Genomic DNA, 72,089 nt, shown 5'->3' with positions numbered 1-72,089 from the left:
TTAAATTGCGAATGCGAATAACTTCACATTTTCTTTATTGAGGGTCAATTGCCACTTTTCCCACCATACAGATATCACAATCATTTTGAAATTCGTTTTTGTCATCTGAAGACTTTAAAAAACGATAAATGACAGCATCATCTGCAAACAATCAAAGATGGCTACTCGGATTGTCTCCTATGTCTTTAACATAGACCAGGATCAATAGAGGGCCTATAACACTTCCTTGCGGAACGCCGGATATTACTTCTATTACTACGAACTGTGACCTTACTGAGTGTAAATCACGAATCCACTCGCACAACTGAGGCGATATTCCACAGGCACGCAGTTTAGTTAGAAGACGCTTGTTAGAAACGGTCTCTATAACTTCCTGGAAATCTAAAAATATGGAATCAATTTGACAGCTCCTGTCGATAGCACTCATTACTTCATGAGTATACAGAGCTATTGTGTTGCGCAAGAACGATATTTTCTGAATCCGTGCTGACTATGTGTCAATAAATCGTTTTCTTCGAGGTACTTAATAATGTTCGAATACACTATATGTAACAAAACACTACTGCCAATCCACGTTAGTGATATGGGCCTGTAATTCAGCGGATTACTCCTATTTCCCTTTTTGTATATTGGTGTGACTTCCACAATTTTCCAGTCTTTAGGTATGGATCTTCCTGTGAGCGAGCGGTCGTATATAATTGCTAAATATAGAGCTGTTGTATCAGCATACTCTGAGAGGAACCTGAATGGTATACAATGAGGATCGGAGGTCTTGGCTTTATTAACTGATTTAACCTGCTTTGCTACACCTAGGATATCTACTTCTATGTTTCTCATCTTGGGAGTCGTTCTTGATTGCAATTAAGGAATATTTACTTCGTCTTCTTTGGTGAAGGAGTTTTGGAAAACCGTGTTTAATAACTCTGCTTTAGTGGCACTGTCATCAGTGACTTCACCGTTGCTATTGCGCAGTGCAGGTATTGATTGCGTCTTGCCACTGGTGTGCTTTATGTATGAGCAGAATCTCTTTGGGTTTTCTGCCAGATTTCGTCACAGAGTTTCGTTGTGAAAATTATTAAAATCATCTCGCATTGAAGTAAGCGCTGTATTTCGAACTTCTGCACAACTTTCCCAATCTTGCGTTCTTTTAAATATGCATGCTTTTTTCGTTGCTTCTGCAACAGCCATGTGACCCGTTTTGTGTACCGTGGGGGATCATCACTTATTAATTTATGTAGTATATATCTCTCCATTGTTGTCGACACTATCTCTTTGAAATCAATCCACAACTTTTCTACACTTACATGATTAAATCGAAAGGAGTGAAGACTGTCTCTTAAAAAGGCGTTAAGAGCATTTTTATCAGCTTTTTTTAAATAGATATAATTTGCGTTCCTTTTTGATGGTTGTAGGTGTTACGGTATTCAGTCAAGCAGCAACTACCTTGTGATTGCCAATTCCTGTATTCGTCACGATAATCCCTGTTTGTCCAGGATTATTTGTTGCTAAGAGATTAAGTATGCTTTCGCAACCATTTGCGCTTCGAGTGGGCTCATGAACTAATTGCTCACATCAACTTTCTAAGAAAGGATTCAGTACAATTTCGGATGACGTTTCATGTCTGCAGGCTGCTTTAATCGTATAATTTTTCCAGCATATCGAGGGTGGATTGAAGTCACCACCGACTATAATTGTATTAGTGGGATACCTATTTGAAGAAAAACTAAAGTTTTCTTTGAACTGTTCAGCAACTATATCTTCTCATTCGTGGGGTTGGTTAAATGATCCAATTTATACCTTAGTCCGATTGTGAAGTACCTCTGCCCATACTATTTCGCAGGAACTATCTACTTCAAAATCACTACAAGGGAAACTACTTGTGACAGCAATAAATAGTCCACCACCAACTGTATTTAATCTATCCTTTCTGAACATTGTTAGATCGTTTGAAAAAATTTCTGCTGAACTTATTTCCGGCTATAGCCAGCTTTCCATACCTATAGCTATTTGAACTTCAGTGCTTTTTATTAGGGCTTGGCCCTGTGGCTCTTTCCCAACACAGCTACGACAATTTACATCTACAATACCGATCGCTTCTACAACTACCTTGCTGTGTTTTACCTGCCCCCTTTTAGACTGACACCCTTTCTGTGACTCCCTGAAACCCTCTAACTAAAAAACCGCCCAGACTCTTCCACGCAGCCCCCGCTACCCGTGTAGCCGTTTCCTGTGTAGTGGACTCCTAACCTATTAAGCGGAGCCCGGAAACCCACCACTCGATGGCGCAAGTCAAGGAATCTGCAGCCTACACGGTCACAGAACCGCCTGAGCCTCTGATTCAGACCCTCCACTCGGCTCTGCAGCAAAGGACCACAGTCAGTACTATCGACGATGCTGCAAATGGTGAGCTCCTCCTTAATCTCGCAAGCAAGACTGGCAGTCTTTACCATTTCTGCTAGCTGCCCGTAACCAGAGAGAATCTCCTCCAATCCAAAGCGACACACGTCATTGGTACCGACATGCGCCACCACCTGCAGTTGGCTGCACCTTGTACTCTTCATGGCTTCCTTCCTCTCCTTGGTAGCCATGTTCCTAGGGGCCCCATTACGCGCCTAACGTTGGCGCTCCCCAACCTTCTGTGAATGCCCAGATCTTGCGGGCCGAGAAGCTTCCTCTGGAACAGGCAGGACGACTACATCCGACTTAGAGACATCGTCAGCACAGATAACGCCCGTAACCTGTTCATCAAACGAACCGGGGAGACCTTACGATCCGTCCCTCAGAAAGTTTTTCGCTGCCTGCCAGACTTTGGAATGATCTGCCACTCGACCACGGGTGAAGGATCAACCTCAGTGCAAGCAGTACCTGGGGCGGCCACAGCAGTGGACCGAACGGGGAACACGTGGGACGTGCTCAAAATCCCTCGCATCCCCACATCAGACCCCCCCACAGTGATGCCCCTTGGCAACAGCCCGAGCTGTGTGACGGAAGCCAACGGAGCCTGGAGCTGTGAGCGAAGTGTCGCCAATTCAGCTCTCATCTTAACACAGCAATCGCAGTTCCTATCCATTATTGCAGTCGTTACTGTTTCAAGCTCATAAAAATACGTAATAAACGAACGGTGACTATGGCTTATTAGCAGCATGAAATCAAAGTGCTCTCCCACTGACGGTCTAATGGACACTGCACTACACTATCCAAAACAAACAACCGATAACACCGGCGGTACTGTTCGCTACACTGTTATTAAAATAAAAGGTTGTCCCTAGTAAGCACTCGAACACACAAGAAATTACAGAAATAATTTAGTGACTACACAGGTATCTATAAATAAATCGCTCCTGTTGGAAGCTCGTAAAAATATATAACATACGAACGGTGAACTCGCCTTATTGGCAGCAGGAACAGGAGGTGCTTGTCTCTGACGGTCTATCCGACACAGGTCATCCCCTTCTGTTGAAAGACGGCATACTTACGTTCATGAAAGGCAAGTATGCATAAAATGCGTTCGCTTATACAGAGCAGTGTTGTTTCAACAATATTGGACCTGCAGAGCGACTTGCTGACGTGGCACACTACGCTCTCATTTTTTCATCGTAAAGGCGTTCCTCATTAATAGTATTGGGATTGTTTGTTGACCAGAATCTCGTATTCTAGGAGTTCACCTGTCCAGTCAGATGAAACTAGGCTTCATCACTGATGAAAAACAGCAGCGGATCCGAAATTCCAGTCAAATTTGTTTGTCATTGCCACGTACAGTAATTCACACCGTTTGCCTTATCTTCCTTCTGCATTTCTTGAACAAATGTCATTTTGTAGGGCCTCTCCCTGTATAGTTTAAAACACGTTGACAAGACCTACGCGAAACGTTCACTTGTTGCGTCAATTTACGTGTCTACTTCTTGGACTCTGGATCATTCGTACTCGAATATCCGCGATGACTGCAGGTGTACGACCCAACGGGTTTCGATTCTTTTTTGCGTTTACAACTGACCCTGCAGGATGCCAAATACTGTATAGTGCTCTTTGAAGGTACGGAAACGCCAGAAAATATCTTTACAATAATGTCCCACGCTTCCTTCGCTGAACCGATAGAAGCGCACGCCGCACGCCCCCACTACTATGTTTCTTTCCTGAAGAGGAGACATCTCACTGAAATATTTACTTCACACTTCCTTCTGCCTTGCTGAGACGCAACGGGTTTCGCACTGACAATACAGTAGATGACAATTGGCGAGTGACAATGAGCAGTCCAGTACTCGGGGTCGGTTTATCGTGCATCATCCTATAAAATAAATGGGTGCGTGTAGTGTTTTAAGAATATTTTTACAGTCTCAAATTCTTAAATTTCGTTCTGATATCAGTTCTTAATTCTTACATTTTTATTCTTACCTTTATTCTTCAAGAAGACTTGGCACATTCGCTCGGATGGTACCGATCTTAGAACATTCTCAAGATAGAAATTCCAAATACTATGAGAATCGTGCGGTGGCAGATTTCTTTGTATGAATCTCACTCGGGGTCCATACGTTGTTAACATTGCTGAAGATTTAGGGTTGCCTTATCTAGCTGGGATGACATCGGAACATTCTGATACGGGAGTGTAGAAATGAAGTAAATAATTTATTTAATATAACTGCTTTTTATTTAGAGCGCAATTACGTGGAACTTGTTGCGGCAAAAGTATATCTACATATTCATAGATACTTCGCAAACCACCGAAGGTGCGTGGTGGAGGGTATCGTGTACTACTACTTGTTATTTCCCTACCTGTTCCACTCGCAAATAGAGCGTGGGAAAAACGACTGCCTGTACGCCTCCGTATGAGACCAGATTCCTCGTGTCTAATCTTCGCGGTCTTGCTCACGATGTACAGGTTGTTTATAATTAAAATTAAACTTTCAAACCGCTGTAGAAATAACACCACTGGTCAGAATGACATCAAATTGCAACGGAATATTATCGGACAAGGGGAAAAACGTATGCCCGAAGAAAAATAAATAGTTACAAAATGTAGCAATAGATGGCGTCGTAAGCATCATAATTTAATAGTGGTCGACTACAAATGACAAATCAATCGTACAACAATGTCTAAGGTGTACGGTTGACGTTAAACAAACTGTACTACTTAGTGTGCATGGGTGCACAGGTGCGATATTGTTAGTTACAAAAGCCCATCCACCAACGCAAGATCATATCACATCGGATGGGAAAAATCGGTTTTTAATTGTCCTTAGGCCCAAAACCGCATAAAAGCATCAATCACATCGGTTTTTAATTGCAAAATGGCGCAAAAGTCTTCAATATGCTCTCCACCGTTTTCTGCAACAAGTTGAAATCGAGAAACAGCATGTTCCGCAACTGATCGAAGTGTTTCCGGGGTCACGTTCAGAATGTGTTGCGCAATGCATGCCTTCAATGGAGCTAAGTTTGCAATCGGAACACTGAACGTAACATCTTTCAGATAGACCCACAGACATAAGTCACACGGATTAAGATCAGGTGATTGGGGCGGCCAGGCTGTAGGGAAATGGTGGCTGATAATTCTAACATTTCGGAAATGGCGCTTTAGCAGCTGCATAACTGTATTTGCAATGTGCGCTATCTTGCATAAAAACGATCCCACCCACACAGCCAAGTTGTTGGAGAGCTGGAATGACGTGGTTGCGCAAAAGAAACTCATTCCGCTTACCAGTGGCGGTACAGGTAACAGGGCCAGAAGAACCTGTCTCTTCGAAAAAATATGGCCCTATGATAAATGGTGCCGTAAACCCGCACCACATACTGACCTTTTCAGGATGAAACGGTACTGGTTGATTTGCCTGTGGAGCTTGCGTTGCTCTTATTCGACAATTCTGTGTATTGACATATCCTGTCAGATGGAAGTGGGCTTCGTCTGTCCACAAAATCTTCCATGGCCAATCACTGTCCACTTCCATGCGAGCAAGAAATTCTGAAGCAAAGGTCTCTTTTGCTGGTAGGTCAATAAGAAGCAAGTCGTGCACATGGGTAATTATGAATGGATAGCAAAGAAGGATGTATCGTAGGATTTTACGCACCGTGGTCACGGGTATGTCCAACGTTCGGACAATTCTCTGTCCACGACACGTTTACACACCACCACTCGTCTCCTCCTGCATTACTGTGGCCACTGCTTCCACTGACGTCGAATCAATTCATTTCCTCCCTCTACCAGGTTGCACACCAAAAGAACCATCTTTTCGAATTTCCGAGTCATTTTCTCCAGACCCACGGCAGACATCGGACCAACGCCTTTTTCCAAACCCATCAGTGTGCGGAATTTCTGCAGAGCACCGTGTGCACAGTCATCATTCTTGTAATATAGCTTTACAAGATGTGCGCGATCCTGCATTGAGACAGTCAAGGCGAACGTCGCAGACGCTAAGGGAGGAAAAGCCGTGTACCAGGCGTGTTTATACCAATTGCAGTGGGTCGTGTGGATTACAGGTATTTTCATTTACGTATTCTGACACATACAGCGCGAGCTATTGATCAATTTTCACACTATTTTTTTTCTTCTGCCATACATTTTCCCCCTTCTCCGATAGTATTCCGTTGCAATTTGACGTCATTCTGACCAGCGGTGTTATTTCTACAGTGTTTTGAAAGTTTAACTTTAATTATAATCACCCTGTATGTTGGCTTCAGTAGAATCGTTCAGCAATAATCTTCAAACGTCATTTCTCTAAATTTTTCTAATAGTGTTTCAAAGAAACCGCCCAGACTCTTCCACACAGCCCCCGCTACCCGTGTAGCCGTTTCCTGTGTAGTGGACTCCTAACCTATTAAGCGGAGCTCGGAAACCCACCACTCGATGGCGCAAGTCAAGGAATCTGCAGCCTACACGGTCACAGAACCGCCTGAGCCTCTGATTCAGACCCTCCACTCGGCTCTGCACCAAAGGACCACAGTCGGGTCTATCGACGATGCTGCAGATGGTGAGCTACGCCTTCATCTCTCAAGCAAGACTGGCAGTCTTTACCATTTCTGCTAGCTGCCCGTAACCAGAGAGAATTTCCTCCAATCCAAAGCGACACACGTCATTGGTACCGACATGCGCCACCACCTGCAGTTGGCTGCACCTTGTACTCTTCATGGCTTCCTTCCTCTCCTTGGTAGCCATGTTCCTAAGGACCCCATTACGCGCCTAACGTTGGCGCTTTCCAACCTTCTGTAAATGCCCAGATCTTGCGGGCCGAGAAGCTTCCTCTGAAACAGGCAGTACGACTACATCCGACTTAGAGACATCGTCAGCACGAAAAGAAAGCCACCTTCCCTCCAGGGATTCCCATTTGAGTTCCCGAAACATCTCCGTAACACGTTTATTCGAACCTACCGGTAACAATTCTAGCAGCCCTCCACAGAATTGCTTCGATGTCTTGTCTCAATCCGACCTGGTACTGACCCCAAACACTCGAGCAGTATTCAAGAATAGATCGCACCAGCATCCTATATGCAACCTCCTTTACAAGTGAACCACTCTTTCCTAAAGTTCTCCCAATAAACCGAAGTCGACCATTTGCCTCCTCTACCACGGTTTTCACAAGCTCGTTCCAGCTCATATTGCTTTGCAACGTTACGCCCAGATATTTAAACACTTGAATGTGTCAAGCTGGACACTAGCTATATTGCATCCGAACATTACAGGTCTGACCTTCCTACTCATCCGCATTAACTTACATTTTTCCACATTTAGGGCTAGCTGTCGTTCATCACATCAACTGGAAATTTTGTCTAAGTCGTCTTGTATCCCAGAGTCTCCAACCTTCGACACCTTACCGTACACCACGGCATCATCAGCAAAGAACCGCAGACTGCCGCCCACCCTGATCGCCAAATAATTTATGTACATAGAGAACAACAACGGTCCTATCACGCTTCCCTGGGGCACTCTTGACGAAACCCTGGTATCTAATGAACACTTGCCGTCGAGGACAGCGCACTGGGCTCTATTATTTAAGAATTCTTCCAGCCACTCACATAACTGTGAACTTATTCCATACGCCCGTACCTTCGTTAACAGCTTGCAGTGGGCACCATGTCAAATGCTTTCCGGAAATACGGAATCTGCCTGTGACATAAGCTGCTTAGCCTGAATAAAGCTTATGATATTCGAACTGAGAATGTATTCAAGCATTCTGCAGCAAACAGAAGTTATTGGTTTGCAACTTTGCGGGTCCGTTCTTTTACCTTTCTTATATTCTGGAGTCACTTGCTTTTTTCCAGTCGCTTAGGACTTTGTGCTGGGCGAGAGTTTCAGGATAAATGCAAACTGGGTAAGGAGCCAGTGCCGTACTCTGTGTAAAATCGAACTGAGATTCTATCAGGTTATGGTGATTTATTTGTTTTCAAAACCTATTTTTCAGAAGATTTCACCTTTTTCAGCAAATCTTTTTTCCCTTTTACTTATTTAAAAAACTCCATGCAAGTAGCCATTTAGTTAACTGGCACTGTAATATTAATTCCACAGTCCCTGGCAGCAGTCGATTTCTTTCATCAATCCACTGGGCCGACATCAGCGAAAATACTCATTGCACAGTGGCGTTGCGTGCCTGAATATAAAACAAACATGTTTTCATGTTGCGCTAACAGATGGCGTTACTTCATACTTGAGCCAAGCTCGTAACAGTATTTTGCAAAATCGGCACAAAATTATGTCGTGCTGGGCTGTCGGTACAAGAAGGTCCATAACGGTGAGGGTCCGGATATGTTAGAACCGATGGCAACTCTATGAAGATTTCACGCGTTGGCAGTAATGTCACAGCAAACCATGCACAGTGGATCACTTTACCGAAAACTGACGCTTGCCACATATTATGAAACACTACAGAAATTTCACCGAAAACAATTTCAAATCATTTTCTCACTCATTTGTTGTTGTTTTTTTGTTTCTTTTTAAATTCATTCACTGCACGTACAATTAGTAGGTGAGTAAGGACAAAGGTATTTGAATATACATTGGAATACATTCGTGTTGTGATCTTCCACGGACATGGGTAGATAAATGAAAAACAAAAATAGAAAGAATTATAAGTTTTGGAACAAAGTGTACACGTGATTGTGTAAAGCCGCTACACAAGCCGCCGCTACACAAGCTTCGATTGATGTACTCGCTAGAAGGCATGTATAGTACTTCGAAAACTTTGACCGTCGCTTTCTCAGAAACGGTCGAGTATCTACGATAAGCCAAGACACGTGTTGGCTTATTTTTACTCCTCTTCCACACAGCGGAGTTTCTGTGAAATCACCGAGCGAAGTGGCGCACTGGTTAGCACACTGGACTCGCATTCCAGCGGACGACGGTTCAATCCCGCGTCCGGCCATCCTGATTTAGGTTTCCTGTTCAAATGGCAAATGTGTGTGAATTCCTAAGGGACCAAACTGCTTAGGTCATCGGTCCCTACACTTACACACTACTTAAACTAACCTACGCGAAGAACAACACACACACCCATGCCCGAGGAAGCACTCTAACCTCCGGCGGGAGAGGCCGCGCAGTCCGTGACGTGACGCCTCAAACCGCGCGGCCACCCCGCGCCACTAGGTTTTCCGTGATTTCTCTACATCGCTTCGAGCAAATGCCGGGATGGTTCCTTTGAAAGGGCACGGCCGAGTTCCTTCCCTAATCCGATGAGACCGATGACCTCGCTGTTTGGTCTGTTCCCCCAAATCAACCCCCTTTCTGCGAAATCAGGTTATGGCACTTGCCGTGTTCTCATCGTGATTCTCTACGCTTCTTTTACAAAACCGGTAGTCTGTAGAGCTAAAAAGGTTGCAAATTGCTGATTCTAGTTGTTTAGACATTCTCAGTTATGTCTTCGTAAAACTAACCCATGAAACTCGATTTTATTGCAAACCAGATCGAAAATAGAACCTTCAGTTAATGTAACCAGCTTCTGGCTAATCCAACTTTTCCCTAACCTTTATCCTCTATATTCGCGATGTAGGTAAGTTCGTCAGGATTTGCCAATGTGTATGTATCACAAGCATCTTGTGTTATCCGTGTGTAAGTGTGAGAGTGATTTAGGACTGTTTGCAAATCGTGTAAGTCAGGTGGTACGTGGGAACCAGCCCAGTACTCACCTTTTCGAATGTGGGAAATCGTTTAAAAACGATACCCAGTCTGGCCGGCACACCGGCTCTCTCCGTCAATTCGCCAGGCAGATTCAATCCCTCGCTGTGTCTCACTGAATCCCTAAAAGCTGCGCGCTAACGTGTGGAGCAACCCCTGCGGATACAGTGCTTGGGTTTAACGTGCTGTGAAAAAGGTCTGGGGCCACTGAACGTCAGAATATGTTATTCACATTCTGTATCTATATCTACATCCATACTTTTCAAACCACTATGAAGTGCGTGCCAGGGGATACTTCCCACTACACCACGTATCGAGTTTCTTCCAGTTTGACCCTCATGTGTAGTGCGGGAAGAATGACAGCTTCAGTGTCTCCTCGCAAGCTGTAATTAGTCTAATTTTCGTTTCATCGTCTCTGACAGCTAAGCGTAGAGGTTGTACTACATTCCTAGATTCTACAATAGATCCCAGAAACTTTATAAGTAGGCTTTTGCGGGTCGGTTGACAGTTACCTTCAAGCATCTCTGGTTTGTAACAGTACAACCATGGGCCTCGCGTAGTTTTCAGCTACTTAATTTCATGTGTTTGAAACTATTCCTTGTAACAATATGTACAGGGTTATTACAAATGATTGAAGCGATTTCACAGCTCTACAATAACTTTATTATTTGAGATATTTTCACAATGCTTTGCACACACATACAAAAACTCAAAAAGTTTTTTTAGGCATTCACAAATGCTCGATATGTGCCCCTTTAGTGATTCGGCAGACATCAAGCCGATAATCAAGTTCCTCCCACACTCGGCGCAGCATGTCCCCATCAATGAGTTCGAAAGCATCGTTGATGCGAGCTCGCAGTTCTGGCACTTTCTTGGTAGAGGAGGTTTAAACACTGAATCTTTCACATAACCCTACAGAAAGAAATCGCATGGGGTTAAGTCGGGAGAGCGTGGAGGCCATGACATGAATTGCTGATCATGATCTCCACCACGACCGATCCATCGGTTTTCCAATCTCCTGTTTAAGAAATGCCGAACATCATGATGGAAGTGCGGTGGAGCACCATCCTGTTGAAAGATGAAGTCGGCGCTGTCGGTCTCCAGTTGTGGCATGAGCCAATTTTCCAGCATGTCCAGATACACGTGTCCTGTAACGTCTTTTTCGCAGTAGAAAAAGGGGCCGTAACCGTGAGATTGCAAAAAAAACGTTAACTCTTGGTGAATTGCGAATTTGCTGCACGAATGCGTGAGGATTCTCTACCCCCCAGATTTGCACATTGTGTCTGTTCACTTCACCATTAAGAAAAAATGTTGCTCCATCACTGAAAACAAGTTTCGCACTGAACGCATCCTCTTCCATGAGCTGTTGCAACCGCGCCGAAATCTCAAAGCGTTTGACTTTGTCATCGGGTGTCAGAGCTTGTAGCAATTGTAAACGGTAAGGCTTCTGCTTTAGCCTTTTCCGTAAGATTTTCCAAACCGTCGGCTGTGGTACGTTTAGCTCCCTGCTTGCTTTATTCATCGACTACCGCGGGCTACGCGTGAAACTTGCCCGCACGCGTTCAACCGTTTCTTCGCTCACTGCAGGCCGACCCGTTGATTTCCCCTTACAGAGGCATCCAGAAGCTTTAAACTGCGCATACCATCGCCGAATGGAGTTAGCAGTTGGTGGATCTTTGTTGAACTTCGTCCTGAAGTGTCGTTGCACTGTTATGACTGACTGATGTGAGTGCATTTCAAGCACGACATACGCTTTCTCGGCTCCTGTCGCCATTTTGTCTCACTGCGCTCTCGAGCGCTCTGGCGGCAGAAACCTGAAGTGCGGCTTCAGCCGAACAAAACTGTATGAGTTTTTCTACGTATCTGTAGTGTGTCGTGACCATATGTCAATGAATGGAGCTACAGTGAATTTACGAAATCGCTTCAATCATTTGTAATAGCCCTGTATTTACGAATTTTGTCAGTAACTAGAGTTTATGAAAATGTAACGTATGCCGAAAGAACATAAATAATTATGTCAAATCGTTGTAGTAAGCGCGCTGACAATGTCAGGGAAATTTAAGCTGTACGAAACACAAAGAATATTTTTCAACTAACAATAACATCCTTGGCGCGAGAGCGAACAGTCGTAGGTGTAAGGACAGATTTGAGTTGTGAAGCATCTGTGGCGTGGTACTGACGAGTGTGTTAGAGCGCAAATGCCAAATGGATTTTGTGCTGTAAATGGTTTTATAATATCTGGCAAAGCAAAATATAAGTGAGCTGGCATGAGTATAATCGTAAGAGGATTTTGCAGTTAATGAAGAATACTGCGTGTTCCAAATTTATTCAAGCTGCTCGCTTATGAAGAAGAGCCTACTGCTAATGATGAATTTCGTAATGTGCACTACATCGCACCACAAGCAACTCATAGCGAAGTAAGTTACAGCCAGTATTTTTATAGCTGTGTAATAGACGTACCAGCCTAATAATAACTTTTTTGGAGCATTATAGTTGAGAAAGAGGGTCAACAGAAACATCCGATCTCACGCGTCGGCTTTGACCCGTGACGTAAGGGTGTTGTGGTGTGTGACGTCATTTCAATCTTTATGGTCTATGTGTTTTGTCGCTACTCGTTATGTCTAATGAATCAATATTGTTTTTTTCTTTTTTTTTATTTGTTTCTTTTCTTTTATCTTTTGATTGACCTACACATTGATCTGTAGCGTAGCCCTGAATACGAGGTTAGGTTGGGAGTTTTTTTTTGGCGGGGTGGGGGTCAGGGGGGGGCGCAGCCCCCCCCTGCCTGGCCTTGAGTACCACTTGTTTATTATTATCTTTGTTTGCTATCAATGTTAGCAGATTGTTCTTGTGAAACCTTTGTGTGTGTTCTTTTTCTATGTGTTTTCGTCTTTGTGATACGTATGCAACGTTTCTATATCCGCCATATTGGAATTGTCTATTCCGCTATATTTGTGACGTCATGGGTCAAAGCCGACGGGTTAGATCGGACGCTTCCGTATTTCCGAGAAAGAGACAGTTAAAAGAAAGCAGTTTCATTTAAATTTACAGTGGATTTTCGATCAAGTAATTATTGTAATAAAAAGCCTTAGTAACTTTCGTTGTTCACATAGTGTTTCACTACTATTGCGGTCACTTCAAATTAACTGCAGTTCATATTTCTATGACAAAATTATGCTGGTTATCCTGTAGTCAAAGTAATTTTGTGATTTTATGTTGTGTTCCGCAAATGATATTATACATGTCTCTACACAACATCGGTATCGACATATAGCTGTTGCCACGAATGAAAGTTTTTATTGCATTATTTGAAAAGTAATTTCCATCAGTGAAAGTAATTTTAATCAGTAAAGAACAGCAATTACATTTGGTCATGATTATGAATCATCTGTTTTCATAATTATAAGTTTCATTGCGTCCCAAATTAACGGCATTAGTATATATGTTGCACGTATTTTCTACATCAATGCCCACGCAAGTGTACTTTGTTCAGTTGCTTCATTACGATTCTTGCCCAGTATTTACGTGATTTCAAAGCCATTCCAGTCGTTTATCAAATTTAGCTTTTTCTCGTTTTGGAGCTGGCGACAGCTTTTATTCTGCAAGCTAAATTCATTCAAACAATTTTTTTATACAAAATTACAGTTGACTACAGTGAAATTTAACTTATTGCCATTTTTTTTTTTACATTTCGATCGTTTTTGTGCACAGTAAAATCTCGTGCGATAACAATCAAGTTGTAACTATTTACATTCTGTCGGTAAGCACTGATCTTAGGACTCTCTGCCTTGATTCCATTAATTACAGAACATTAGGTACACGTGTCACGAAAATGGTTTTTATATACCGGAGAGTATAGCTACGTTATAAATCCAGTTTCTTCAGTATTACCGTAACGCTCTTCTGAGTGCCAAAAAATCTGTAACGAACTCTGTTGCCTTTCCAGGTACGCGTTCAGCGTCCTCTCTTAGTTCTATATGTTGCTGATTCCACAGACTTTAGCAGTAATCTATGACGAATCGCATGATAGTTTTGTAAGTAATCATCTTTGTAGACTGATTACTTTATCTCAATATCCCACTCCCATTTTACCTATGACTGAGTGTATATGATCATTCCATTTCATACTCTCGCAAATTCTTAGACCCAAGCATTTTTGTGAGCTGTTTGATTAAACCTGTGACTCATTGATGTCATAGTCATAGGCAACTCCATTTGTATGTTTTGTGAAGTGCACAGTTTTACATCTCTGAAAATTCAAAGTACGTTATCAATCTTTGCGCTACTTTGAAATCTTATCGAAACATGATTAGACATTTGCGTCATCAGCACAAACCCGAAGTTAATAATAATAGTATCTGGCAGGTCGTTAAAGTACAACATCAACCGCAAGAGTCCCAAAATGCTTCTTGGAGCACTCCTAAAGTTAATGCTACATCTGTTCATGGTTCTCCATCCAAGATATAACGTTTGATTCTATCCAACAAGAAATACCCAATCCACTAACAAATTTCGTTTGATACCCCATATTGTAACACCGTACTTTCGTTAAGCAATGTAGTTATTCTGTGTCAATGTTTCTCGGAACTCAAGAAATGCGGCATGTATCTGATTGCCTTGTTCCATTAATTGCAGGATGTTGTTGGAACAAAGCGCGATTTGGGTTTCCCATGACCGATATTTTCTGAATCATTGCTGGTTGACCTGCCTGAGGTCATTAATTACATTTAAGCTTAGAATATTCTATAACATTCTGTAACAGACGGATGTCAGTGCGATTGGGCTGTAGTTTTGCGAATAGCTTCTGCTACTCTTCTTGCACACGGATGTGACCCTATTTTCTCCCAACTAATGGACGCAGTTTTTTCTTCGAAGGATCTACGGTATACTATGCTCAAAAGAGGGGATAATCTAAAATTCCGTGGAGTTTCTGGTAGGCATCCCGTCTATTCCACTTTTCAGGAGGCTGTCGTTAAGAAGTATCTAGGTGGATGCAAAACTCACGATCATATCCTCAGACCAAAGAAACTGACGAGGAATAAAATAAGAGAGAAGATAAATAGCACATCAAAGAGTGGCGCATTTCAGCTTCGTTTATCTCTGCGGATGCTTACTGGCTGTCGGCATCGCCTTAACGCATCCTGTGCTCCGCCGTTCGTCACGCCTTTATAAATGCTTCCTAATTATACGGCTATTGTGACACTGGTCTTATTTCCTAAACGTTAATTCTCAGCAATGGTATTCTTTGTCGCTGTTCCCCAACGCGTTACTCGAGCTGCGGAAACCCAGCTTTAACTATTTCATTGAGTCCATTTAAGTTAAGAATTTCCGTCTCGGAAACTCCTCTTTTTAGGAGTCTTAATGGCTCTGAAGCGCGCCTCCTTCCACAAAACGTCGCGAAAGACGGACTCGGCAGTTATTAAAGGGGTTTTACGTGTAGCCAGTTTTCGCTGCTTTTTTTATTATTCGTTGCACGCTTCCATTAGCGAAATAAGATTTTGAGCGACGAGTCTGGAGCAAAGAAGGGAAAGAAATTTATTACGGGATGAACTGAAGCGCACCATGGAATACGCGACTTCATAAAAGTTTGGACGAAATAATCCTCCAGCGATGGTCTATTCCCGCTCCGAACTAGCGTTTTAAAGGTGGCAAATAACTGCAAAGCATTTGTAGAAACAGCGAAATCTTAACCGAAATCTGCCTCTACACCTTTCCTGTTCCTGGAATCAGATTTAGCGCAGGTGTAAGCTACTTGCCGCACTTGTTTGTACCTTCTCAACGTAAGAAAAAAGAGAACAACGTGTCTCTCAAGCTAAGCCGAAAAAAGATCAAGATTATGTTGTTCTGTTCTGGTAGTTGATTGTTTTGAGCCTTTATATTTTTGTTTGACCACAAACTGTAAACTTTGGGGTTCGTACTGTCTTTTGTTGGCCTACGTTAGTAATGATTTAATGATTGTTTACTTTCTACACGGCGTGCAAAACGTACGGACGTACCATCGTGTGGCGAGAGGTAATAATACCAAATGCACCCAGAAACACTGTCGAACTTGGTCCTTTGGTGGTCAAACTGTTATGGTGTGGGGAAGCTTAACGTTTCGTGGGCGTACAGATCTCCAGATGTTTGAACACGATGCACTCACCAATCAACGTTATTGCGACACTGTACTCCTAGAAATGCGTCTGTGGTCGCCTCTGCCTTCATTTTTATGGATGACAGTGAGAGCCCGCATCGAAAAGCGCAGGTGGAGAATCTGTTGCCACGAGACTTGTACAAAAGAATCTTACGGTTTGTACCCTTGCATATTAATCTATAGAGTAGCCTGGGGCCCAGGTTAGCTTTAAGGATAACAGGTTGGTTGAGAGGTGCCAGAATGGTATCAAAAGCTTCAGTTAACCCGAACCCAACATTGTAAGTACAAGATGTGCTGTAGACATTGTACATTTTTAAACACTTGGACTTTGAGTGATTAAAGTGTGAATGTTACTACATTGCAATCACACTGTGCTTATATTGACTCCCCGGCGCAAATCGCATCAAACACGTGTGGCGTGCGCTGGGGAGACATTTTGCAGCCCGTCCACTTGTATTAAAGATCAGCCAAAGTTTTTAACCGCGCTGGTGGTGGAATTAAACGTCCTATCACAAGAACTCTTTATCACCGTTGTTGCCAGCATGGGAGCACGTTGAAGAGCATGTCGTCCCTGGTGATCATGCACCCCGTTATGAACCTTGACTCGCCCTTTGTAATGTCCAGGGAACCATTATAAATGACAGTAGATTACAACTATTGTCTTTCAACAAAAGTATTATATCTTACGTTTCTTGTAGTGGCTATTTTCGCAGCAGCTGTATATAAATTGCAGTTGTTTCAAACAAAATGTCTTTTGAAATATTACATGATTTATCCGTTTTACACATAGGTTATGGTAGGTTATAGATTTAAAAACAGCTCGTTAACGATTTTTTATGAAATGGGATGGTACTTACAGGTACTTCTAATTCACTGCAGCTAAGCAAATTGCTTTTTCTCATCTAGCAACCAGGTGGACATCCTACAGTTGACTTTCAGTTCACTGTTTACATTACACATCACTGTAATGCCATCTTTTTAATACAGAGATTCATTTGTTTTCCTAAGTGTTACCAACATTCTCAGTTTCCTGCATTCAACTGTTTTGTGAATGTGTGTGTGTGTGTGTGGGTGTGCATTAGAGAGGGAGAGAGATTCCTTATTTTATTAATAAAATAAAAATTATTTATTTTATTTTGTTACTATTTTTATTCATTTATTTATTCTTAAAATAATAATAATAATAATTGTTATTATTATATTTTCCTGTATATACTTATAGAGGAATCAGATGTGTAATCATTTTTGTTGGGATTTCCGTCTATTATATGATCAATCAGTGTATAAAGTGAGTTGTTAGTCATATTTACTTGGTCATTTAGTAGTTGTTTCTTTTCAGTCTTTGTTTTGTATATCTGATAATTTTCTTGTAATGTTAGGAGATGTCTTTCATTATTTATTTTAATTATTTTCATATCATCTTCTCTTGTAGTAGGTTTGTGGTTATTTTCTCTCAAATGTTCTGCAAAAGTTGAGTGGCTTGTTCTATATTTCCATGCTCTGATATGTTCTTTTTACTGGGTGTGAAATGTTTTGCTGGTTTGTCCTATATACCTTCCATCACATGTGTTGCACTGTAGTTGGTATATTCCTGCTTTTTGGTAGATGTCTGTGTTTTTTGTTATTTTTGGGATGTGCCTTTGGATTGAATTGTCTGTATTGAATGCTATGTTTATCCCTTGTCTTTTGAAAATGTTTGTTATTTTATGTGTGAGTTTGTGCTTGTATCTCATTGTGACCCATCTTTTAATCTTGTTTCATGTTTTCCTGAATTCTTTGTGTCGTTATTGTTCTGTCACTGTTTGTACCTGTTTGTGTAGTGTTTTGTTGTATTGTTGTTGGTTGATGTTTATGTACTGTGTTCACTAACTGTATTTGTTGTATAATTTTTTTGTTTAATCTGTTGACTAGTTCCCTACTGTACTGTTACTATTTGTGTGGTGATGTCTAGAAAATTACCAGAAAGAACTAGAAGTTACCTGTTAATACCTTTCCATTTCATAAAAAAAACGTTAAGGAACTGTTTTTAAATCTATAACATAGATGTGAAACCATAACCTATGGGTAAAAGGACAAATCATGTAATATTTCAGGACACCCACTGCAGATGCCTTGTAAAAAAGACGAAACGCGTTTGGGTGCATAAATAAAAATAAAAATTTCGACGTGCAGCATGCAAAAAAAGGCATTTTCTTTGAAACAACTGCAATTTATATTATATCTGCTTGTCTCATTGCGTATTTGTTTCAGTTACCTTAAGCAGCAGTCTTTGCAATGTATGGCCCAAATGTCGTCGAGCTATGTTACTTGACACTAACACATCATGTTAAACTTCCTTTCGTCCTTAAGTTTTGCACATCCTTGTAGATATATAAGACTATCATCCCTGCATTGTTGGCTTTCTGAGATACCAACATTGTCGGATGAAATGAGCTAGGATCCAAAACATTGCCAGTATCTAAATTTAATTCAGAGATAAAACGTTCCGAACTTTTAGATTGGTACTAAACTCGCCAAGAGCATATTAATTCTGCATACTAGTGCATCACCCAGCCAAAGAAATTCGAATGCAGTGAACTACTGGCTGAATTCAGACAAAAAATTAGTTCAGAACTAATGAACGTCGACTTTACACAACAAATTGAGAATTATAGTAAGTTATCAATCAATACAAGGACAGTCAAAAAAAGATTCCACAGACGCTTCAAGAAGAGCAAGTAAATCAATGGGAAAATATCTTTTCGTTGCAGTGTCTAAAAGGTCTACAGTTTACAAAGGCACATTTACAGCTATATATACAGCGTAGTCCATTGATCGTGACCGGGCCAAATACCTCACGAAATAAGCGTCAAACGACAAAACTACAAAGAACGAAACTTGTCTAGCTTGAAGAGGGAAACCAGATGGCGCTATGGTCGGCCCGCTAGATGGCGTTTCTTTAAATAGGAACCCCATTTTTTATAACATATTCGTGCAGTACGTAAATAAATATGAATGTTTTAGTTGGACTGCTTTTTCCGCTTTGTGATAGATGGCACTGTAATAGTCACAAACATATGGCTCACAATTTTAGACCAACATTTGGTAACAGGTTGTTTTTTTTTAAATTAAAATACAGAACGTAGGTACGTTTGAACATTTTATTTCAGTTGTTCCAATGTGACACATGTACCTTGGTGAACTTATCACTTCTGAGAACGCATGCTGTTACAGCGTGATTACCTGTAAATACCACATTAATGCAATAAATGCCCAAAATGATGTCCGTCAACCTCAATGCATTTGGCAATACGTGTAACGACCTTCCTCTCAACAGCGAGTAGTTCGCCTTCAGTAATGTTCGCACATGCATTGACAATGTGCTGACGCATGTTGTCAGGCTTTGTCGGTGGATCACGATAGCAAATATCCTTCAACTTTCCCCACAGAAAGAAATCCGGGGACGTCAGATCCGGTGAACGTGCGGGCCATGATCAGAAAAACTGTGAAACTTCCAATTCTGTACCTAAGGAGTTCATTAAGAAACTGAGAACGTATAGCTCCCTCTAAGCCGTGTGGACTGCCTAAGATCCATACAGTCGTGTCTTTACGATCAATTTTCAGCAATACCGGAGCAGCCACCTTCGACGACCAATCCACATGCCATGAAATATGCTATTCAGTACCGCTTCAACCGCACGCGAGCCATGTGCTGGACATCCATCATGTTAGAAGTACATCGCCATTCTGTCATTCAGTGAAACATCTTGTAGTAATATCGGTAGAACATTACGTAGGAAAGCAGCATACATTACACCATTTATATTGCCATCGATAAAATGGGGGCCAATTATGCTTCCTCCCATAATGCCGCACTATACGTTAACCCGCCAAGGTCGCTGATGTTCTACTTGTCGCAGCCATCGTGGATTTTCCGTTGCCCAGTAGTGCATGTTATGCCGGTTTACGTTACCGTTGTTGGTGAATGACGCTTCGTCGCTAAATAGAACGCATGCAAAAAATCTGTCATCGTCCCGTAATTTCTCTTGTGCCCACTGGCCGCGACAGCAGCTAAAACACCTACTTGGGCATCATCATTTGTTGCAGGTCGTGGTTGACGTTTCACATGTGGCTGAACGCTTCCTGTTTCCTTAAATAACTTAACTGTCCGGCCAACCGTCCGGACACTTGGACGATGTCGTCCAGGATACCGAGCAGCATACATAGCACACGTCCGTTGGGCATTTTGATCACAATAGCCATACATCAACATGATATCTACCTTTCCCGCAATTGGTAAACGGTCCATTTTAACACGGGTGATGTATCACGAAGCAAATACCGTCCTGACTGGCGGAATGTTACGTGTTACCACATACTTATACGTTTGTGACTATTACAGCGCCATCTATCACAAAGCAAAAAAAGTGGTCCAACTAAAACATTCATATTTCTTTACGTGCTACACGAATATGTAATAAAAATGAGGGTTCCTATTTTTTAAAAACGCAGTTGATATCCGTTTGACCTATGGCAGCGCCATCTAGCTGGGCAACCATAGCGCCATCTGGTTTCCCCCTTCAAGCTAGACGAGTTTCGTTCTTTGTAGTTTTTTCGTTTGATTCTTATTTCGTGAGATATTTGGTCCGATCACTATAAATGGGCCGCCCTGTATATATATACAATTCGCATCCTATTGTTCAGTTAATGGTGGAGAGTAACTCGTACCAATGTTTTGGATTTGCTGTCCTATTCCATTCACGTGTGTAGCGAAGGGAAACATTACCTTCTTTCCGACTACACACACGCTGTAATCTCTGTATCCCCATTTTGATGGTTCCTAGGCAACGTTTACGATGGAGACTATATATAGGAAGGACGCTATCCTTCGAGTAAACAGGAAAAAATGTTAACTCTTATTTAACGCGCATTTGTATTCATACAACCACTAGTTACCATCTCCCTCTATGATATATTCAACATGAATTTTTCTAGTGTAAAAAATGGATGTGTAACAGTGTGTTGTCATGCTTCAGCAGCAGCACTCCGTCTTCAGGCCACAAGTGGCCCATCGGGACCATGCGACCTCCGTGTCATCCTCAGCTGAGGATGCGGATAGGAAGGGCGTGTGGTCAGCACACCGCTCTCCCGGTCGTTATGATGGTTTTCTTTGACCGTAGCCGCTACTGTTCTGTCGAGTATCTCCTCAATTGGCATCACGAGGCTGAGTGCACCCGGAAAAATGGCAACAGCGCATGGCGGCCTGGATGGTCACCCATCCAAAGTGCCGGCCACGCCCGACAGCGCTTAACTTCGGTGATCTCATGGGAACCGACATATCCACTGCGGCAAGGCCGTTGTCCTATCATGCCTCACGTGACACATAATTACTAAAATCTCTTAGTGAAACTACTGTCGTCCACAGGGATTAATGCTGTACCTACATCCAGTGTCAATTTCCAACAGTCAGCTACGTGCCATTCAGTCAGTCAGCACATCTGATTGTTCTGACGCTGTTATGGAATTATGGCCACAGCTTTGTACACTCTTCTAAAGCCCACCAGTACATATCGTACGTGACTGCTGATGAATATTTTTTGTCAAACTAGTACCATGACCAACAATATTGTTACTCGAACATTGAGGAAGTGATTTCAGTTTGCTGAACGCCTTGATGCAACTGAAAGAACATTAAAACATGAAATATTACTCTCGTAACCCAATACTACATCAAAGATACAATCTTTTTTGCGTCTTAACTGCTGCTAATAATATCACTTGAAAATCCCTGTCCTTACAGATATGACTCTTTTCGCATATTATTATGAAAGCTCTCCTCCCTTTTTCTTTCAGCGTAATATTCTTGGATTACTAACTGAAATTCCATTGTTCTCCAAACTAAAACATACCATTGTTACTTACATAATCTGGCACTTTTTCCTTCCTACCTGTGATTCTTTCAAAAAGTGCACTGTTAGCTTTGATTATCTCTTGCGTGTGCATCCACATTATATTTATGTACTATATAGAGATTTAATCTGTTCTTCATTTACTTTCAGTCTCATTATTAGACATTTATTTCGTTGTCATAACGTCTTTTTATGAAACCAATGATTTCTCATTTAGCTCCTTGAAATTATCAGCTACAGATTACATTGAAATATAATACTCTACATTCTTTCGCTTGACAAAATCTAGTTTTGTAAGTATGGATACAGTTCAGTGGATTATTTCAAGCCACTGTAGTAAAAAGTGTGCTCCCTTTCTATAATCACAAAATATACTTCGCGATATAAATGACTTGATCTCTTACCTTAATTGTCTTCATGGACTCTTCTCTCCATACAGAGAGCAATGTTGTCTACAGTCCATATTACTATCATTTTCTTTCATTGTTTGATTTCATATTGTAGTTCATCTACTGAAATACTGTGTATCATTACTCCATAGTCTGTGAACACTTGCTTACAATGAGTTTGAGTAAAGACGCGAAATTCTTGGCCAAATCGTAGGTGGCTGCTCCAGTATTGCTGACAATTGATCGTAAAGACACGACTATATGGATCTTAGGCAGTCGACACGGCTTAGAGGGAGCTATACGTTCTCAGTTTCTTAATGAACTCCTTTGGTACAGAATTGGAAGTTTCACAGTTTTTCTGATCACTCGCTTAACTGGATCCTCATCGATCCTGCGCCACGGTGTGTCACATAATGAAGCACTAATCTTGTCAATGTTGTCCTTCTGTGGGATGATTACAGTAGCATTACCTATATCCACTTCAAGTACTACTCTATTCACTTCTGTTCGTAAGTTACAAATGTCTGACCGCAGCATAGGCGAAATGTTGCTCTTCAACGATGCGGCTTTCGTCAACACACGGCGAGACTCACGAATAATTTCCTCTGTTGCGTCTTCATGTACAGACAGTTAGTTGCCAGCATCCGGCACAAACAATGGGTGTTCTGAAAAGCTTGATTCACCGAGCTCAGGTCATCGCAGATGTCAATACCGGGAGTGGCATTGCAGACACCTCCAAACTGTGTTCCTGGCAAGTGGATATTCTTTTCAGCAGATACGACGAGTGCTGCAAACATACATAAGGCGAACAAGGAAGAGGAAGAGTCCAAAACGACAGCCTATTGCCACGTACTGGAAAAAAAGAAGAGAGAGGTTAAAGTGATATTTCGTACTCCGTCTAAAACATCGGCGTTTATGGGATCAATCAAAGGTGACTTAGAGCTGCACAAGGCAGGTGTTTATAAGATGCCGTGCGAGTGAGGCATATCATAAATAGGGCAAACGACGGTTACTCTTCAGGAACGCATCGTGGAATACCAGTGGTATACTCGCCTCTTCTGACCCAGCAAATTAACTGTCACAGAATACCGTATTTCTTCTTGTCATTCGATGAAATACAATTAAACAAAAATTGTGGCCCATACTTCAAACTATAGGAACAGTGTTATCAATGAATTAGTGGAAGTAGGACTCTCCGAGGCCCATGTCAGTCGGGACGGCGGTTTCCTGTTAGATAATGCATGGAATCCTGTCATAGCGAAAATTCGTTCGCAGCATAGACGATGTCGTTCTGCAATTTTACTGTGTGAAGACAATCGATCTCACATCGATGAGACGAGCTTGCACCACTGGGGGCGCTCACAGCAGACTTGCAGCAGAAGCGCGTGCACCCTAGTAACGCACCTACAACTGGGTACACCACGCATGCGCAGGCGGGCTCCGAAAATGGGGATCTCAATGTACTTCCATCAGTCTGCACTCGAATACGGTCAGAAGACTCAGCGCTGAAATGTTGTGGCAGCACGTTATTGACATCCAGTAGTTCGCCCGAAAATTCTTAGAACAATCTATTTTCATATTGGAGCCTTGTTTCTATATTACGAGGGTGTGCTAACAAGTAATGCTTTTGAATTTTTATTTTGTTCTGAATAGTGGTTGTAGTAATATTTGTCACGTCTATTAACTCGTTCGACACTACCGCTTCACTCAAGCAAATTGCAAACTTCAACCTTCAAACGTCCCCTTAGGAAAATTATACATGACTGTGCTTAAACTGACACACAATATTTTTTAGCGCAACGCGATCTGACTCTCAATAATCCCTACAAAAGAATGGCCCTGACTAACATTAACCTATACCTTTCACAAATCACTTACCTCACAAAAATCTTCGTTACTCGAACAACTGCAATACAGCGAGCGCCACTACTGCCAGCTAAATAAAAGTTTCAAACTACGGAAGGCACTAACTACTGATGGGCATAGTTAGCAAATGAAAGATCTTAATAGAGAACAAGCAATGTATTTACCTTAATAGTCATAATATATATATATAGCAGTTCATGACATCCAGTCTTACAAATTTCAAAACTCCGCCATTTCCCTCCTCACGTCCACCACTGCTGGTGGCTCACCTCCAACTGCGCAACGCTACGCGCTGTTCACATCCAGCTGCCCAACACTACAAAAGCCAACAACAATGCAAACCAGCAACAGACTGCACACAGCACAGCCAGTGATTTTCATACAGAGCGCTACGTGGCGTTACCAATATAAAAACCTAAACAGCCTACTTACATAGCCCCCATGCTCCCCACAAAAAATTTTACAAATTTTTTTTGTGCAGTGGCCAATAATGATTTGATAAAGTTTTTCATAATTACAATAACAAAGATATCAAATGCACACACTTATTGATACAATGTTGGTCAAAAGCTAAAATTTTCTCACAGTCCATAAAGACAGTCCTGATCGTTCATCACAGTAAAACTGCCGTTTCTTTTCTCAAAGTCTGAGCAGTAAAAGACAATGCACACGGAAGTAGTGGATTTCCATGCAGTCTTGAAGAAGTAGTGTTGTCCTTCCAACAGAAAGACAGTGCTGACTCTTGACATGCTGACAGGTAATGGGCCACAACAGAGCAAACCCACAGCAGAGTCATTCGACGTTTTGAAGAATATTGGTAGGTAGGTCATCACAGAGCAGACCCACTGTAGTTCTGGTAGAGATTACGGTATTGGTGGGCCACCAGAGGTGCAGACCCACTGCAGTCCTTGTAGAAATAATGGTACTGGTGGGTCATCAAAGATGCAGACCCTCTGTAGTCCTTGTAGAGATGATGGTACTGGTGGGTCATCAAAGATGCAGACCCACTGTAGTCCTCGTAGAGATGGCCAGCAGCCATCTGTTGTGACTGTGCAGGTGCACAATCACCATTGAAGAGTCTTGCGGATAATATAGCAAGTCCATAACCACCACTTGTGCACTCACAAAGTTTTTGGAATCGTCCTTAGAACCAGCAATGCTGTTATCCAGTCCCTTGCTGAATTATTAACACACGTGCAAACACTAACAGTCCCTACTTCTCACATATTGTCCATATACTATGACCAACAGAAACGTGTGCAGTGAAATGGAACTTACAAGTTAATAATATGATGAACTGGTGTCAATTACCATTTTATAACATAAGAATACAATTACAAAGGTACAAAATGCATCATTAAAGAACATAACAATACAGATAACATTTGTAGTACAGGCTTTACAAAAGAATAGAAATAAACATATACATCAGTGTTACAGGAATTATGACATAAGTAAATACATAAAAGATCAGAATAACATTTGAAACATCAACTTTACACTTGAGCATTAAAACAAAACAGAATAAATAATGTCTAAGCATATTTACAAGGTAAATAACATATTATTAATGCCAATTATATTTGAGGATAACAGTATTCCTTATCATAGTGAATGTAGCTTAGTATTAGAAGAAGAAAAAATTCTATGAAACTACACAGAGACAGGAAGCAAACAATTACACAAGGGTACACAAACACATAGTGGGATAACACAAAAGGAAAGGACAGGGTTTGTTTTCAATGTAACATTTGGTGCTGCAGTCCAACCCAAAACTTCATTCCATAGATCTTTCGTCTTATTTCATCCTTTGCTTCCACCAAAAAAATCCTATCCAAGCATGCTTTCTGTATTTATTTCACATATTTCTTACCTCATTTTTTATTTCCAAGAAAATCCTACCTATACCTGCTTTCTGCACTTTTTTCATATAACTTCTCAATGCATTTCTTCCAATTCATCGCAACTCATTCTCTTATATAGTCTACCCCCTCTTAAGCTAACTTAAAGCTACTGAGCTCAGATGCTAAGCTAAGGGACGAGGCAATGCAGCAGCACAAAACAATTAACACAAACATTTATGACGAAAAATTCAAATTGGCAAAGCAATTGCAATATTACAACTAATATAAGGCAATGCGCAGCAAACAAGAAAAAATGGCTTAACAGAGTAATACAAAGTCCAATACTGTAACATTATGCCTGACAAACAGCAGCAGCAAATGCAATAACTTATATCTAAACATGACAAAGCTCAAGCAGAAAAAAATATTACAGTAAAATTGGCCATGTTTAATAGCTATGTCACATCTTAACACTAGGGTGATGCATCACCTTAATTACACTACTAAATAAGTTACCCAGTCATTGACAAAAATTATGTGTGCAATTCCTGTGAAGGGAAATGTCTTTTTGTGCTCCCTCGTTTTTTTGATGTAGATTATAAAATGGTTATTTACTGGATCTGTAGGCATAAAATATTTTTATCAGTACATCTATTAAATTTTATTTTAACCAATGCTGCTGCAGCTACAAACTTGATATTAAACAAAATGAGTAAATAAATACATAAAGCAAGTCAGTTGGCATTTCTCTCAACTAGCAAGACAATAGCCGTGAAATGTTTCTCATCGTTTCATTAGGCATTTTAGTAAATATCATAAATTAAGAGCTCCACAGTATAATCATATGTTTTCAAGTTTGAGCGTGTCGTAATTGCGATGCTTTCTACAAAGGAATGTCAATAGCAAGGATAATGGCCTCCCTTTTTTTTTTTCTACCTGTGCCTCTGAAAAGGCACACACTAATGGCTTGTTCTCCAGGCGTCTGACACAGCTGGGTGCCCACGACGCATTACGTGCAGGTGGTCACTTAACTTTCTTACGGAAATATTTACGACAGCAGTTTCCGCTACAGTGACAGTCTCATATAAATATATTTCACAGGTCAAGAATTTGCGTTACGAAGCTATAGAAACAAAATCCTATTGATATAACAGTGTCCAAAAAATTTTCGGCGGCATTGTAATACATTCACGCATTTACATACATTTCATAACTCTTAAAGTACGATTCTTTGTTTCCAACAACGTTTTTCACAAACCAGAGTCCCTAACCACTACTCATTATTCCTTACCTTATTCGTCAACACTTCTTCAATATTTCATCATAACAGATATGTAGCATAATCAAATAACTCATATAGCATCAGCTTATTGATCATAAACATACCACAACAGCATAATACACATAGTCATCGTAATAATAACATCATAACACCTCAGTCAACTCTGAAAATCGTCGTAGCTTCCTCCAATAATTTCAAAACCTAAAAAAAATTCTCTGCTCATGTCAAGAGTGTCATCTGCCTCAAACATACTATAAAAATCGTGATCCCATACCAAATTTATCATTCAAAGCTCTCATAATATCACTATGGGTCCGAAAAAATATGAACAGTTCACAAAGTACAGACAAAATATAATTTCGTAAGGGTGCAGTTATCCAACTGTGTAATTGTGTAAACATGTGTCACTGACATTGTAAAAAAAATGTTTATCTCTCAGTTAAATGATCAGATAGCTGTGTAATTTGTGTGTTAGAGAAATATGGTACCGATGTGTAAAGTTGTATAAGCAAATACCATATCAGCTAGGGCTCCTTGTGCTTGCCAAACACATGGTACACAAAGTAAGCATGTACCCCCCTGAGGATTAATGAATAATACCCTCAGGTGTTACAGATTACAGCAATGGAATGAAATGTATCACGGAAAACCTTTGTATCATTGTACTTCAAATATCTTTAAAAATAAATGTTTTAAGTACAAAATTAATCACTCAAATACGTGTACTATAGTGCTAAACTATGCGTCTTGTTGTAAGATAATCTCTGTGGAAGTGTCGTAGTTATCGTACTCCGAAAGCTAAGTTCTGCAGAAGTCAATGTACGTACCTCATGATAAACAAAAATGAAATGCTTTGCATATAGATATCTTAGTTATTACGCTTATTGCCGTGATGAAGAAAGTACTGTACTGTAACGTATTGTTGTGGTACGGAAAAGGCTGTCTCATTGTAGCTATACCACAAAAGTTACTACTAAAACATGTTTTACTTTCCAGAATAATACAGTAAAACTGTGCAGATATAAAGCAGAAACACTGCAAAAGCAACATTGTAAATTGTCACTCATTAGTAGTGTCGTGATAAAATCGTGTAGCTGTCACATAAACTAACCACTGTGTCATCTGGTATTTCACTGAAAGTACTTTAAATCCAGAATGTATTTTTAAGTAAAACAAAATGTTGCATTAAAATCTCATTAGCAGTACCAGTATATGTTCTAAGTATGTAAGCCTTATAGTCGTTACATAATCGTGCAACTAACCAGCAAGAATGTACACACACAATAACACTGTGACGTCTGTTCACAATAATAATGCATTCGTAATTTCTGTTTAAATAAGTTCTCTTGGTTCTTGACTGGATAGTTAACTTTAAAACATAGTTGCATGTTAACAGTTTCTTAGATTGAAAAAGAGTACTAGTAACGTGAAGTGAAAAATTTTATAGCAAAGACTAAGTTAAAAAGCAGATTATCTCTCAATAAATGGTTTTATATGTGAAATGTGGTGTAAACCTTTACTCTTCCTAGTACGCAGTGTTTCAACTTCGACGCAATTATCATGTGGTATACATCGGTACAGAATACTGGAAATTTTCTCAAGGTTAGCGTCTATGTAATTTTTCCCTGAGCCAGCCAGCGCACGTGGCTGCCTGCGGTGCGAGTCATTGTCTGTTTCTTTGTTGGCGCGCGTCGTTATTGGGATTTGAAGGTCTAACTTCTACAAATTCACCTTGTCGAGAGGTCCCTACTGTGTTCAAATCCCGCCAGTTCTGATGAAATTCAGATCTGCTGTTATGATTATACCGTCTGTCGTCATGTCGGTAGTTCCTGTAGTTTATTTCTTGTCGGTTAAGTGGTGGAGAATTTCTCCCTGAATTGTCACTGCACAGTGGACCATTGCGTCTGACGTTATTCTGTCTCCCGTGATAATAATAGTTCTGGTTGCCATATTGTCTGTTTCTATGGTTGTTTCTGTCATATTCATTACTACAGAAATACGATCTTTCTCTGTAATATTACTCTGCCAGTGGTTGTCATACGGGTGGTGTCTGTTTTGGTCACGATTTACGTTGTAAGAATGGCCTTGTCGTGTCCAGTTATTATTTCTTTCATCACGGAATTGCGACGGATGTGACCTGTAATTGTTGTGTTCCTGTTTTCGCGTTCCGAGATTGTCAGTGTCAATTTCTAATTCTTGTAAGAGCCCCTGAAAAGCTTCAATGTCGTCTTTGCAACGTCCTGCCAAAATAATATGTCGTAAATGTTCAGGTAATTTGAATAAGCAAATGCAGATGAGTTCTGAGGGGCTGTATGGGTTTGACAGGTACTGATTCTTGTGCAACATGTCTTCAAAATATTTCACAAGAATGGAAAATTCAGATTGTTCGAAATGTTTCATCATTATGATGCTATGTTTTACTCGGTCTTGTGTAGTTTGAGACCAATATGCTGAGAGGAAGGCATGATAAAATTCTCCTTCACTGTGGCAATCGTGAATGACCGATCGCATTCTTACAGCTGGTTCATTCTCTAAATAGCCACACATAAATTCTAATCTGTGCTCTAATGACCAGTTGGGAGGAAAACAATGAGAGAATTGATGGATGAATGTCGTTGTCAGAATTATTAAATGTTTTAAATTTACGTGTAGTAATGAACAGCTTATAGTAAAAATCATCATGTTCGCGAGTCGCATATCGGTCATTGTTACGTCGTTTCGGCGGTTCCATTTCAAAATTCGGTGCACATTGCCAATTTCTTTCATAATTTCCGAAATGCCCTGTGTTATTATTTTGTGGCTTTTCCGTATTTCGATGTCCCTCTTCCAGTATTGGGGCGCGAGTGTCCTCTGAAATACGTAATTCTTGTATTACCTGTGTCAGCTGATCTTGTACTTCCCGGATTTCTCTTTGGTGTTGCGTATTTATTTGATTCTGATTTTGTTTGAATTTCCTAATTTGTTCGCACTCATCTGTGTCATTAAAGACTACCGGTTTTCTGTCATTCAGATTATCATCTACCTTCGTAGATAAATTATTTAGCCGATCCGAAAGTTCAACTACTTTCTCTGATAATGAACTAATTTCCTTCATGTGTCTTTCTGAACCAATTTTCAGAGTATCTACTGTGTCCTTTAAGTTTTCCTGAGTTTTTGCAAGTAGCGTAACCGAATCGGTAGATGCAACTGAGTCAATTTCAGTTTGCAAGGTCTCATGATTTTCATGAACAATAGTTTGCAGTTCTTTTATGCCTGATTCGTGATTCTGTAATGCATTTTCATGACGCGAAAAAATAGGTTGGAAATGCTCACAAATTTGTGTTTTTACGTCATTACAGACATTTTGACATTTCGATTCAATGTTATGTAACTCAGCAGTTAAATCTTCACGTGTTTGTTCGAGAGTTTGTTCCAATGAGTCTAACTTTTGAAGCTTTTGCTGTGTTTGTCTCCGAATTTGTTCCATTGTGTGTAACTGTTGCTGTGTTTGTCTCTGGTGTTGTTCCATTGTGTCTAACTTTTGAAGATTTTGTTTCATTGTGTATAACTTTTGAAGCTTTTGTCCCATTTGTTGCATTAATTGTAATAACAATGCACTGGAGTCTGAAACATGTTCCTCAGTGCTATTCGGCAATGCATTTGAACCGCCAATATTCGTATTTTGAAAAGCAGAAAATGTGTCTTGACTAATTTCAGAAAACGGCGAGGACGCAAAACCTGAATCTACAGTATTTGCAAGATTGTGTCCTGTCATTTCGGATTCCTGAGGCAAGCTGTTGCCGACCGATCGATCGATAATGCTTCCCTGTTCACTAATTGTTTCACTGCCTACACCATTATTTGCAGCCCGCTCCATTTCCCTGTGTAAAATTACCAAATTACTACTTTGAACATTAGTTAATTCATTACACAGTGGCGCTAACACACTGCTTTCGTCTTCACTGTCATTTCTCAGTTTACTTTGGAGCCTAGTATTACGTTTTTCACACGCCATTATTGTCACAATATTTCACACGATAACACAGAAAAGCACAATTTGAGGAGCAAAAATAAGAGAACACATTAACATAGCACTGAAAATAATATCTAGTTTATTGCAGCTGCGAAATACTTGGTGAAAATCTACATGCATGCCACAACTGTTTTACTGTACAACAATAAAAGGCTGCAACTACATAGGAGATTTTCTCTACAACTACGCGCTAGCAATAAACAAAAGCTACACTAATTACACAAACTACAAGAAAAAATCAGAAGATTCCAGTGAGGTATCCTCGGCTAAGGGTCGACATACGAAACGTCCCCTTAGGAAAATTATACATGACTGTGCTTAAACTGACACAATATTTTTTAGCGCAACGCAATCTGACTTTCAATAATCCCTATAAAAGAATGGCCCTGACTAACATTAACCTATACCTTTCACAAATCACTTACCTCACAAAAATCTTCGTTACTCGAACTACTGCAATACAGCGAGCGCCACTACTGCCAGCTAAATAAAAGATTCAAACTACGGAAGGCACTAACTACTGATAGGCATACACTCCTGGAAATGGAAAAAAGAATACATTGACACCGGTGTGTCAGACCCACCATACTTGCTCCGGACACTGCGAGAGGGCTGTACAAGCAATGATCACACGCACGGCACGGCGGACACACCAGGAACCGCGGTGTTGGCCGTCGAATGGCGCTAGCTGCGCAGCATTTGTGCACCGCCGCCGTCAGTGTCAGCCAGTTTGCCGTGGCATACGGAGCTCCATCGCAGTCTTTAACACTGGTAGCATGCCGCGACATCGTGGACGTGAACCGTATGTGCAGTTGACGGACTTTGAGCGAGGCCGTATAGTGGGCATGCGGGAGGCCGGATGGACGTACCGCCGAATTGCTCAACACGTGGGGCGTGAGGTCTCCACAGTACATCGATGTTGTCGCCAGTGGTCAGCGGAAGGTGCACGTGCCCGTCGACCTGGGACCGGACCGCAGCGACGCACGGATGCACGCCAAGACCGTAGGATCCTACGCAGTGCCGTAGGGGACCGCACCGCTACTTCCCAGCAAATTAGGGACACTGTTGCTCCTGGGGTATCGGCGAGGACCATTCGCAACCGTCTCCATGAAGCTGGGCTACGGTCCCGCACACCGTTAGGCCGTCTTCCGCTCACGCCCCAACATCGTGCAGCCCGCCTCCAGTGGTGTCGCGACAGGTGTGAATGGAGGGACGAATGGAGACGTGCCGTCTTCAGCGATGAGAGTCGCTTCTGCCTTGGTGCCAATGATGGTCGTATGCGTGTTTGGCGCCGTGCAGGTGAGCGCCACAATCAGGACTGCATACGACCGAGGCACACAGGCCAACACCCGGCATCATGGTGTGGGGAGCGATCTCCTACACTGGCCGTACACCACTGGTGATCGTCGAGGGGACACTGAATAGTGCACGGTACATCCAAACCGTCATCGAACCCATCGTTCTACCATTCCTAGACCGGCAAGGGAACTTGCTGTTCCAACAGGACAATGCACGTCCGCATGTATCCCGTGCCACCCAACGTGCTCTAGAAGGTGTAAGTCAACTACCCTGGCCAGCAAGATCTCCGGATCTGTCCCCCATTGAGCATGTTTGGGACTGGATGAAGCGTCGTCTCACGCGGTCTGCACGTCCAGCACGAACGCTGGTCCAACTGAGGCGCCAGGTGGAAATGGCATGGCAAGCCGTTCCACAGGACTACATCCAGCATCTCTACGATCGTCTCCATGGGAGAATAGCAGCCTGCATTGCTGCGAAAGGTGGATATACACTGTACTAGTGCCGACATTGTGCATGCTCTGTTGCCTGTGTCTGTGTGCCTGTGGTTCTGTCAGTGTGATCATGTGATGTATCTGACCCCAGGAATGTGTCAATAAAGTTTTCCCTTCCTGGGACAATGAATTCACGGTGTTCTTATTTCAATTTCCAGGAGTGTAGTTAGCAAATGAAAGATTTTAATAGAGAACAAACAATGTATTACCTTAATAGTCATCAAAAGTCATAATATATACAGCAGCTCATGACATCCATTTTTTACAAATTTCAAAACTCCGCCATTTCTCTCCCCACATCCACCACTGCTGGCGGGTCACCTCCAACTGCGCAACGCTACGCGCTGTTCACATCGAGCTGCCCAACACTACAAGAGCCAACAACAATGCAAACCTGCCACAGACTGCACACAGCACAGCCAGTGATTTTCATACAGAGCGCTACGTGGCGTTACGAATATAAAAACCTAAACAGCCTACTTACAACCTCTAGAAGGTTCCGAATTTCCACGTGTAACATGGCGGTGTGTAACCTAACTACGCTGACATGACAAAAGTCATGTGATACCTCGTAATATCGCATCGGATGTCCTTTAGCCCTATGTAGTATAGTAACTCGATGCGGCATGGGATCAACAAGTCGTCGGATGTCCCCAGCAGAGTTATTGGGCCATGCTTCCTCTATAGCTGTCCATTATCTTGGACAGTATCGCTGGTGACAGATTTTGTGCACGAAGTGATCTCTAGATTATGTTCCATAAATGTCCGATAGTACTCATATCGGGCGATCTGTGTGGCTAAATCATTCGCTCGAATTGTCCAGAATGTTCTTCAAACCAATCGCCAACGATTGTCCAGTGACATGGCGCATTGTCATCCATAATAATTCCATCGATCTTTGGTAGCATGGAGTCACCATCAGTGCCTTGTTGGCAACCTGGAGCCATGACTTCGTGGTGTCTGCACCATACTCGAACACGACCATCAGCTCTTACCAACGGAAATCGGGAGTAAACTGACCAAGCCACTGTTTTCCAATCGTCTACGGTCCAGTCAATACAGTCACGAGCCCGGGAGAGGCGCTGAAGGAGAAGTCGTGCTATCAGCAATTGTATTCGCGTCGGTTGTCTGCTGCCATAGTCCTCTACCGCCAAATTTCTCCGTACTATCCTAACAGATACGTTCGTCATACGTCCCATATTGATTTCTGTCTTTAGCAGTGACGACTCTACACAAACGTCGCTGTTCTCGGTCGTTACGTAAACGCCGTCAGCCACTGCGTTGTCGGTGGTGCAAGTTAATGCCTGATATTTCGTATTCCTGGCACACTGTTTACACTGTGGATCTCAGAATATTCCGGAATATTACGGCGCCGTCCATGACCATCAGCGGCGTACGTCGGTCCCACACAATGACACCCCACAACAGCATGGAACCTCCACCTTGCTGCACTCGCTGAACAACGTGTCTTAAGGCGTTCAGCCTGACCGGGTTGCCTCGAAACACGTCTCCGACGATTGTCTGGTTGAAAGCATATGCGACACTCATCGGTGATGCCAATCCTGAGCGATCCATTCGGCATGTTCTAGGGCCCATCTGTACCGCGCTGCATGGTGTCGTGGTTATAAAGATGGGCCTGGCCATGGACGTCGGGAGTGAAGTTACGCATCATGCAGCCTATTGCGCACAGTTTGAGTCGTAACTCGACGTCCTGTGGCTGCACGAAAAGCATTATTCAATATGGTGCTGTTGCTGTCAGTATTCCTCCGAGCCATAATCCGTAGGTTGCGGTCATCCACTGCAGTAGTAGCCGTTGGGTGGCCTGAGCGAGGCATGTCATCACAGTTCCTGTCTCTCTGCATCTCCTCCACGTCCGAACAACATTGCTTTGGTTCACTCCGAGACACCTGGACATTTCCCTTGCTGAGAGCCCTTCCTGGCTCAAAGTAACAATATGGACGCGATCGAACCGCAGTATTGACCGTCTGGCCATGGTTGAACTACAAGCAACACGAGGCGTGTACCTCCATCCTGGTGGAATGACTGGAACTGATCGGTTGTCGGACCCCATCCGTCTAATAGGTGGTGCTCATGCATGGTTGTTTACATATTTGGGAGGGTTTAGTGACATCTCTGAACAGTCAAAGAGACTGTCTCTCTGATACAATATCCACAGTCAACGTCTGTCTTCAGGAGCTCTGGGAACCGGAGTGATAGAAAACTTTTTTTTGATGTGTGTATTATTGTATAGTTCGCGCTTAACAGCCGAGTCAGCAGTATGTATCATGTGACGTCTTTTTGATCTTAGCTGCCAGTCGTTGGTGAGTGTTTCTCGTAGCATGGCTTGGACTCACTCGTTCTGGTTACCGCAGACATGAATCAGTATGTTTATCTCACGATTCTCTGTCGTCACGTACTCCCTTTTCTTCACTAACTTCAAGACGCTGTCTTCCAGGATGAGTACAGCTGTGCCCACAGGGCTACACGCATACGTTCCTATTTTGATGAACTCTGAGGCACTCTATCGCATCTCGACTAGCCCTTTATATTATTAGATCCCGATCAATTAATGCTTCGGACTATTTGCATCAGCGGATGAAACGCAGCAGTCAACATCCTGTAGTCTAGCAGCTCCACAGGATCTGACATGAGTAGCCCAGCTGCATATGGGGTATGTGAAGAAGTGTATGTCAAATAAATAGGCAACCAGACAAATAAATAAACAGAGACGGTGTTACATAGTATTACCGTGATGTGTCCTGGACTGATTAAATTTTTCGTTCGGTGTGCTCAGTAACCAAAGGCATACACCTCCCTCGACATTCTTCCAATAATCAAAGAAGCTGACGAAATACCAAGTGAAAATATTAACGTCTGAATACGTTAAAAACTAAATTCTGTGTTTGTACTTACTTTATCCGTTGGAAATGGCTGCTGAAAGCCTGTGGCTGTAGAATGAATGGTTTCGCTTGTTGTAAAATAATATTTGCTATTGGCCGTCCCACTTTTCCTTTGATTCTGGAAATAATTCCCATTCTCAAATGTGATTCTTGTGTATTATGACATTTTGCGAAATGTGAGCAAACAGCAATTCTAAAGATGTCATAATACAGGAAAATGCACACGAATATGACAATTGTTTTCCGAAACACGTCTCGCAGTAAAGAAACAAATGAAAATAGTGTCTGATAGGAGCGAATGGTATTTTGTAAGAAACAAAATCTCGCAGAAACTGAAGTGTTCTTGTTGTGTCGGTTCTCACATATCCTTCAGGTGCTTGCTGTTCTCTTGATGAAGTGTTTTGTCGACCGATTGCCCGAAGAAACCTAAGCGCACCGAATATGAGTCATCGGTGTAGGGACGTACTACACGTAATTACTCTCGTAGTTATTTACTATCTCACGACAGTAATATAGGCCTGAATTAATAACGTGTCTGACTGCTCAGAAATTGCCGAGAGCGATTTTGAATATATCGAATCTTGAGTAAAATCACAACTTTCAGAGAGCAACTCTCTTGCACAGAATACATGAACTGTGATTTACAAAGATATACCGTCAGCCCTCTATCCTAACTAACTCTAACCGACGCAAGCTTTCGGTTCAGTCATATACACTACTGGCCATTAAAATTGCTGCACCACGAAGAAGACGTGAAACAGACGCTAAATTTAACCGACAGGAAGATGATGCTGTGATATGCAAATGATTAGCTTTTCAGAGCATTCACACAAGGTTGGCGGCAGTGGCGACACCTACAACGTGCTGACATGAGGAAAGGTTCCAACCGATTTCTCATACACAAACAGCAGTTGACCGGTGTTGTCTGGTGAAACGTTGTTGTGATGCCTCGTGTAAGGAGGAGAAATGCGTTCCATCACGTTTCCGACTTTCATAAAGGTCGGATTACAGCCTAAAGCGATTGCGGTTTATCGTATCGCGACATTGATGCTCGCGTTGGTCGAGATCCAATGACTGTTAGCAGAATATGGAATCGGTGGGTTCAGGAGGGTAATACGGAACGCCGTGCTGGATCCCAACGGCCTCGTATCACTAGCAGTCGAGATGAAAGCCATCTTATCCTCATGGCTATAACGGATCGTGCAGCCACGTCTCGATCCCTGAGTCAACAGACGGGGACGTTTGCAAGACAACAACCATCTGCACGAACAGTTCGACGACGTTTGCAGCAGCATGGACTATCAGCTCGGAGATCATGGCTGCGGTTACCCTTGACGCTGCATCACAGACAGGAGCGCCTGCGATGGTGTACTCAACGACAAACCTGGGTGCACGAATGGCAAAACGTCATTTTTTTCGGATGAATCCAGGTTCTGTTTACAGCATCGTGATTGTCACATCCGTGTTTGGCGACATCGCGGTGAACGCACATTGAAAGCGTGTATTCGTCATCGCCATGCTGGCGTATCACCTGGCGTGATGGTATGGGCTGCCATTGGTTCCACGTCTCGGTCACCTCTTGTTCGCACTGACGGCACTTTCAACAGTGGACTTTATATTTCAGATGTGTTACGATCCGTGGCTCTACCCTTCATTCGATCTCTGCGAAACCCTACATTTCAACAGGATAATACACGACCGCATGTTGCAGGTCCTGTACGGGCCTTTCTGGACACAGAAAATGTTCGACTGCTAACGCGGCTAGCACATTCTCCAGATCTCCACCAACTGAAAACGGCTGATCAATCGTGGCCGAGCTACTGGCTCGTCACAATACTCCAGTCACTGCTCTTGATGAACTGTGGTACCGTGTTGAAGCCGCATGGGCAGGTGTACATGTACACGCCATCCAAGCTCTGTTAGACTCAATGCCCAGGCGTATCAAGGCCGTTATTATGGCCAGAGGCGGTTGTTCTGGGTACTGATTTCTCAGGATCTATGCACCCTAATTGCGTGAAAATGTAATCACATGTCAGTTCTAGTATAATATATTTGTGCAATGAATACCCGTTTATCTGCATTTCTTCTTGGTGTAGCAATTTTAATGGCCAGTAGTGTAGTATCGCTGTAGTTCAGCAGAGTGAACCATGTAGAAGGACGCTACAAAATCACTTCCAGCATAAATAAAATTTCAGACCACTGTATTTATCCAAGGTCGGGATTTGAACCCAGGTCTATATCTCACTAGGTAGATTTTTTAACCGCTACACCACCCCAGCGCAGTGTCTTTGATCAACTGCGTATATTATCCTAGCTCGCCTCAGTCCACTCGGTACTGCCTCTAAACTGGAACAGAATTGCGCAGGGTTCTCCACCTGTACTGGGATGGCACCTCAGCACCTGACAAAACGGGGCATTCGTAGGGGCTTCAATTAAATGCAACTGTATGGTCTCAGAGACGTTTTCATTTCAGTAACGCACCTATGCCTGGGTTTCAGGTAGGAAACCCCGTTTAGTTCGATGCTGAGGAGTTATTCCAATACAGCTGGAGAGCCTCTGCAATGCTGTGCGACTTCAGGGGGAATATCAAGTGGGCTGAGCCGTCAATGGGAATTTGGATTGAGGAGGGAGGCGTACTAGTACAGTCCGTGCAGTTGTGCAAAGACAGTGTGCTGCCTAGTGAATAGGAAACCCAGATTCGAATCCGGGCCTTGGTACAAATTTTCATTCGTCGCTTCACTCTACATATATACACTCCTGGAAATGGAAAAATGAACACATTGACACCGGTGTGTCAGACCCACCATACTTATTCCGGACACTGCGAGAGGGCTGTACAAGCAATGATCACACGCACGGCACAGCGGACACACCAGGAACCGCGGTGTTGGCCGTCGAATGGCGCTAGCTGCGCAGCATTTGTGCACCGCCGCCGTCAGTGTCAGCCAGTTTGCCGTGGCATACGGAGCTCCATCGCAGTCTTTAACACTGGTAGCATGCCGCGACAGCGTGGACGTGAACCGTATGTGCAGTTGACGGACTTTGAGCGAGGGCGTATAGTGGGCATGCGGGAGGCCGGGTGGACGTACCGCCGAATTGCTCAACACGTGGGGCGTGAGGTCTCCACAGTACATCGATGTTGTCGCCAGTGGTCGGCGGAAGGTGCACGTGCCCGTCGACCTGGGACCGGACCGCAGCGACGCACGGATGCACGCCAAGACCGTAGGATCCTACGCATTGCCGTAGGGGACCGCACCGCCACTTCCCAGCAAATTAAGGACACTGTTGCTCCTGGAGTATCGGCGAGGACCATTCGCAACCGTCTCCATGAAGCTGGGCTACGGTCCCGCACACCGTTAGGCCGTCTTCCGCTCACGCCCCAACATCGTGCAGCCCGCCTCCAGTGGTGTCGCGACAGGCGTGAATGGAGGGACGAATGGAGACGTGTCGTCTTCAGCGATGAGAGTCGCTTCTGCCTTGGTGCCAATGATGGTCGTATGCGTGTTTGGCGCCGTGCAGGTGAGCGCCACAATCAGGACTGCATACGACCGAGGCACACAGGGCCAACACCCGGCATCATGGTGTGGGGAGCGATCTCCTACACTGACCGTACACCACTGGTGATCGTCGAGGGGACACTGAATAGTGCACGGTACATCCAAACCGTCATCGAACCCATCGTTCTACTATTCCTAGACCGGCAAGGGAACTTGCTGTTCCAACAGGACAATGCACGTCCGCATGTATCCCGTGCCACCCAACGTGCTCTAGAAGGTGTAAGTCAACTACCCTGGCCAGCATGATCTCCGGATCTGTCCCCCTTTGAGCATGTTTGGGACTGGATGAAGCGTCGTCTCACGTGGTCTGCACGTCCAGCACGAACGCTGGTCCAACTGAGGCGTCAGGTGGAAATGGCATGGCAAGCCGTTCCACAGGACTACATCCAGCATCTCTACGATCGTCTCCATGGGAGAATAGCAGCCTGCATTGCTGCGAAAGGTGGATATACACTGTACTAGTGCCGACATTGTGCATGCTCTGTTGCCTGTGTCTATGTGCCTGTGGTTCTGTCAGTGTGATCATGTGATGTATCTGACCCCAGGAATGTGTCAATAAAGTTTTCCCTTCCTGGGACAATGAATTCACGGTGTTCTTATTTCAATTTCCAGGAGTGTATACCATAGATGTCTGAGATTTGATAAGGTCTCTGGAACCATATATATTCATTTGATTACTGTACTTTTGTATAATGTGTACAATCAGGCACCACTTAAAATCATTAACAGTTCTTTAAAATCAGCTGTCACATTCAAAAATCGCAATCTGTCATGTTTGGCGCTGTACAGATCGTTACAAATTCACATACAAATTGGAAAAAACTGAATTTTTGTAACACTTTCGTAACTTTTTTCCAAGCCGGCGGATTCCTTGGCGGCTGCCGTAAGTGGCTCCCAGACGCGCGGTACTATTGTATAATTTCTCCTGAAGCGGTATCTTATTGAACATCTAGGGATGAGACTGAGAGACAGCGCAACAATATTGAATACCTCAAAAACTTTTTAAATTTACTTCGCTGTTCAAAAATTTGTGACGTCTATTGGCAGTTTTGACAACATCCTTGCCAACCTTTCGCATGCTGCAGACTGTAAATACCAATCCATATCTTCACTGTCCGTTGTTGTTGGTATTGAAAACTAGTCCAAAACTAGACAAAAGAGATTTTTAGTTAGAGTGATTCAAAATGTAAAATACTGCAGTGCCTATGTTGTTTCGAAGTACGATGTAACATTGCTTCGGACATATATGCATGTCCGAAGGAACAGGCACTACGGCGACTACAGCCTTTATGAAATGCACGAAATGTATTCTCAGTTGCGAATATGGATAACCATTATCTGTACAATGGAATGATGACAATGAAAATTTGTGCCAGACCTGTACTCGAACCCGGATTTCTGGTTTATGCATGCGTGGGCGAAGGAATGTAGCATCCTCCTTCGGAACAACACAGGCAATGCAATGCCATATTCATCCGCCGACACCGGGCAAGCGAAATTCAATTAAAAAGTCTCCCCTGTACGGGAATGTACATAATGGATATACGAGTACAGGCTGTAGGCACATGATTGGTGACATATGGATCTTTGGATCGGACCTAGAGTCTTGCTCGGATAGCCCAACGGTAAGGCGAGCGCTCGTGATAAGCGTGAAATCCGTGTTCGAGTTCCAGTCTGGCACAAATATTCATAGTCATCATTCCATTATACAGCTGATGGTTCTCTATATTTGCAACTGCAAATACGGTTCATGTATAAATAACTGTCGTCATTGTAGGACGTTATAGCAGATGATTACAAAAACAGAGATGTTAAGAATGAACCATATGATATGTTGCTCATAAAATTCGGAGAAAGGCCACGAAAGACGATGTTTTAAAAAACATTAATTAATGAAAAATTAGGAATTAAAGTATACAGCAACTTCACTTCATTCTTAGTGACAGTAGGGCTTGTGAAAAAAGTAACATTATCAACAACAACAGCTTTATAACGCCGCATCTGTTGAGTCGTTCAACGCAGTTTCCTATGCTGCAGCCCGATCTAGAGTACTGTGATGATGGCAGGCTTTTTACATATATGTGTGTATATACATCACCCACCCGAATACAATAGTTCGGTGCACGTGTTACTGCATGCCATGTTTCCGTAACTATGTCTCATATACGGATACTTTAAGATGAAAGTGCTCTTGTAAATTGAAAGTTTTCGAAAGAATGAAGAGTGGCGAGATACTGTTGCATAACAGGAAAACGCTGCCTGATGCAATTACTGCTCTCATTGTAGTATTTCTTGGTGATATGGACGTCTGCAGAAATTGAACTGGGGTGGGGTGGGGTGGGGGGGATTGGTGGGGGGAGGGGGCCAGGAACACTCTATAATTGACATTTTTTATGTAAATGAGCTGGTCAGTTTTGAGACATATAGTGCCTCACAATTAAATTTTACAGTTGATAAAAATAAAAAAATAAAACATTATGTCCAGAAGACCGACGGCTATCCACTCAATATTTGTTACACGTACATTACTTCGATAGTTAGAACAAAAACAAACAATTATGCAGCAATTGTTGACGTAGTGATACATTTACATAAACTAAAGGTTTAGAGGAATCATGGTAAATGACATCTAGTAGTGTATAAGAATTTTGTGATGAATGAGAACGCCATACTCGAGATTCAAAGGGGTTAGGGTGGTAGAGGCAAAGTTCGTATGTGTGGAACGCCAATATATGTGACAACCATTTCCGCTATTGTATCAGATGTTGGAACTTCAACACATAAAATGATAACCTTTTCTTTTTGTTTGACCTCAATTCTCTCAACATAATTTCGTGTGATTTTTGTCGCTGCTTGACCCAATTTCTTATCACCTTTTTTCTGCTTGCAGCCACCTCCTTGCTTGCAACAAAGTATAGCAGCGTCTTTATAGTCACCATTGCGAACGATAATATTTCTGCACAATGTTAAAAGCAGACTAGGGAGAATGTAAATAATACAGCAGAAAATTATAAATACCTGACTTGTCGGGTCGATCATTTAATTCAATGTATGACGCACGGTCAAGACAGTAAGAAAACGCATTTCAGAAGCTTTCTTCACACGGCACAAAATTGTTGTGCGGTATTACTGCTCGTCTAGAGGCCGCTTGATTCTCGCCCCGACCGTCGGCTGCCCGCTGCCAGCGGCCAACTATTCGGTTCATCGATCGTAAGGCAGCGGCGTCCCATAACTTACAACAGGCTTTGTGCAACAATTTTCAGTTTCTATTAATAACATGGTGATTCCCTTGTTCAGATTATGATTGCCCTCCACAGCTGTTATTGTACGAGAGGTGATCAATACATAATGCAACACATTTTTTCGCAGCTAGTTTCGGTTGCAAAAATGTGGAATTTGTTCTGGGACACAATGGATGTTCCTGCTTCAGCCACTATGGTTTCATGAAATTCCGATAGATTTTGACGCTATATGTAGCCTTGAAAACGGCCTCTGTAAAGGAGGCGCGTTCCAAACTGAGGGCTGTCATTCAGTTTCTTTTGGCGGAAAACCAGAGCATCGCAGACATTCAAGGCGCTTGCAGAATGTCTACGGAGACCTACCAGTAAACAAAAACACGGCGAATCGTTTGCCGAGGCATCCGTCACCATAGCAACAAGGTCGCACAAAATCGTGCGATCTCGCGCGTGCCGGCCGGCCGCATACAGCTTGAAACTTCCCCTTCAAAAATTAAGAATGACTGTGCTGGCAAACTTCTACGTTATTTGATTTTCAAAGAGCTGAGCAAAACTGAACGTACTCATACTGTTCTCTCTTTACCTATTCTGATCATCACTAAACTGACACACAATATTTTTTAGCACAACGCAGTCTGACTTTCAATAATCCCTACAAAAGAATGGCCCTGACTAACAATAACCTATACCTTTCGTGAATCACTTACAATAATCTTCGTTACTCGAACTACTGCAATACAGCGAATGACAATAGTGCCAGATAAATAAAAGATTAGGCGGTCGGAGTGGCCGAGCGGTTCTAGGCGCTTCAGTCTGGCACCGCGCGACCGCTACGTCGCAGGTTCGAATCCTGCCTCGGGCATGGGTATGTGTGCTGTCCTTAGGTTAGCTAGGTTTAAGTAGTTCTAAGTTCTAGGGGGCTGATGACCTCAGCTGTTAAGTCCCATAGTGGTCAGAGCCATTTCAACCAATAAAAGATTCTAACTACTGAAGGTACTAACTACTACTTGGCATAGTTAGAAAATGAAAGATTCTGATTGAGAACAAACAATGTAGTGTTCAAAAGCCATTATATATATATATATATATATATATATATATATATATATATAATGACATCCAGTCTTAAAAATTTCCTTTTTCTGACGGACACACATCCAGATCGTCCGCTCTCAAATTCTGGCATCTCTCTCCCCACATCCACCACTGCTGGCGGCTCACTCTAACTGCCAAACGCTACTCGCTGTTCACATCGAACTGCCCAACACTATACTAGCGAATATTCCTACAATGAGTCCAACCAGACACAGTCTGCACACAGAGCAGTCAGCGATTTTCATACACAGCACTACGTGGCATTACAAACATAAAAACCTAACCAGCCTACTTACAAGCTGTGACTCCAGCAGTGTGAGTACGTGCAGTCACTCTCTTCGAGGTGACCGACGGATCACAGCCAAACAGCTCGTTGCACAGCTGGACATCTCTATCGGTCTTTTGTATGTCCATCCTTTTAGCAGGAGGTCTCTGGGACGACGGCCGTTTACTATCTTGACAAAAAATAAAAACACCTTCAGCCGTCAATAAGATTTTATATGAAACTGGTAGGGACAAAATAAAATAAAATCATAAGGACAGCTGAAGGTGTTTTTATTTTTTGTCACGATCTCTGTCGATAGTGCTGACACTCTGGCCCTCCAGATGGGGCACTCAAAGGTGTGTGCCTGCTGGGATTCTCCCTATCTAACAGAAGACCAAAATATTTCCATGTGTTTGGCGCAATGAGAGATGCACTACGTGGAAAGCGGTATGTCGACTGTGGGGCGGCTGGTTAGAAATTAATTGTTATTTGTATTTAGAATGTAATGTAGAATAGATGCATTTCCCGGCCGTTGCACCATATGTGGGGCGGCTGGTGGGCATTATTTTATGTTTAAATGTAATGTAACTGCAGTAAAGAATGCATTTCCCGCCGATGCACCATATGTGGGGCGGCTGGTGGGAATTATTTTATGTTTAAATGTAATGTAACTGCAGTAAAGAATGCATTTCCCTGCCGTTTAACCATATGTGGGGCGGCGGGTGTAATTAATTGTTATAAAAATGTTCCTATTAATTATGCTGTCTTTTGCCGTTCTCAACACTGGCTCTCTAACTACAATTTTGGCAACCAGAAAGTGATTAACAAAACGTGAAGCCTGTAATTAGAATTCCTAGTGCCCACTTCATCTGAGAAATACACTTATAGCTACAGCTTAAAACTCTGAGGAATTAGGAAATTGTCTGAGATTCATAATCAAAAACGATCGTGGAAAAAACGTTCGATGTATTCTGAAAGTCACAGATAAAAGAAAAAAATCCACACAATCTGACTAACAGAGCAGTTCAGAGTCTAATGCGCTGATGCAACTATAACTGTCCAAATTAAATGTTTAAGTGAATGCTCGCCATAATTTGATGATAATGCTCATCAAACGCCACGCTAAATAATGGTAGAATGTCTGTCCCGCGACGGCACGTGAAAATACGACATTCGCAAACTGAAGATAGATAATTAAAGTCATCCCAGAATTAACACGTCACTCGAAAATGATTTCATGGTTACGCGTATCCCGAGTAACTTAGTACGGCATCCGAGGCTGGTTGTAGCAATGATACCGACGCGACGCGACGCGACTCCCGACACAGATGGCGTGCTATTCAGCGTCTGAAGAGAACTGGGGCCTTCCTCGCTCGCGCAGCGTTCTTATATATAAAGCCGCGGTGCGGACGGCTAAGGGAACGCCTGATCAAATCGGCTCTCCCAACTAGCCGCTGGGCTAGTAATGCACCACTTTAAGTCATTGAATAAATCATAGCTTCTTTTGCTGATGGCCGATGAAGCTCTCAATTTAAATGTGCATTCAGCACACAGGTAAGTAATTATAATAAGTCTGACGTGGCTAAGTAAAATATTTTGGGCGAGAGAATTAATTTAATTATACTACACGCAGTAGAGGAGCTCTGAACTTGCCCTTTGGAGATACGCTATCACTATAGTTTTATAGTTATTGAGTTGAAACTTCTCACATCTTTATGATTATAGCGGATCTCCATTCTACTTAAATATAAACATCCTAGCCTTATTCATTAGCCTACTTAATCTATCTTGCTTCCCAAAGTTTTAAGACAAAAATCAGAAAATCATGAATTTCAACTAAAATCTTAATTTTTGAGATCCAGAAGACTGTTTCTATTAAATAACTATGAAAAAGGAATCTAAATATAAATTTTTACGTCTCTAGCTCTTTTCTGTTTCGCCAATGATTTTTACAGAAAAACGTCCAAATTTCGAAAATGGTTAAAGTTATCGAACTGACGATTCAACACATATTAATTTAGTATTACTCCTGACATGCTAGAAACATTTTAGTTTATTTACTTGATTTTTAAAGTATTGTGCAACATTTATGACGTCAGAGCTAGTTACAGCGGACTGGCTGGCACACAATGGAAAGACTGATGTGAAATTACTACAGCGTGAGTAGGCTGCTTCCCTACATTTCCCTCCACTTACATTTTTTTGTTTTTGAATGTTAATGAATGAAAAAAAAATTTAATTACAAAAAGGGAAGCAAGAGTACAGCTTAACTTCCTATGAAAATTAAAATTGAAATGTAAACATATAGAAATATTAAAAGAGAACTGATTACCTACATTAATTATTTAAATTGTGGGCATGTTCACTGCCTCTTAAACAATATTATTGCTCAAAATTTAAGCAAAATCAATGAAACACTTTGGCATACATATTGCCTTAGACAAACAAACACATAAAAGTATATAAAATTATGAAAATCTTAAATCCATTAAATACATTTTTACATACACAAATTCAATTAAATAACACAGTTATTCTTGATACATAAACAGAGGATTATATCTTAGCAGTCTTTTCTAAACCCGAAAGAAAATTTCACAAATCATTTTTACACACGTGGTTGTCGCCGCTTTGGCTGGCGTTCTACACTTCCGTTCACAAGGGTAGAGGAGGGGAAGTTGCTATGGTGTGCGTCCTTCACGTTCACTCTAAATTACATGGGGAAAGGGGAGGGGTCACTGTGAGTTGTGTCCAAGTCACTCCACGCTTTCACGCAGCTACAAGGCTGCCATTATCTGGTTTGTCCTGTAGAACAAACAAAAAGAGTGTCTCAGACTCTGTTCACTTAATATCTAAGGATGGGTCACAATGAAATGGGGATATACATTTTATCCTTCAATATGCTGCTGGAAAAAAGTTAACAGAACGTTTTCAATTTTACTCTCGCGGTTACTTAACTGTCATATAATCGGTAAACAAATGGCTCAAAACGCCGTTAGTCACGTACTAGAGAAAATTTATGCTCAAGGCATACGATCATAAATTCTATTTAATCTCAATTTATTATTTCTGGGCCAGAACACTGAACCAATGCTCGGTACATTGCTGATACATTTGTATTTTATTTACTTAGCTGACTCATCTTCGATTACCTTATTCTTAGAGATAGTATGAGTATATTTGATTAGTAGTTGTCTTCTCAGCTTCTTTGTACATGTGAGTAACTTGTGCTAATAGTACAGTTCTGAGTGTTCAAAACACACTACGTTTAGTTGACTACTAAATCCACTTATTGGTCCTCTGCTGCTGTGTCAGTTCCACATCTGCAATTATGTACTTACTTACTTTGAAGTGTATTTATGCAGAGCTATAAATAATGTTTCACGTCTGTCATTATGTTACTTATTTACTTTGCTAGAACTTAAGTAATACTGACTCCATTAAAATTTAAAGCACAGGATAGCACATTTATTTCGTATCTATAGTGTATTGCAGCTGATCAGTTTGCTCACGTGGCAATCCATTTCCACCCAATCGGGCGCTGAAAACCCAGGTAGTCTCTCTCGACCTACCACTAAAGTGCATTAAGTAATTATGGACGAGCGTAATGCTAAATTGCTTAAATCTATAGGACACCATGAGCTACTCTGTCTCATCTAACATAAGGGTACCTATGGTCGCATTCACGCCTCCAGCTCATAACCTCAATACATGTAGGTGTGTCCTGTCACACACTACACCAAATAACGGCCAGCTCCAACCTTATAAATATTTCAAAGACGTGTCCCTCACGTCTCAACCACAAACACTGTTCAATTCTATTACACTGCCATTCCTTGCTACACAAGGTGAGTTCATTTTTACAACTTATCTGCATATTTTCATAACACTAAGCAATCTCTTTTACTATTAATTAGTTAGCTCTACAGCATACAATAGGTTTCACTGCCACTTCAGATCCTACTTGTAAATGAATTTGTATATCTTTTTTAAATTTTATTGCGGGACCATTTCCAATAAAACAACACTTTGTACTTAACAATATTACCAGGGTTGTATACATACTTGTTATTCAAATATGTATCTTAATTACATCATACTTCTCTGTTGTTTATGTCACAGTTAGATTTGTCCCAGTAGGAGTGTTTGTTTTTTCACTAATCGGTGGATAGAATTGGCACAGAACTCATGGCTTTATAGCCATGACGGAAAATTTTTGTTATTGCAAAGTAAGGAGTCGAAATTTTTGTAGATAGGAAAGATGAAGAATAAGTGAGACCTGAAATGGAAAGAAGATCTCACACAGCTGGGACTGCACAGCTGCCACACTGTGAAGAGGTTACAGAAACAACCTCCTCCCTACAGCATTCATTAGTTTCAGAAAATTTTCGTATTGGAAAGAAGGGGTCGAAATTTTTGTGGATAGGAAAGATGAAGAGAGTGAGTGAGATCTGAAATGGGAAGGAAGATCTCACACAGCTGGGACTGCACAGCTGCCACACTGTGTAGAGGTTACAGAACAACCTCCTCCCTACAGCATTCATTGGTTTCAGAAAATTTTTCACATGGGAAAGAAGGGGTCGAAATTTTTGTAGATAGGAAAGATGAAGAATGAGTGAGACCTGAAATGGAAAGACGATCTCACACAGCTGGGACTGCACAGCTGCCACACTGTGTAGAGGTTACAGAACAACCTCCTCCCTACAGAAGCCATTGGTTTATTATTGTCTTGATAACCATAACGGAAAATTTAATGTGTTGGAAAGAAGAGGTCGAAATTTTAGGTGGATAGAAAAGATGAAGAGAGAGTGAAATCTGAAATGGGAAAGAAGATTTCACACAGCTGGGACTGCACAGCTGCCACACTGTGTGGAGGTTACAGAACAACCTCCTTCCTACAGCATTCATTCATAACCTTTGACCACGCCAGGTCCATTCGAAAATACCTTATGATGCCTTTTTAAAACCTGTCTTAGTTCTTCCTTCTGATTAGCCGAAATTTTATCGATTTCCTGCAATTTAGCTTCTATATTGTCCAAAATAATTGCTTCTTCTTCTTCTTCTTCTTCTTCTGTGTTTAGCTTACTTGTACTAAGATTAACACCTTCGTCCCAATAGCTCCATTTTTCAGAACTCGTATAGGCAGCTCCCAAGTTTCATCATTAGTTACTACATGTTTACCACTAAAAGGTACTGTAATTACTCTGGTTATCGGCAAGACCATTTTTAACTGGCTTCTTTCAAAGTTAACAACACTCTGATATTTTGACAAGAAATCTATGCCAATTAAAACTTCAATACTGAGATTATTTACAATTAAGCATGGATGATCAATTAAATTACCATTAATGTCAAAGGGCAGCAAAGCTTCTTGCTTTACCGTTTTTGACACCTTGCCAGTAGCACCAATTATTCTCAGTCCTGGTACCCTCATTACTGTAAGCTTGTCTTTACCAGGTAATGCATCAAATGTACGTTGTCTAAGAGACAACGTACATTAATACCCAACATATTCACTATTATTATAGGGTGGCTTATTCTAGTTTGTACAGGTGGTTCCTCAAACTCATCCAATAGTTCCTTTTGTATTTGTCTCCAATTAAAGTGATCGACATCTGTCTTCATTACATTTAGGTCAAAGTGTGTAGGGGTTTCCTGAATTACATTTTCAGCTGCCTTTTCCAGTCGGTCTATTAATTTCAAATCGAAACACCGCACGACTTCATTACATTTAGTTTGCTGAATATGACCCAAATTACTGTAGTCAGCGATTCTGCGCCTCCAGATCGGGCATAACACTAGCTACAGCTAAATCACTTTCACTGTTGTCGTCGGGTTCCTTCTCTAGTGACAACTGGTCACAGCTACTGGGTTCATCGACCCCCAACAGACTACCCTCTACATTCTCACTTACCTCCTGTCCTAAATCTATTAGTACAGTATCAACATCCCGCACAGGCACTTTAGATAAGAGCACATCATCCTCATCGTAAATATAAGCATGAATTTCTTCTGCTTCTTCACCTGACAATTCAGTATTTTGTAGCTCCTCCCTATCGTTACACTGCTGCGCCTTCTCTTTCTCTTCCCACTTAGAAAGCGTTTCTAACATGGTATTTATCAAATATTGTGAGTGATCTAATATTTCTGCTGTATTCTTAGATGCTACCGACCCTTCATCCACATGTTCAGTCTGAGTATTCTGACCTGTCTTACCAATTACCGTAACTACTGGCTTAGAAAAAGTAACAGCCTGGTGAGCGCCAGTTTGCTCATAGAAAGGAACTAGTTTTCCTGACTCGGTCTACTAATGTTTCCTTTATTTACATTATAGTTAACTGGCACAGCATTGCTTTTAGTACTGTTGTTTACCTGCATAACTTTGTTTGGAACAAAATTACTATCATTTGGATGCCATTGTTGGTTCTGATAATTACTTCTCCAATTCCTACCTCTCTTTGGATGGCGCACACCTACTGTTCTGATGTTTACGTTGCCATTCTGCTCATTCTTAAAATTACTACTATTTTTATTAGCATTTCTGTTATTACGTGCTTGCTCCTCATTGGTAGCAACACGTTCTACACGTTCCAAATACTCAATGAAACGATCCAGATTGTCTCTAGGGGCAGATATAATTCTAGTTTGCCAATACCATGGCAGTTTGGCTTCAAGACCTAGTATTATCATTTCAGGTTTTAGCTTTTCGGCCAAATGTGACAAACGTGAGATCCATGACCTGGCAAACCCTTTAATGGATTCCTTGCCTGCATTGAAGCGTTTACCACTCCAAAATTCTCTCAACACTTCATTTTGCTTATTACTAGACCAATACTCATTAATGAAAGCTGTTTTAAATTCCTCTAATGTTTTACACTTCAACATAACATCAGCTGATCAACGCATGGCGTCACCTGCTAAATGGCTTCTAATAAATGAGATTATCTCTCGTTCAGACCAAGCTGATGGAATCACATCTTCAAAATCGTTCCAAAAATCTAGCGGGTGGATATTTTTATCTGGATCGAACCGCAACAACTGCCGACACTCAATAAAAGCGGCGTTTGCAGCTACAACTTGTTGTATACTACCATTACCAGAAGTTACTGAAGCTACTTTACTCTCAATGTTAGCAATGTTAGTACCAATATTTTCTACTCTCATTTCAACATTATCTACTCTTTGCACAATATGAGTAGTATCGGTTTTGATTGCATGTACTTCTGCTTGACATATGTTTACTTTTATACTAACATCTTTAAACCTATCTGAGCACAGTTCAGATTCCGCCTCCATCTTTTCTGTTAACTTGTGCTCCAGCTTCGCATCTTCCATTTGGAAGTCTTTGCGAACCTCAGCAACTTCGGATTTTACTGTTTTATACATTTCATAAAATTGTTGAGCAACCTTTTTCTTAATATCCTCATGGTTGTAATCAATTTTATAATTCAAACTGACCAGATCCTCTTTCAACTTATTGCAACTAGCCTTGAAGGAAGTTTCTAATTCAGCTTTATTGGATTCTAATTTATTGTCCATTGCCTCAAACCGATTATTAAAATTGGTTTGACTGGCCACAATCCTGTTATTTACCTCAATTATATCAGATTTTAACTCAGCTGTCATTCTAGCATTACTGGCTGACATTTTTGCATTACTGGCAGCTATTGCTTGTAATATAACATTTAAATCAATAGCCCCAGTATCTTTGGGTTGCTCACTAGCTGGCTTTTTATCACACTCAGGTGATGAAAAACTAGCTCCAACCCCAGAATCATCAAAACTAAATGAAACATCTGATTGATCAGTCATGTCTAACTTCTCATTCTTAAACTCTACCACCTCTGATGACTGTTTCGTTTTTAACTCATCAGATAAACTATCATTCAATAAATTAACTATTTCTGCTTTCTGCTTTACTACAGGGGTCTCTATTATTGAATGATTGCACCTTTTTACACTACTGTCAGGAGACAATACTTCATATTTCACTTTAATATTACTGTTTTCATGCATATTTACACTTGAACCGTTGTCTGGATTTACAGTTCCCTCAACAGACATAGGTTCTGATTTAAGTTTAACCTAAGTTTCTTCTGGCAGTTCCATTTCCAACAGTCTTTTAGTGCAGGTTAGTAAAATTTTTAACAGCTTCTCACTTAGTTCCTTCTGCACAACGTATGGCGTTGCCGGCGCGGCGTACAAGGATTACTGATGCGACACGGCGCTCTGAACTGCAGACGGCACTCCGACGGCTGTTATGTGTTTGTGTGGCCCGCAACTGCAGGCGCGACTCCGGTTGCTCTGGCGAACAACTGCGGTGAGGCGAAACTTGCTTCCCGGCCGATGCACCATATGTGGGGCGGCTGGTTAGAAATTAATTGTTATTTGTATTTAGAATGTAATGTAGAATAGATGCATTTCCCGGCCGTTGCACCATATGTGGGGCGGCTGGTGGGCATTATTTTATGTTGAAATGTAATTTAACTGCAGTAAAGAATGCATTTCCCGCCGATGCACCATATGTGGGGCGGCTGGTGGGAATTATTTTATGTTTAAATGTAATGTAACTGCAGTAAAGAATGCATTTCCCTGCCGTTTAACCATATGTGGGGCGGCGGGTGTAATTAATTGTTTTAAAAATGTTCCTATTAATTATGCTGTCTTTTGCCGTTCTCAACACTGGCTCTCTAACTACAATTTTGGCAACCAGAAAGTGATTAACAAAACGTGAAGCCTGTAATTAGAATTCCTAGTGCCCACTTCATCTGAGAAATACACTTATAGCTACAGCTTAAAACTCTGAGGAATTAGGAAATTGTCTGAGATTCATAATCAAAAACGATCGTGGAAAAAACGTTCGATGTATTCTGAAAGTCACAGATAAAAGAAAAAAATCCACACAATCTGACTAACAGAGCAGTTCAGAGTCTAATGCGCTGATGCAACTATAACTGTCCAAATTAAATGTTTAAGTGAATGCTAGCCATAATTTGATGATAATGCTCATCAAACGCCACGCTAAATAATGGTAGAATGTCTGTCCCGCGACGGCACGTGAAAATACGACATTCGCAAACTGAAGATAGATAATTAAAGTCATCCCAGAATTAACACGTCACTCGAAAATGATTTCATGGTTACGCGTATCCCGAGTAACTTAGTACGGCATCCGAGGCTGGTTGTAGCAATGATACCGACGCGACGCGACGCGACTCCCGACACAGATGGCGTGCTATTCAGCGTCTGAAGAGAACTGGGGCCTTCCTCGCTCGCGCAGCGTTCTTATATATAAAGCCGCGGTGCGGACGGCTAAGGGAACGCCTGATCAAATCGGCTCTCCCAACTAGCCGCTGGGCTAGTAATGCACCACTTTAAGTCATTGAATAAATCATAGCTTCTTTTGCTGATGGCCGATGAAGCTCTCAATTTAAATGTGCATTCAGCACACAGGTAAGTAATTATAATAAGTCTGACGTGGCTAAGTAAAATATTTTGGGCGAGAGAATTAATTTAATTATACTACACGCAGTAGAGGAGCTCTGAACTTGCCCTTTGGAGATACGCTATCACTATAGTTTTATAGTTATTGAGTTGAAACTTCTCACATCTTTATGATTATAGCGGATCTCCATTCTACTTAAATATAAACATCCTAGCCTTATTCATTAGCCTACTTAATCTATCTTGCTTCCCAAAGTTTTAAGACAAAAATCAGAAAATCATGAATTTCAACTAAAATCTTAATTTTTGAGATCCAGAAGACTGTTTCTATTAAATAACTATGAAAAAGGAATCTAAATATAAATTTTTACGTCTCTAGCTCTTTTCTGTTTCGCCAATGATTTTTACAGAAAAACGTCCAAATTTCGAAAATGGTTAAAGTTATCGAACTGACGATTCAACACATATTAATTTAGTATTACTCCTGACATGCTAGAAACATTTTAGTTTATTTACTTGATTTTTAAAGTATTGTGCAACATTTATGACGTCAGAGGTAATTACAGCGGACTGGCTGGCACACAATGGAAAGACTGATGTGAAATTACTACGGCGTGAGTAGGCTGCTTCTCTACACGACGATTGGGCGGTTATTAATGCAGCAAGACATTAGCTCCGACGTCGACCGGTAGAATGGTACCATGCGGACATACAGGCCCTCTGAATGAGGTGGCGTAGGGCATACGCATTAAACGGAGATTATGTTGAAATATATGACTTTGTGGCCAAAAGAGTGGAGAATAACATGGTGTATTGGAATCCTGCTTTCACAGAAAATATTGCATTACTTACTGATATTCCGACACCCATTCACCGTGTGACCTGTGCGTATAGTAATTTAAGACGGTCGATAGAATCGGCACGTAGCAAAGTTAAGGACAAACCATAGAGCTATCTTTTACAGAGCAACCCTTCTGGTTGACACCTCGATAAAGTAAAGAAATTAACTTTTGGATTGGCGTTGTAGGTTACACAGTTACATGTACAATGCTCCTGAGTGAAGATTTTCCCAACGGAAAGCCTCCCCATCTTGATAAAGAAGTACTGGTCAGTAGCAGGAATGCGTGGCTTCCCTACATAGAAATCATGTAGTCCAGTTTCTCTATATGCGCTTTTGCTGGAGTTTCTGTGGCTACCACCTGCGCTGTACGTTCACGCCTCGCCACTCCACTCAGAATCTCAACTTGCGTCTTGTTTTCCCCCCATGGCTTCTGCTAGGTTGCGGAATAAATTTTTCTGGCAGAAATGATGCAGTGAATAGTTGGACTAAACCACAGCCCCAGATTAAGTATCTGAAACCATGACGAAATACAAAGACGTAAGAAGAAAATAATTAAACGCACGTAACTGAGCGGTGCGTGGCTCGTGTTCCCGCCGTCATGTATTTTACACCCAGTTTATAACGTACTTCCACCTCACTACGTTAATTTAAATTACTACTGTCACTGAGCTGCTGCTTTACCTGACAGTGAGCGGCGTTAGCAGCGCGTATCGATATATCCCCTCTCGTAGCATCTTTGCTCGACTGCTACTACTTCCTGGTCGTTGTCTGTCATGAGGTAGTTCGGGTCGTGAGTTCGGGCTGCCAGTCAGTCGGAACGTGTCTTGAGCGCAGTACGGATCTGCCAGTCGGGAAGTTTCAATGCGGCACTAGTGCAGTCGGGTTGGAGGAGTGAGGTCTGCGTCAACATTGCTCGTCCGTCAATAGTCGCATCACTTGAGTCCGGCTACGGTCTTGGTGGATCGTCGGTCGGTCGTCCTACCGGACAACGCGTTTTGGCTCGCCGATTGTTCATGAGTCGGCTGTGTGTGTGTGTGTGTGTGTGTGGATTTGTCTTCGTGCGTGCTTCGTTACTGTTTGGTATCGTTCAGGTCTTCGTGCAAGTATTTGTCGGGTTTTGGGTGTTGTTGGCGTTATTTCCACTGACGGCTATTTTAGATGTTGTCGGTATTCTGTGTGAGTCGGTCGGTTGCTGTGGACCAGGGACGAGCTTCGTGGTTCACCGGCCCAGGACGTCAAAGTTGAGTAGTGGTTTCAACTACCCAAGCCACGTCCATTCATGTTGTGTGGTTCGTTTCGGTGGTACGCTGTTGGGGAGGTTTTCCTCTGAGCAACACCGAGTGTTTCTATTGCTGAAATTTAGCCGCCATGCGGTGCAATTATCCATATTGGTTGACTACAATTCAAGTGCACCAGCGGAATTTTCTGCCTTGTGGCCGTTAGTGATCCGGTTACCTGCCCTGGCCACTAATGTAATTTCAAGCAGCGGCCTTTACTCACCTGTTGTCGCTGTCAAACATGGTGTATAGTTTTGACAGATAATACATATTTCATTGTGGATAATCACGTTCGTAACTTTTTGTGTTTGAGTTCTCTTGTGCCGATTGGTGGCAAGCAAGTCGTTTTGTCGGTCTGTCCGTGGCTCTCCCCTGGTTGGGTTCCGACGGATCAAGTGTGTAGTTGGGCCCACGACCTGTCTCAGCTAAGTGAACGAGGGCAGACCGACCTCCCTCTAGGCTTCTGAGTGCCGTTTTCTTTATTGTCCTTCTGACCGGTGTTTAATTGTCTATTATGTATCATAGCCAATGACTTAAAAATTCTTGTTTTTACTGGATTTTATGTATTTTTGAATTTTGGAAAAATCAGTTGTGGGCCTTCAGCCACTTAAATCCTGATATATACCACTGCGGCCTTCTGCTTTTGAAAAGTGATGGTAATTTATTGCAAGATCTTAAAAATTTTATTGTGGGCCTTCAGCCGTTTGTATTGCATCTTGTTTGTTTGTCTAATGTTAAGGAGGGTATACGTCCTATTAAAAATTTTCACAGGAGCTTGCGAGGTTTGGAGGGCAACTGCTGAGATCTTGAGTCGGTAAGGTGGGTGAGAATATATGAGCCTATCGGTAGCGTACTTCACTCTAGTCCCATCCCTGCACGCAGTTTTCTCACATTTGTCCGTATAGCCTGCTAAAAAGTAGTAAACTGTAATCGCAGTATAGATGATATTTCTTGATTTATCATTTTATTCGGATACTAGTCCTGATTAACTGAACTGACCTACATTCGTAATGGGGATTCCCAAGTTAATGTTGTGCGTAATAGCCCGGAGAGCGTGAAAAATTTGTTTTAGCAGAGAATATAAAGATGAACAACCTGATCATAAAAGTTTGCGGCCCGTCGAAACACCGCAGTAACGTGAAGATGAACGGCTGGACACTGTACCGGCAGTATGCTGCCGTTTACGAGCGAACAAATAATAAACATGACGGACGAGGCTACGGGCGTTCTCGCGGAAAATGTGTTTTATTTAATGTGGCGTTATTTATCGCGGGAATGCGTGCAGTCTCACTGGACGGTCCGCATAGCCGAAAGACAGTAACGCCAGCCAGATGCGTGATCTATGGCTGTAAATGGGAAGGGGGCACGCAGGGCTGCGATATAGTCTACAGTCCAGCGGAACAGGTTGTGCGACACACGGCGGGTGTTGAAGCTGCCTGTTGGTTGGACACAAGGTGGAACATAATGACAAAACATTTAATACGCGTGGTGCATGCGAAAAGTAATGACCATTCAGTCAAACAAAATACTGAGTGAGCGTAAAGTCGATCCGTCGTTACAAAAATTTATTTTTAAGAAACTATGCTAGGTACAGCTGTGTGGCTTGTTTGCAAATGGTAGCTTAGCTCCTGAACTTTTAACACCTCTGCTTGTGCTCTGACAGAGAGTGATTTCTTTTCTCTTCCTGTTGTTAGAGGTAGCATGATTCAGGAATGTTGCTGTCGCAAGGGCTTCTACACAGAAGAAAACGCAATGTGTTTTCTGGTTTCACGGCATACGGTCGCGTTTTACCTTACAGCGACAGTTCAGATCTGCCAGATATGAAGAGCATCAAAGGATGGTATGAAAAGTTTCAGAAGACAGCTAATCTCGCTGGCAAAGGGAGAAGTGGTAGACCTGGAGTGAGTGATGAGACCGTTGGTACCGTGCGTACTGTATACATCTACATGGATACACTGCAAATCACATTAAAGTGCCTCGCAGAGGGTTCATCAAATCACCTTCACAAGTCTCTATTATTACAATCTCGTATAGCACTCGGAAAGTACGAACACCTATATCTTTCTGTACGAGCTCTGATTTCCCTTATTTTATCGTGGTGATCGTTTCTCCCTATGTAGGTCGGTGTCAACAACATATTTTCGCATTCGGAGGAGAAAGTTGGTGATTGGAATTTCGTGAGAAGATTCCGTCGCTAACGAAAAACGCCTTTCTTTTAATGATTTCCAGCCCGAATCCCGTATCACGTCTGTGACACTTTCTCCCATATTTCGCGATAATACAAAACGTGCTGCCCTTCTTTGAACTTTTTCGATGAACTCCGTCAGTCCTATCTGGTAAGGATCCCACACCTCGCAGCAGTATTCTAAAAGAGGACGGACAAGCGTAGTGTAGGCAGTCTCTTTAGTAGATCTGTTAGATTTTCTAAGTGTCTTGCCAATAAAACGCAGTCTTTGGTTAACCTTCCCCACAACATTTTCTGTGTGTTCCTTCCAATTTAAATTGTTCGCAATTGTAATACCTAGGTATTTAGTTCAATTTATGGCTTTTAGATTAGACTGATTTATCATGTAACCGAAGCTTAACGAGTTCCTTTTTGCACTCATATGAATGGCCTCACACTTTGTTATTTAGAGTCAACTGCCAATTTTCGCACCATTCAGATATTTTTTCTAGATCGTTTTGCAGTTTGTTTTGATCTTATGGTGACTTTATTAGTCAATAAACGACAGCGTCATCTGCAAACAACCGAAGACGGCTGCTCAAATTGTCTCCCAAATCGTTTATATAGATAAGGAACAGCAAAGGGCCTATAATACTACTTTGGGGAACGCCAGAAATCACTTCTGTTTTACTCGATGACTTCCCGTCAGTTACTACGAACTGTGACCTCTTGGACAGGAAATCACGAATCCAGTCACATAATTGACACGATATTCCATAAGCAAGCAATTTTACTACGAGCCGCTTGTGTGGTACAGTGTCAAAAGTCTTCCAGAAATCCAGAAATACGGAATCGATCTGAAATCCCTTGTCAATAGCACTCAACTCTTCGTGTGAATAAAGAGATAGTTGTTTCACAGGAACGAGGGGTTACAATTAGACTTTCACTACTTGAGTGGGTCTCCATGAAAAACGAGTGAAAGTAGGACAGTGAAACTTTGTGTAAAGACTGGCGTAAAAGAAATAACGAATAAATCATAGAGAGAAACAGATTTTAATTTCCGCATGAGAGGGTAACGTTTGTTAATTGCATACCTTGTTTACGTTCCAGTTTACAAACGTTGCTCAGTGTGACGGCCATCTTCACCCACGACAGCCTGGAACAGCATCAGAGACTGCTCTACTGCTGTCCGAAGCAACGATGCACCATAGAGTGTTCAGATGTCGTGACACAGTTGGTGCACTGCTAGAAGATCGCGCGTTGCGTCCAGCATTCAGTCATGGCAATACTAACCTCTTAATTAATTCGTGGCGCAGTTGGTCGTCGGTACCTCGCAGAAGCAATTCCTACGTCTCCAATTAATTCGAACTTCTGAATCATGTTCTTCAAGCCCGGTGCGGAAAGAGGACCTCTCCGTATTCATTCAATGTGTCCATACCCGCGAGGAGCAGCGGGACTATTGCTTTTGTTTTGATGAAACAGCTCACCTTGTCCAGAACCGTGCAGACTGTCTGCAGCGGTAATGCACACTGACGCTTGTGTTTCGGCCCTACGTCGCTAACGGCGCCTAACGGCGAGTCATGACACTAACGCTACACTAACCGGCGGCGCACAGTCTGAACATCATCCCCACGTTGCTGGGTACCCATACGTCTAGTCTGTTGGAAGTAGCGAAAGTTTAATTATAACCATCCCGCATTTTATCGAAGGTCACGGAAATCGACGTTCCCAGAGAAACAAACATACCTCAGTGCAGTGTGGTGAATATTTTAAACAAACGGCTGCATTTTCATGTGTACGAAGTGCTACTCCTGCATGCTTAGCAGCCGGATAATAGACCCAGACGTGCTCTGTTTGCTGTCAACGTGCTGGAACGATTCGATGCAAACAAGAGCTATCTTAATAAAGTTTGTTTCTCGGATGAAGCGACTTTTCCCACCTCTAGGAAAGTAAACAGTCATAAAGACCGGACTGGGGATCAGAGAATCCACAATATCGTGGTACAGCAGATAGGGGACAACCCGAAAATGAGTGTGTGGTGTACTCAATACAAAACAGTTACTGGATTGATCTTTTTCACTGAGCCTACCTTTACGGCCAAAGTTCACCAGGACATGTTGGTACTTAACGTTGCACCGTAGTTAACAGGAATTTCAGTCATGGGTAATATTTCAAAAGTATGGTGCACCGCCATTGTAGGGGTTACCTGTTGGCCTTTTTTCGGTTGAAAGGTTGATCGATGAAAATGGCCCAAGAATATGGTCACGTTTCTGTGCATTTACGGAAGGGTAAAGTGTTCAGCTCACCAGTTCCTGATGTGCAAACTCTTATGGTACGTATACCGATGCTGTATAGGTGTTGACGGAAGTGATCTTGACAAAGGCATGGAGAGAAACTGAGTGTCGCCTAACTGTTATGCGGGGAACAAATGGAGCACAAGTGGAAGTTTACCCACAAAACTCTTTGACTTAAGCAACTGTTTTCAATAAACCGCACAGCTGCATCTAGCATAGTTCCTCAGAAATAAATTTTTATAACCAGGTAAAGACTTCATGACCTCGCTAGAAAAAGCTGTAACTTATGATTTGAGGTTCCTGCAGCCCTAAATGACTTTCCATATAATGCCGTTCACGCCTTGGCATTTTTCACAACTTTGCACTAGCTTCTTCAAGTCCTTGTAGTGGTTCAATATTTTGTATTGTCTCCATAAAAAGCATGTAATACACATAAGATCTTGGGTAAAGTGAAACACCTGTTCAAAGAAGCCCATATGTAGCAAAGACTTAGTACTATACAGTTACAGCAGAAGAACCCACTCATATGTCATCCTTCTTATGTCATTTGTCATTTATAGAGCGCTCATTGTTTGTTTCTTTAATTATTCTCTCTTCTTTCTCTTGGAGCCCGACGATTCAGATGATAGGGTCGTGTAACGAATTTTATGTTAATAACAACACCATTTTAATTCGAAACAGTTTAAAGAAATGCATTTAAAAACACATTTCTTTCGTTAGGAGAAAGATATAAATTCAGGGTGTTTTAAATTGTCGGTTGTGTAAAAAGTTAGGGCGGATTCTGTAGTGGTTAAAACTATCTTGCGGCAGTCACACACTATCGTTGAACATTTTCTTATTTTTTACAAAGAACCTACTGTCAAACAAACTCCGGTTATATTTTAATTAACATTTCTTTGCATGAGAATTTCAATAACTTAAGTGGTCAAATACCACTAAACAATGACGGAATCCCACATTGCAGCCGGCCGAAGTGGCCGCGCGGTTCTGGCGCTGCAGTCTGGAACCGCGAGACCGCTACGGTCGCAGGTTCGAATCCTGCCTTGGGCATGGACGTGTGTGATGTCCTTAGGTTAGTTAGGTTTAACTAGTTCTAAGTTCTAGGGGACTAATGACCTCAGCAATTGAGTCCCATAGTGCTCAGAGCCATTTGAACCAGCCACATTGCACATTGCCCTGATTCAAATAACAGCACTTCGAAGTAATTTTTATTTACGGGGTTTTAATTTTCAGTTTTAATTTGCATCTTCTAGTCGATGTGAAGACTTACAAATACGATAGGTTTACATAAAATTTTGTGTTGATTGAACTCCCATACTTTAGAGATCAACTCTAAACTGCTAGAAAATATAGGCGAGAAAGTACGCTTCGCGCTACGCTTAGAAGCACGTGAATTGTACCAGTTGATGGTGGCAGGCTTCAGTTCATCTTCGAATCGTTGTCCACTATGTTATTGTTTCAACTGTAAGAGGTAGTAGCAATTACTGTGTGCGATATTGGGACTATAGAGTGAATGGTCGACAGATTCACTACGAAGAACCTTGTCCTTGGTACGGACAGCGGTGTGTATACAGCCCATTTTCGGTAGTAGCCTTGAACAAAGTTTGCGATATCCAGGCTCTCCCTTGGCAGTCGTCTAAATAGCGATGATTCCAAAATCAGTAAATTAATCAGCAAGAACACCAACCGTCGATCAGATCACATGTTTTGCTTCCATTGCAGCATGACTTTTTCGGTTTGGATACTGAAACTGCCACTTAAGCTCTTCATCCTAACATTTGTTCGGCCGCTTTTTGTGTCTCGACACCGTTGCTTTTTTCCTTCACTCACTACTCTGAGTTAGTAAGTTAGGCAAAACCTGTGAAGAATTTCAACAGCTGTGTATCCTTTTACACACAGTCGAATTACAGCACGCGCATCACAACTTGCAGGAACAGTAAGTCTCGACGCCAGTCTTGTTTGCTTTCATCCACAGTAAAAATTATAGTGAATTAAAATAATGACTTACATAGCTTTTATCCTGAGCTGTCAACATTTACATTAAAGTAAACGGCTCTTACTGTTCGTATACACGACCTAAAACAGTGCCAACAATGTCTAATCGGTAAAGTTCTGAAACTGAAAACATGTTTTAAAAGAAATAGTAACAATATCTGAATAAAACCGCTTGAGAACACGACAGTTTAATAGTAGACAGTAGACTGTCAATTGCCACACACGCTTGGCACCGACGTGTTCCTTAATATATGGCCCCCCTGCGGGTCCGGGGATTAGAATAGGCCCGAGGTATTCCTGCCTGTCGTAAGAGGCGACTAAAAGGAGTCCATCCCCCTCACGGGGGTAGTTAGCGCCTGCGTCCGGAGACGGACGGTTCCACGACCTATAATTGTGGTCTTTTTGGTTTTTCACTTCTCGTTTCTTCCTTCCTTTGGTTGGTTCCTTTCTTTGTTCTTCTCCACCTCACTGTCTTCCTTACTCTTTCCCTTGACTTCTTCTCATTGCCTTCTTCTCATTGCCTTCTTCTCATTGCCTTCTTCTCATTGCCTTCTTCTCATTGCCTTCTTCTCATTGCCTTCTTCTCATTGCCTTCTTCTCATTGCCTTCTTCTCATTGCCTTCTTCTCATTGCCTTCTTCTCATTGCCTTCTTCTCATTGCCTTCTTCTCATTGCCTTCTTCTCATTGCCTTCTTCTCATTGCCTTCTTCTCATTGCCTTCTTCTCATTGCCTTCTTCTCATTGCCTTCTTCTCATTGCCTTCTTCTCATTGCCTTCTTCTCATTGCCTTCTTCTCATTGCCTTCTTCTCATTGCCTTCTTCTCATTGCCTTCTTCTCATTGCCTTCTTCTCATTGCCTTCTTCTCATTGCCTTCTTCTCATTGCCTTCTTCTCATTGCCTTCTTCTCATTGCCTTCTTCTCATTGCCTTCTTCTCATTGCCTTCTTCTCATTGCCTTCTCTGGTCTCCGCCTCGGCGTTTGAGACAGTCTGTCCTCTTTCTCCCTCTCTCTCTTCTTTTTCCTCTTCTTCCTTCCTCCCTGTGCGTGCCTGAAGGCCGACCCACGCGTTCGCACGCGTAACCGGTGACGGGGTAACGCGTAAGTCCCCGCCCTGGGTAGACATGTAAGGCACGCGCGTACCCCCTGGTAAAGGCCAGGCCCGGGGAGGGGTGATTGCCTGAGCTGATACCTTCTGACCATGCCGATTGGTCCCTCCGTCTGTTTCTCGGGAGGTGTGACCTGAGGTGTAAACATTCACCTAAGGCGGGAGTGCCCTCTGAGAGGGTCCCCACAAGGAAGGAGCGCGCCATCGGAGACGCTGGCAATCATGGGGCATTCCTCCGCAATGGATTTCACTCCATCTCTCTCGACTTCTGCCCAAAAACGGAAACGTGACCAGCCACCAGTGACAAAAGTACTACCGCCTGCCCCACAGTTCCTCGTCGTTTCTCGATCTGAGGATGGAAAGGATTTTTCCTCTGTCAACCCTTTCGTTATCCAGAAGGGCGTAGATGCCATAGCCGGATCTGTCAAATCTTGTACCAGGTTGCGTAACGGTACCTTATTACTAGAAACTGAGAGCGCCTTTCAGGCACAAAAACTGCTTCGGGCCACACTCCTGTACACTTTCCCTGTCCGGGTGGAGGCCCACCGAACTTTGAATTCGTCTCGTGGTGTAGTCTATACTAGCTCCCTCGACGGATTGACTGACGAGGAGATTCAATCTTTCCTCGCTGAGCAGGGCGTGACGGCTGTTCATAGGGTCATGAAAAAGATCAACAATGACCTTGTACCGACCCGGACACTTTTCTTGACCTTCGATAGTGTTAAGCTGCCATCGCGCATCAAGGCGGGCTACGAGGTTATTTCTGTTCGCCCCTATGTCCCGACACCTACGCGCTGCTACCAGTGTCAGCGTTTCAATCACACTCGACAGTCTTGTTCCAATGCGGCTAAATGTGTCACTTGTGGCAGGGATGCCCATGAGGGTGACTGTCCACCTCCGTCTCCTCGTTGTGTGAACTGTCAGGGTGACCATGCCGCATCCTCCCGCGACTGTCCTGTCTATAAGGAAGAACGCTGTATCCAAGAAATCCGGGTCAAAGAGAAAGTGTCCACCTCGGCTGCTCGCAAGCTATTGGCTAGTAGGAAGCCCACGCTGCTCCCAGCGGGGAAATACAGTGCTGTCCTCGCCTCTCCTCGGACTACCCGGGAGGTGGCAACCCAGACATGCGATCTGACCTTCAGCACCACGGTCGTCCGTTCGGCCAGTGCTAAGATCGCGCGGTCGACGTCTCCTCTTCCTCCCATCACCCCACAGACACCAGCCCCTTCATCAGCTTCTGCTAAGACGAAGACCCAGAAGTCCGATGCACGGGCCTTCAAGAAGAAGCCATCCCGTGCAGACTTCCTACGTACCTCGACCTCCCAGCCTTCGACCGGTACTTCCACCAAACGTCCTTCCAAGAAGGCTCATAGGAAGCACAGTACTCCTTCTCCGCCACGGCGCATTTCTTCTCCTGCGCCACCCAGCGGTTGCCGCCCAGGCCGTCATCCGTTTCGCCTGGCCGCACCGCTGGTAGCCGAACATCTGGCCGTTCACCGGCGGAGGAAGCTCCCCCTCCCGGCCATCCTCCCAAGATGGCCGATGAACCTATAGACCCAATGGACGATGACTGTCCGCCTACTGATAGCGGCGGCAGTGCTCGCTCGAAGCCAGGCCCTCAGCGGCCTTCGAGGTGACCCCTTCTTTCTTCTTCCTTTTCTTACAATGGCACTTATTCACTGGAATATTCGCAGCATTCGCTCCAACCGAGAGGACTTGAAGTTGCTGCTCCGCTTGCACCGTCCGCTCGTCGTAGCCCTCCAGGAAACGAAGCTACGCCCATGCGATCAAATTGCCTTGGCACACTACACCTGTGTGCGTTATGACCTACCCCCTGTGGTAGGTATCCCAGCTCATGGAGGGGTTATGTTGCTGGTCCGGGATGATATTTACTACGATCCCATCACGTTGCACACCGGCCTGCAGGCAGTTTCCATCCGCATTACTCTCCCCACTTTTACATTTGTACCGTTTACACTCCATCGTCATCTGCCGTTACCAGGGCAGACATGATGCAACTTATTGCTCAGCTACCTGAACCATTTTTGTTAACTGGAGACTTCAATGCCCACCATCCCCTTTGGGGCTCTCCAGCATCCTGCCCGAGGGGCTCCCTGTTAGCAGACTTTTTCAACCAGCTCAATCTTGTCTGCCTCAATACTGGCGCCCCTACTTTTCTTTCGGACACATCTCACACCTATTCCCATTTAGACCTCTCTATATGTACTCCCCAACTTGCACGCCGGTTTGAGTGGTATGCCCTTTCTGATACATATTCGAGCGACCACTTCCCGTGTGTTATCCATCTCCTGCAGCATACCCCCTCTCCGTGCTCCTCTAGTTGGACCAAGGCCGACTGGGGGCTCTTCTCTTCCAGGGCGACCTTTCAGGATCAAACCTTCACAAGCTGCGATCGTCAGGTCGCACACCTCACGGAAGTCATTGTCGCTGCTGCTGAATATTCCATCCCTCACCCTACTTCTTCTCCACGTCGCGTACCGGTCCCCTGGTGGACCGCAGCATGTAGAGACGCTTTACGTGCTCGTCGACGTGCTTTACGCACCTTTAAACGCCACCCTACAGTGGCGAATTGTATCAATTATAAACGATTACGTGGTCAGTGTCGTCGTATTATTAAAGAAAGCAAGAAAGCCAGCTGGGCTGCTTTCACAAGCACCTTCAACAGTTTTACTCCTTCTTCTGTTGTCTGGGGTAGCCTGCGCCGGCTATCTGGCACTAAGGTCCACTCACCAGTTTCTGGCTTGACGGTCGCGAATGACGTCCTTGTGGCCCCTGAGGATGTCTCCAATGCCTTCGGCCGCTTTTTCGCAGAGGTTTCGAGCTCCGCTCATTACCACCCTGCCTTCCTCCCCCGCAAACAGGCAGAGGTGGCTAGGCGACCTAACTTCCGCTCCTCGAATCGTGAAAGTTATAATGCCCCATTCACCATGCGGGAACTCGAAAACGCACTTGGCCGATCACGGTCCTCCGCTCCAGGGCCTGATTCTATTCATATTCAGATGCTGAAGAACCTTTCTCCTGCGGGTAAAGGTTTTCTTCTTCGTACATACAATCGCATCTGGATTGAGGGACATGTTCCCGCATGCTGGCGCGAGTCTATTGTTGACCCGATTCCTAAGCCGGGGAAGGACAAGCACTTGCCTTCCAGTTATCGACCTATCTCGCTTACCAGCGGTGTCTGTAAAGTGATGGAGCGAATGGTTAACTCTCGATTGGTTTGGCTGCTCGAGTCTCGACGCCTACTTACCAATGTACAATGTGGATTTCGTAGGCGCCGCTCTGCTGTTGACCATCTGGTTACCTTGTCGACCTTCATTATGAATAACTTCTTTCGGAAGCGCCCGACCGCGGCTGTGTTCTTTGATTTGGAAAAGACTTACGACACCTGTTGGAGGGCGGGCATTCTCCGCACCATGTATACATGGGGCCTTCGCGGTCGCCTCCCTCTTTTTATTCGTTCCTTTTTAATGGATCGACAGTTCAGGGTACGTGTGGGTTCTGTCCTGTCAGACACCTTTCGCCAGGAGAATGGGGTGCCACAGGGCTCAGTTTTGAGCGTCGCTCTCTTCGCCATCGCGATCAATCCAATAATGGATTGCCTCCCAGCTGATGTATCAGGCTCCCTTTTCGTGGACGATTTTACCATCTATTGCAGCGCGCAGTGTACACGTGTCCTGGAGCGCTGTCTTCAGCGTTCTCTTGACCGTCTTTACTCCTGGAGTGTCGCCAATGGCTTCCGTTTTTCTGCCGAGAAGACGGTCTGTATTAACTTCTGGCGCTACAAAGAGTTTCTCCCACCGTCCTTACGACTCGGTCCCGTTGCTCTCCCAATCGTGGAGACAACCAAATTTTTAGGCCTTACATTTGACAGGAAACTTAGCTGGTCTCCACATGTGTCATATTTGGCCGCCCGTTGTACCCGTTCTTTAAATGTCCTCCGTGTTCTCAGTGGTATGTCGTGGGGAGCGGATCGAACCGTCCTACTTCGTCTATATCGGTCGATCGTCCGCTCCAAGCTGGATTATGGGAGCTTCGTATACTCCTCTGCACGGCCATCCATCTTACGCCGCCTCAACTCCATACAACATCGGGGTTTACGACTTGCGATCGGAGCATTTTATACTAGTCCCGTAGAGAGTCTTCATGCTGACGCTGGCGAATTGCCACTCACTTACCGGCGCGATGTACTGCTTTGTCGGTATGCCTGTCGGCTACTGTCAATGCCCGACCATCCGTCTTATCGTTCCTTTTTTGACGACTCTCTCGACCGTCAATACGGGTTGTATGTCTCTGCCCTGCTACCCCCTGGAGTTCGCTTTCGTCGCCTCCAACACCTTAATTTTTCACTCCCTGCAACCTTTCGAGTGGGCGAGAGCCACACGCCACCTTGGCTCCAGGCTCAGGTCCGCGTTCACCTTGACCTCAGCTCGCTCCCAAAAGAGGTTACCCCCGGTTCGGTCTACCACTCCCGTTTTGTGGAACTTCGTTCGAAGTTCATCAATATGACCTTCATTTATACAGATGGCTCTAAGACCAATGACGGGGTCGGGTGTTCTTTTATTGTCGGGGCACAAAGTTTCAAATACCGGCTCCATGGCCATTGTTCGGTCTTCACAGCTGAGCTCTTTGCCCTCTACCAGGCTGTTCTTTACATCTGCCGCCACCGACATTCTGCTTACGTCATCTGCTCCGATTCCCTGAGCGCCATCCAGAGCCTCAGTGATCCATATCCGGTTCACCCTTTCGTGCACCGGATCCAACGCTCTCTTCGGCAGCTGGTGGACGTCGGTTCTCCGGTTAGCTTTATGTGGGTTCCTGGCCATGTCGGTATCCCTGGGAACGAAGCTGCAGATGCCGCGGCCAAGGCTGCGGTCCTCCAGCCTCGGACAGCTTCTTGTTGTGTCCCTTCGTCAGATTTTAGCAGGGTTATTTGTCGGCGCATTTTATCGCTGTGGCATGCCGATTGGGCTGCCCTTACAGCCAACAAGCTTCGGGCCTTGAAACCTCTTCCCGTGGCTTGGACATCCTCCTCACGCCCTTCTCGGCGGGAGGAGGTAGTTTTGGCCCGGTTAAGAATTGGACACTGCCGGTTCAGCCATCGCCATCTGCTGACGGCTGCGCCGGCGCCGTTCTGCCCATGTGGGCAATTGCTGACGGTCCGCCACATTTTACTGTCCTGTCCGGATTTTAACGCACTGCGTCTCGATCTTAACCTGCTATGTACTTTAGATGCCGTTTTAGCGGATGACCCACGAGCAGCTGCTCGTGTTCTTCGTTTTATCAATTTGACAAACCTCACTAAGGACATTTGATGATGCTGTTTTTTAATCCTATGCCTGTCAGTCTGTCTTTTATCGTGTTTTCCCTTTTAGTTGTTGTTTTAAACTTGTGCCTCGCGGTGCATTCTTAACGTCGTCAGGGCGCTAATGACCATTGAAGTTGTGCGCCCTAAAACCACAAAAAAAAAAACTTAATATATGGTTCAAGACCTCTTTTGGTAGTCGACCTTGTTCTAGACAAAGAAATGCGGGACATGAAGCTAGCAACCTGCAATTCATGCCGCCCTTCCAAATCCTTACTAACATATTTCACAGAATTCAGATCCTCAGGCCTCACCGACCGATCCTTGTGAGTCTTCCGCTAGAAATACGTGTACTAGTGAAGCACGATGCAGAAGAAGAGATGCCTATGAAGAGAGAGTGTATAACAGTCTCACCTATGAAGAGTCACACATGTGATGGTAGTACTTCATCTCTTTACCTCTCGACGTCGTGCAATTACCAAGTAAGACGGTGTGAAACTCGGTACGCCATTTAATATTAGGCGTCTCTCTCTCTCTCTCTCTCTCTCTCTCTCTCTCTCTCTCTCTCTCTCTGTCTCTCTGTCACCTCTCTCACACGCACGCACACCCACACGCACACACACATACACACACACACGCCATCAGCGTGGTCTCTATCGATGATGCTCCTATGATGAACTGCCTCGCAGATTTCCTCGCCATCCTGTGCGAAAAATATCATTCTGTGGGACAGGAATCATCTGTTAGAGCCACATTCCGTTAAATCATCTCAATGCTCCTGCTTCACCAATAACTATTCTATCTCTGGGACACAATACCAGACTTTAGAAATGCAGACCAGCCGCTCAGAACCATCAGTAAAGTGGCGGAAAACTGTGGCTTTCAGGACAGATGAAAAATGATCTCGAATTACTAGCTGAGAAGAATATCCTCTTGAAGAGACATTTCGAGAAACTTCCAGTCGAAGTACTCTAACCTTGTAGAAAGTCATCTTTCTACAGACATAGTCCTTCTCAGTCAATTCCTGGGTTCTCTAGAGAATATTAGACAAGTCAGTCACGTTGCTCTGATCAGCGTAAGGAGCATGGCGTATGAGGGGGACGGAGGGGGTGGCGGCAAAAACAGATGGGTTGGGTTACGTTGTTGCGATTTCGTCAAAAACATTCGCACCTAGGATCGGCGGTAAAAACATACCCAAATGCCGGTCTTGATGTTATTGTAAATAAGTGTACTTAGGAAGTACGTCGGATAGCTTTAAGATGGATACTGATAGGGACAACAGACAAACAACAAAGTTTTTGCTGGGATGTCCGGACACTGTGAGAAGCAAGCGGATCATTGGGCTGGTCAAGTAGCAACAGGTCCGAATGGACTTCCAATTTGTTTTTGCAGAGAATACTCTACAACATTGGGCCCTTACGTAGCTTGCATTTACCGCGGATCTCTCGCCTAGCGCAAAGCCCCAAGCGACTGGAAAAAAGAGCAAGTGACCGATTTCCCTGACATCGCTTCGCTGCAGATTGCTTGAACATATTCTCTGTTCGAATATAATAAATATTCTTGGGACCGAGTAACTTACGCCCAGGAATCAGCATGATTTTAGAAAGTATCACCCGTGCAAAACTCAGTCTGCCATTTTCTCACACGATGTACTACAAACTATGGATGGAGAGCAACAGGCGGATTCCCTATTTCTAGATTTCCGGAAAGCGTTTGACACGGTACCCTCTGCAGGCTGTTAAAGAAGTTTCGAGCGAATGGAATAAGTTCACAGATATGGCTCCAAGATTTCCTCAGCCGTAAAACCCACTATGTTGTCCTCGAGGCGAGTGTTCGTCAGAGACGAGGGTATCGTCAGGAGTTCCCCAGGGAACTGTGACTGCAGTTATTGGCTCAAATGGCTCTGAGCACTATGGGACAACTACTGTGGTCATCAGTCCCCTAGAACTTAGAACTACTTAAACCTAACTAACCTAAGGACATCACACACATCCATGCCCGAGGCAGGATTCGAACCTGCGACCGTAGCGGTCACGCGGTTCCAGACTGTAGCGCCTATAACCGCACAGCCACACTGGCCGGCTACCGCAGTTATTCTCTATATACATAAATGATATGACACACAGGGTGGGCAGCAATCTTCGGTTGTTTGGTGATGATGCTGTGGAGTATGGTAAGGTGTTGACGTTTAGTGACTGTAGTGGGACAGAAGATGACTTAGACGAAATTTCTACTTTGCATAATGAATGGCAGCTATCTCTAAATGCAGAAAAGAAGTAAGTTAATGCCGATAATTAGGAAAAGCAACACAGTAATGTTTAGATACAGCATTAGCAGTGTCCTGCTTGACACAGTCATGTCATTTAAATATCTGAGTGTGACGCTGCAAAGCGGTATGATATAGCACGAGCATGTGAGGGCTTTGGTAGGATAGGTCGAATGGTCAGCTTCGATTTATTGAGAGAGTTCTAGGAAAGTGTGGTTCACCTCTAAAGGAGACGGCAGATAGAAGACTAGTAGGACCTATTCTTGAGTACTGATCGAGTGTTTGGGATCCGCACCAGATCGGGTCGAAGGAAGACTTCGAAGCAGTTCAGAGGCGGGCTGCTATATTTTTTACTGTTAGGTTCGAAGAACTCACAAGTGTCAGGGAGATCTTTCGGGAATCCCTGGCGAGAAGGAACACTTCTGAGCGTTAGCAGCAATTAGCGTTCGTGGAGTCGTAGCGCCTGCTGCGTTCACAGCCACGTCTACCATCATGGTGTAAGGTCTGAAGATACCGTAGCCTAAAACAGACCTAAACCGGTTAGCTCATAAAAAAGAAGTTTCTTACGGTTGTGACTGTTCATGTTCGTTTTTAGTAATAAAAAACAGCTTTTTTCCAAGAGAAATTTTCTCAGAAATTACTACATCTACATCTATGTGATTACTCTGCTATTCACAATTAATTGGCTGGCAGAGGTTCAATGGAACACCTTCAGGCTGTCTGTCTACCGTTCCGCTCTCGCACGGCGCGCGGGAAAATCGAGCACTTAAATTTTTCTGTGCGATCCCTGATTTCTCTTATTTTATCGTGATGATCATTTCTCCCTATGTAGGTGGGTGCCAACAGAATGTTTCCGCAATCGGAGGAGAAAACTGGTAATTGAAATTTGCGCCTTTGTTTTAATGATTGCCATTCCAATTCACGTATCATGTCTGTGACACTATCTCCCCTATTTCGCGATAATACAAAACAAGCCGCCCTTCTTTGAACTTTTTCAATATCATCCGTCAGTCCCACCTGATACGGATC

Source organism: Schistocerca cancellata, chromosome 2 (genome assembly GCF_023864275.1).
Source record: "Schistocerca cancellata isolate TAMUIC-IGC-003103 chromosome 2, iqSchCanc2.1, whole genome shotgun sequence".
NCBI lineage: Eukaryota > Metazoa > Arthropoda > Insecta > Orthoptera > Acrididae > Schistocerca > Schistocerca cancellata.
This window is presented reverse-complemented; position numbering follows the sequence as displayed.